At 34.8% G+C, this 54,397-nt stretch overlaps 1 protein-coding gene and 1 long non-coding RNA gene across 9 annotated transcripts; both read left to right on the top strand.

Moving 5' to 3' along the window:
* The first annotated feature begins 1,032 nt into the window (after positions 1 to 1,032).
* Positions 1,033 to 9,529, top strand: LOC130015213 (uncharacterized). The gene is made up of 5 exons (XR_008790275.1): positions 1,033 to 1,175; positions 1,575 to 2,652; positions 4,399 to 4,497; positions 4,625 to 4,711; positions 9,367 to 9,529. It is a non-coding gene; the product is annotated as an uncharacterized LOC130015213 (long non-coding RNA).
* A 7,844-nt stretch (positions 9,530 to 17,373) lies between these two features.
* Positions 17,374 to 27,642, top strand: LOC126673424 (apoptosis inhibitor 5-like protein API5). 8 transcript variants are annotated; one of them, XR_008790404.1, is made up of 9 exons: positions 17,386 to 17,556; positions 17,719 to 17,803; positions 18,821 to 18,886; positions 18,980 to 19,040; positions 22,985 to 23,098; positions 23,255 to 23,445; positions 23,855 to 23,934; positions 24,342 to 24,394; positions 24,534 to 24,601. XR_008790404.1 is itself a non-coding variant. In XM_050367567.2 (7 exons), exons 1-6 carry the CDS (start codon positions 24,023 to 24,025, stop codon positions 27,163 to 27,165), a joined length of 369 nt encoding a protein of 122 aa, XP_050223524.1. In that variant the 5' UTR covers positions 24,007 to 24,022; the 3' UTR covers position 27,166; positions 27,254 to 27,642. The 8 variants fall into 8 exon arrangements, 6 of the variants coding, with proteins under 6 accessions (XP_055961178.1, XP_055961179.1, XP_050223527.1 ...); XR_008790403.1 differs by having other exon boundaries at positions 17,387 to 17,556; positions 18,975 to 19,040; XM_050367567.2 differs by lacking the exons at positions 17,386 to 17,556; positions 17,719 to 17,803; positions 18,821 to 18,886; ... (2 more) ...; positions 23,255 to 23,445; positions 23,855 to 23,934 and adding exons at positions 24,007 to 24,073; positions 24,985 to 25,054; positions 25,186 to 25,263; positions 27,127 to 27,166; positions 27,254 to 27,642 and having other exon boundaries at positions 24,534 to 24,611.
* Positions 27,643 to 54,397: the final 26,755 nt, after the last annotated feature.

Here is a 54,397-nt window from a genome sequence, read left to right on the forward strand (position 1 = left end):
TATGATGGAATTTTTATTTTTAGGTTTTCAATTGAATTCATTCAAATATATAATCCAGTTGAACAATTCAGATTGAAACTGTCAGAGCTGTGGATTTTGATAAAGTGCACTTTGAATCTAATGCCCAATTGACGAAATCCAGATCAGTTGCGTCCAGAAGACATTGTGATGCTCTATCAACAATTTGCAATTTTCGATTTCATATTGCTATCATCGGGAATTCTTATCTTATTGATTTGCGCAAGAGGGATGCAGCTTTTATTATTTATTTGTCTTTTAATGTATTCGCAAAAAGCTATATGCTTGAATTGTAATACATTTTCTAGTGCTGCAATAAAATCCTACATTGCTTCTCAAAAAAAAAAAAAAAAAAGTAAAATAAAATGCAAGGTTCTAAATAAACTAACATACGTAAATTGTATTATTTAAAATATTTTTTTTCTAGTAGGAATTATTTATGCATCTGTTAATATAATTTTGCTTTGAGGAAACAAAATACTTAAAAAGATATATAGAAATTTAAAAATTTAAAGTATAGCATAGTATAAAGATTAAAGAACAAAAAGATACATGAAAATGTCTAATAATTAGCATGTGTGATTGTAATAACTTAAAACTTACTGTTTAGAACTTAAAAATGTGCAATTGTAGTGTTTAAATTCGTAAATTAACCAATTGATGGAAAGGAAATGAGACATGTGTGGCGGTTCAAAGGACAGCCATGTAATGTATTGTAGGATTTTCCTGTTGCATGTGCAGTAAGAAATTTTTGTTCTTGTATTATATTTAAATTTTTTGTCAAAATATACCCATAACTCATTTGTATCTGACATGGTGTAAAGTTTTATATTCCGTGTAGGATAAATTTTGTACATGTAGATGCCACATCATCAAAATGAGTTACAAGTATATTTAAAAGAAAAATCGAATGAATTTGCAAAATCTAAAATGGTAGCATATTTGCCAAAAATACTAAAATTGTGGGTAAAAAAGTTCATTTTGCCAAAATTAAATTTTAAGCAAAACATTGCTATCGTTGTGAAAAAATGGCGCATTTTTTAAAATGAGAAAACCACAGAGAAAAGCCTCATCTCCTCAAGGATGAAAAATGGAGCATTGTTTTTGAAAACGACACCACCATTATTACTAAATGCGTGTAATCATTGTGTTTGCAGGTATGTGATCATCTGTCGATTGAAATGCCTTATTTATTTGATTGAAGTGCCTTTTTTTTTTTGAAGTAAGAACAAAATTTATGCTCTATCAACCATAATTTTATAGTCTGGAAGCACTCTTAGCATTCTCCGTAGGAAACCTAATTCTGTAGGAACAATTATGGGTCAGTTTTAGTTTTTGACTCAAATGTTTCTTTACACCGCAAATTTCGGGTCAGTTTATAGTTTTTGCACAAATTTTGGTGTTCTGTTTATGTCAATAACTTTTATTAATAAAATCTTGATGATAGCCTGATATAGAATAAATTGTCTCCTTTATTGTTTTTTTTTTTTTGATCAAAAGGCAGAGCACAGCTCTGAGACTAACAAATTATGTTCCTATCATAACTAATACCACAGCTATCATGAAGAAGCCACTGGAGAACTTTTGCAGGAGCACTATCAAACTCATGTAAACCCAGTGGTAAGTGATCGGCCATAGAAGCTAAGGCATCGGCGGAGAAATTGGCTTCTCGATACTCATGGGAGACGGAAAAGTGAGGATTCTGTCTAAGGATTTGATGGATGGCACCAACTATCGCAGGATGTTCCTTGGTCGCATTCATCTCCTTAGTCACTGCTTGCACAACTGATAGGCTATCAACTTCAATATGCAGGTGATATATACCAATCTTCTTAGCCAACACTAAACCATGGTAAAGACCCCAAAGCTCAGCTTAAAAAATGGAGCAGTGGCCAATATTAAGAGCAAAGCCACCATCTTCATCTCTAATAATCCCACCAGCATAGCCATCACCAGTCCTGTTATTGAAGCCGCCATCACTGTTCAACTTGAAATACCCAGCAGGAGGATCATTCCAAGATATTGAACGAACACATCTTGACATCTCAGGTTGGTCACAATGGACGGAAACAGCATTACTACGACAAACTTCCGAACAAAAAGAAACAATTTCATTAATAATTTTAGTACCGCGATGAGGATCTTTGGCAAAAATATGGGAATTTCTCAAACTCCAAATCTTCCAAATGGATATACCAAAGAAGAGGGACCAACTCAAATTCTCATGAACAGCACTTAGGCTAGTCAAATTGTATAAAAGCCATTCATGTAAAGGCATCTGGAAGAAGGGCGTTTGGAGCCAGCTGAACAACTTATACCAAACTTGTTTTGCATAGAGACAATCCCGAAGAACATGAATGATATCTTCCACCATCCAACTACATCTAGGACATAAAGATTTAGGAGCTAAATGCCTGCGAGATCTTTCAAAATTAGTCAGAATGCGATTATGAAAAACTAACCACAAAAAAAGCCGGATACGCTGAGGGCCTTTCCAATGCCAAGCAATCTTCCACGAGTTGTTTTGCTCCTTCCACTGGCTCCTGATCAACATACTATAGGCTGATTTTGTCGTGAACAACCCGTTCGGAGAGTTTGCCCAAATTAACTTATCACCACCTAGAGAACTTGGAGGTAAAATTGCAGCAATCTTTTGTGTCCTTTGTTGTTTTGATTGGCCAGCATCTCCATTTTTTTAAGCAATGATTTGAGCACCTGAAATCCTTTATTTGTTGGGTGTGCTTGATGATGATGCTTGATTTCACCAGTTAGAGATCCTACTAGTATGCCACAAACACTTACTGTTAAAATATTGCATAATTAAGCTTCTTATTGCGTCTTATATCACTGTTTTAACCTCGATGCGTAAATAGTTTGGCAATTGTGACAATTGTCCTTGATGTTAGCCTTCACCATTTGGATTTCAAATAGGAGAGATTACACTACTATGCCACAAACACTTACTGTTAATTATTTACAATCTTTTAAGCTTCTTATTGCATTCTATATCACTGTTTTAATCTCGATGCATGGATAGTTTGTTAATTGTGATATGAATGCGATGAAGATGGTTCTAGAACATCTTTTATGTTTTTGCTTCTTCTTTGAAGTAATTATGGTTGAGATTGAGAGAAATGACTAAGTGCAGGAAAACCTTGTGTTCTAGTATATATCTAGTGAAGCAATTCTATATTTTCCATTTAAGCTTATGGAATAGTTTCCCGTGAGAAAAAAAATGTTTTGTTACTTAACATAGAGTGGATGTGTGGAAATCTCTTTTCTTTAGAAGTCCGGTACAACTATATCTCGAGAATAATATACATTGGATAAATGTGTCAAACTGAACTTGCTACTGTCAGTTCCTTGAGAAAATCTGATCTTGTAATGTATGGCTGAGAACTGGGCATTTCAGGCTTGTGATGTAAGAGTTGCCAGCAGCTGTTTGCCCTGTGTATTGAGTTGGGTGGCCTTTCTTTCTGTTGGGTGGCCTTTCTTTGGCGTAATTTGCAATTACAACATGGATTTTTATTCTTGTTTTGCTATAGATGTATTTCATTTTTCGGTTATCTGGTTCATTATGACTGAATCTGAGTCATTTTTCGGTTTTTGTTCAATGTTATGTAAATGCTTGACTTCTGCTTCTTATGATTAAGTTACTGATTATGAATGTTTAATCAGGATCCATTGATTTCAAACAATATTATCTTCCCACCAACTTGGATGTTCTGAGGAGATCATTACTATTGGCCCATTGCTGTTGTTCTCTCCCTTCATATAGCACATTAAGATCATTACCTTTAGGTTTTTCTTCCCCTTGAATCTTATTACTCAGTGATGGAACATTAAAAACAGATATTATTATTCGTAAAATGGTTTAGAAAAATTAGAGGTGTATTAAAGTGCATGGTTTCCGTCATGCAATCTGTGAATTAACCATCTTAACATCCAACATTTGTATTTGAAGTCTATTTGGGTTTCTGTTAGATCACAGAAGGAACTAGATAAAGCCAAGTTGAAATCTGTAGACTGTATGTCCCTGATGAATGTGTTTTATCTTTGATCTTGTCCACTATGATGCCTTGAACATAATATCCTGAACCCTAATGATCCTGTTCTTAGACTGGATTTTACAATTTCTGCATCTTTTTTCATCTAGTTTATTCTAGTAATTGGAAATGCTTGACCAATTGAAAGGTAAAAATATCTGCATCTATGGTTTCTAGCATCTCATATGGTGTGCTTTGCATGTGCATGCCATAGTTTCCTTGTCAACTTCAATTTCTATTGAATGGATTGACTAAATAAGTCAAATTTGTTTTTCTTTTGGCTAAATATTAGCTGTGCACATTTTATGTTTGTTTAATTTCTTTGTACTGGCAGGTCGACCATGTTTTTATCATAAATTTTTACCAAGGGTTTCTTCAATCTTGGAAATCGCCGCAGAGGTGTCACAAGAACTTCGTAAATTACCAAACCATGGTGTGCATATGCTTTTAATGATCATAAATTTTTAAACTATTTAAACTTCTGTTGGCTTTTGTGATTATGCTGAGGCCATTTAGCTGGGGCATTCCATTAGATTTATGTTAACTGGTTTATTCTGCAGAAAAATGATATTGAAGTAACAAAGCAGCTCAGAAGAATTGCTCTGAGGATTGGGATAGTCTTAAAATCATGTGAAAGAGATATTCCGGTGAGTGGTTGAAATACTACTGATTTAATTTTTGCTTGGTTATAAAGACAACTATGTTGAATGAATATTTAGAATACATTGCTTAAAAAATCAAGTACAAACTGATTATTATGCAAATCAAAATAAATAATAGGGTCACGGAAAGTTACATAACAAGTACTGCTTGTCAAAATAAAAGACATAACTATTAACTAGGTTGAATCCAACAACTTCGACTTTGTTCCCAAACATTGGGTGAAAAATAATCCATTGATAAATCACTGCCGAAAGTATGATATTTACCTGTATCAAGTGAATAGAATATCATTCTGTCAAGCTTGTCGAGTCTTGAAAAGTATATCTTGTTCTCCATTCCCGGAATTTTTGCCACCATAGAGAAGCATGATGAATTATTAATGAACAGCATGTGATGTCCCAAACTTTTAACTTCGATCCAAGTCTTCTTACACTGATCCAATCGAAAAACTAGCACGTTTCTTCCCGATTGACCCACAAAAACGGAGAGAATCTCTTTATCACATTCTAAAAGATAGTTACGCTCAGAATCTAAGCAAGGGCTATGAGGTTTGATAAGAACCTTCCACTGACAACTATCTTCTTTGATTCTAAATGTGCCTAATCTTCCCTTTTTATCTAAAAAATAGAACAAGTCATTTTGAACAACTGGAGTGTTGTTGCTTGGAATAAAATCTGTACCTATGGGACGGCGATTCCATCTATTATCCGCCATACAAAAATATAAGATAGAGTAGCCAGCTTCCATGAGATCTGTAATGCCAACAAATGAGCACTTGGAGGAAGTTGGTGGGTATGAAAATCCCATAGTGTGCAAGAAACCGAATACAGTTCTGTCAGGAAGTTGGAGAATAATCTTTTTGAAAGGATTGTAGCAGAAAACATGTACGCCTTTTGTCATAAGCAGCCATCCGTCCTTGGAGAAAACGATTGTGCTATCCGACAGTGAGTCTGGAATTGCATCTTCCATATAATATGTTTGTGTCCTCTTCATGTCGATGAGGTTGATAGTTCCACTTTTGAAAAACATGAAGCATGGATAAAATATTTGACTGCTTTGTAAACCTATATCATTTGCTGTCCAGTGGAGCGGAGGAGTTACCGACATAAAATTCTTGCAAACTCGACGGAAGCATACATAATCAAATAGGAAAAGGCGTTCCCAAACAAGTGTTAGCACTTCCAATGGCAAATCAGTAATCATACTTTCCCTGTCTTTTTCTTCTGCACTTTGCTCGATGACTGCATTTTCTTGTGCATAATCTGTATTAAGCTCCTCTTGTTCAACTTTAGTATGATGAAGTACTTTGCGTCCCTGATCCAATCTGAAATCTTCCGGCGTCATCCAATACTGTACAGATTTTTGCTTTATTACATCATTGCAATACACATAAGTTGATCTCCGTTGTTTTTCCAAATTATAGCAAAAGACCTCATCACCTATGATGTAGTAAATGCATCCTGCTTCAATTCCTTTATGATCGTCAGTTACTGAACACGACATGGAGTAGTCGTAGCTCAAAAATAAAGCTCTGTCCTTTAAACTTTCTATCTCTAGCCACTCCATTTTAGAGAAATCCAATTTAAAAACATCTACATCTTCAATCTCAGACCAACTTTGTCCACGAAAGTACAAATTTACATACAAAAGTTGACCACATGATTCCACCAAGTAATGTTCAGAATGCAGAATTTGGCGATGTTTTGGTAGGTTTAGTTCTAAATCTTGTAGAAAAAACTCATCTATATGGCTTATCTCTATCATGAACATCTTTTCGAAATAAGAAGTGGCAACATATAATATCCCGTCACACATAGAAAAATGTTCAAAACCATCTTCATCTTCATCCACCCCAAAATCATAAGTTGTCCAGCTAGGATCTTGAGGTCCACAGAACACTATGCGCGTATAAAAAGAATTAAAAAGAACTAACTTGCATTTAGGATGAGTTGGCGGTAGAGTGAGAATGGCCTTCCGTAAATTTAAATCGCGTTCAAGGAAGGGTAGCTTGATGGTTTCGAAAGAGACTGGATTCCACAAACTATATTGATATTCACTATTTTCCAAGATCGACCAGCCGAAGTAACTCCCCTTGATGGAGTTACAGTGCAATTCTGTAATATTTCGAGTGTGATTTGCGTTGGTTTCTAAATTGTAAAAGGTTTGATTTTTTGATATCATAACCAGCCAAGGAGTTACTACTGGTGAAGGAAACGGAATTCTCAAATTCTCAGCTATATCACAAACTTGCTTGTTCTTGATTTTACTGCATCGTACCATCTTAGGACCAATATTTTGTTTTTATAAAAGACGGATAAGACTTTGTAGATTTGTTATTATGAGCAGCAGCCAGTTTGTCCGTATTTATATGAGACTAGTTTCAGCTTCAGTTTCCCAATAGGATTTCAATTCACTCTTAGGCTTTTAGTTTTAACCTAATAATATTAAAATTAAGATTAAGTATATTATTTGATTTGATTTTCCTTGTCACAAGAGGATTCCAAATTATAGTTGGACTTCTATAACGAGACTGAATAGAAAATCCCTTGCGTTGTAACTACCAATGTTGTCAAATCCAGCCCGATGATAAAACAGTCGAGGGTTAAAGGTTCAGTTGGAGTTCAATCGGAATTAAACCCGTGTTATAAAAATAATAAATGTAAAACTATAACTATTAAATAGCAAGTTAGATGATGGTATTAAATGCTTCAATTAGAAAAATTAAACAACCCGAGTTCAATTTCCCGCAATGTCAATTAAATTTCTTTTTTTTTTATATGAACACTGGTTTCTTTGTGGTTGATCGAACCGGATTGGGTTTTCCGGTTAATTGGCCAATTAATCGATCCAATTCAACAGTTACCCGGCCAATTCAATAGAAAATTAGCAGCTCTCTAAATTGGATCAACATCAATATCGTCGTAATTTTCATTCTCTAAATTTAAATTAAGTTTTTAGCTATTACACTTATTTCTCTCTTTCAAGGCCAAATTTCAGTTTGCTTAGGCTTAATCTGTAGAAAAACTGTACACAGGCACCAAATAAAAGGCAAGTTCAATTTTTTAAGGATATATTGGTGCTCTAATATGCTTAATTATTTTGATTTAGTTGATGATTAATGGTGATATTAATAAGTATCATACAAGTTTGTATTTTCTGAATCGAAAGGACTTATGAAATTTGTTGCATAAGGGTAATTGTCATTTAATCAAATTTTAAAAAAAATCCATGATAGTTTCTTCAAATGTTTAATGCTTCAATCCTTATCATGAGACCTTAATCAACTGGTAATGTATTTTATATCTTTCGAAGAATTTAGTTATTGTTTTGAGTATGAAATCTTTTTTGGCACACAATTCACTTTCAAATAGAGACCCGTATAGATATATTTTTCCTCCTTCCTACTGCGAGTGTTTAAGTCAAAATTATTCTGATTAGCTGATCAATTCAAGGTAATTAGCATATTTTAAGGAAATGGGGAAGATGTCAAAAGATTCTTGACACATAATACAACAAGTTAGTATCGTCAGTTTTCATTGTTCAATTTTATGAAACTATAAATTGATTGTTTATTTAATTTAATTAATCCCTAGATTGTTAATTTAAATTAGGCTTAACCCCTGAAAACCCCCCACCTTTCAACCCCCCTTCGTTTGCACCCTCACCTTTCAAAATCTCCAATTTTATCCAAATTATCACCTTTCATTTTCAATTGCACCCTATAAGTATTAAATTGGACTTTTGTCACTAAAAAAAAGTTGAAATCGATAATTTATATTTTAATTCATGTTCTAAATAGTTCTTAATGTTTAAATTTCAACAACGAAACCATATTTAATGATATTTTTAATTGAATTGTATTTTATATAAAAAAAATAACTTTTAAAATTTTAAAAAATATGGTTTTATTGTTGAAATTTAAACATTGAGAACTATTTAGAATATGAATTAAAATATAAATTATTGATTTAAACTTTTTTATAGTGAAAAAGAGCTAATTTAATATTTTTAGGGTGCAATTGAAAATGAAAGGTGGGAATTTGGGTAAAATTGGAGATTTTAAAAGGTGAGGGTGCAAATGAAGGGGGGTTGAAAGGTGGGGTTTTTTCCAGGGGATTAGCCTTTAAATTATTAGCGTACTATAACCTCTACTTCACTAGAAATTGACAAATTGTTAAATTGCCATTACTTGTATGAAAGTTTCATTTTGCTATTGTTCTTAATTAATTCTTATTTTAAATTCCCTTAGTAGAATCCATTGCAGCAGTTGCTCCTTGATCCTACCCCAGCTTTGGTTTGATGTTTAGTTATGTTTGAAATCTTTGGTCATTGCTCATGCTTTTGCATTTTGATTTTATTTTTATAGTGTAGTTTCTTTTGAATCTCATTATTAGCTATTAAATTCTGTTGTCAATCTTAATCTGAGAAAAAAATTCTATTTGTAAGTAGATCCAAAAAGAGTTGCTTTTGTTTGATTTATTTTCATACTGCTGAGGAACTTATGTAAACTTTATGGTTTATCATACTAGAATGAGTTCGTATACAAAAAAGTACGTATATAACAATATCATACTAGTTGAGATAGTTTTTTATTTGACCATAGACTTTAAAATTCTAATTTTTTTTTTATGAATTATAGGTTGCACACTAGCAGGTGATTGCTACATGGACTTGGAATGCCAAGGATGAAACAAGTGGGATCTGTAGGGTGACCTTTGATGGTTGTAGTTATAAATGTATTTTAAGTTTTAAATTTTATTTAGTTATGTAGTAGGTAGTATAAAATTGATAATTGAACATTATTGTACCAACTTGTTCGAATTATATATTTTAAGAATTCTTCTCAGAGTTTAATATGAAATAAAAAAAGTAATTGAATGTGATTTTTATTTTTTTCTTGAAACTGTAATGAAAAAAAAAATCCATTTAATAGTATAAAATTGATAGTCATTTAGTTTAATAGCAAAAGACAAAGTGCAGTAAAATTTATAAAAATAGTGGCACATATTTGTTGCCACAATTGCTATTTGAGTTAGTGGCAAAATAAATATGCCATAGAAAAATCATATTTTATGACAAAACAATATTGTCATTATAGGTTTTGAAAATAGTGGCAAAAACTATGTTTGCCACTATTAGTGGTAAAATATTATTTTGCCATAAAAAATTTTAGTGACTGACTTTCAGTGGCAAATTAGTTGTAAAATTAATTTTTGCCACAGATGATTTTAATGGCAAAATTTTAGCATTCTGTGGCAAAAGAAATTTCCACAAAAACTCCAATTTGTTGTGGTTTTGCAAACGGCGGTTCAGGTTGATACTTTTAATTGTTGCATGTTTTTTTAGTATTAATTGAATCTATACGGATCCAAAATTTTAAGAACAATGCGTGATAGAATTTGTTGATTCTCGGATAAAGAAAAAAAATGACGACCGACGAATAAGAGTGGCATTGATTACAATATTCTTCTACTATAATAGTTTATTAGTGATATTGATTTCATTTCTAATTTTTCTGTTTATCTAAAATTTTGATCAATGTCTTTTATTATTTTTTTCATTTTTTTCTTAATTTTATTTATCATGAATGTTATATACAGTAAATTAGTAAACTTTTGGAGTGTTTACAATTTATTTTAATAATAGAAAATATGTGTATGATTAATTATGATCTTAGCATATTTGTTTAACAACATGTTAATCCTTAAATATTTTTAGTGTCATGAACCTTTTGTGATTAAATACTAAAATATCAAAAGAAAAAATAACCAAGATACATGGTGTCAATCAAAGAGTTAAATGAAGTACTTAAATGTCTAAAATTATAACATTCTTGTACTCTAAAAATTATGTACTCATTAAGTTTTAGTCTAATTGGGATAAGAGACGCTTTATAATATAGACATTAATTTTTAAATTGATACATATGCATAAATAAATAAACAAGCCGATCTCCATTTCTCCAATAAAATGCATAAGTTATATAAGATGAGTTTTGAATCAATCCCAAAACTTACCAATTTATATAAATTAAATTCAAGGGCAAAAAAAATTAAAAATATATCTAGATGTTTACTATTTTAAAAAAATTCTATTATATTAGATTTTTATTTTGTTTTGTTTTATTGGTTAACAAGTAATGAATTTATCAATGGGAGTTGGTCCAAATGATAAGCGGCTTGGTATCGCTTATGCAAGGTCTCGGGTTCGAGTTCTTGTTGATGCAGAAAATTCCCACTGGCAGACTCACCCACTATGCCAGGTGCGCGACACGGATCGGATCCGGATTAGTCAGGGCGAAGTCTTGGAAACCGGATGGGCTTACCAGAAAAAGAAACAAGTAATGAATTTATATATTTTTAACATTTTTGTTTTAATTTTTTAAATAATTTTTAATTTGATTCCGTGTAAATGCGCGGACTTACGACTAGTTATTATAAATAGGATAATATCATTTAATACAAATCAATAAGACAATAGCAAATATTTTCCACAATGACTTCTTCCCTAGGCAAAGCATGATGTAACCTTAATTACTATTCATCCCGAAATAACTTAACTGATTAAGGAATCCACACAAATAGGGAGGCATGTCAGTTTGACACTAAAATAATTTTGAATCGAAATAGAAATAAAGCCGTAATGAAAATAATTATTTGAGTTATTTTGTTATGACTTTATCTAGTATTAAAATTTCTTGTGACGAATCCGCGCATGTCGGTTTGTCGGTTTTTAGTCATTCGGAATCGGAAGTTAACTCATGTTGGTTTTTAGTTTATTTATAAAATTAATTAAGAATTTAAATTAGTTTTAATTTAATTAAGTTTTTTTGCTAAAACCGACAAACCGACATGCGCGGATTGTTGACATTTTTTCTTCGTTTTCACTTCTCCTTCACCTGTTGTGTTTGGAATCCGATTTTTATGCAATGGATCCAACCCCTATTTTACTCAATTTTGGTGAGGATGGCCTGTTGCGGAAGCTCAATCGATTACGCTAGCGAATCACGTATTGTGCTAAATAATTATACCGGAAAATTCCCAGGAAAGAATGGTGGGTCACAGGCGGACCACTTAAGTACCAAACTCCTTAGACAGAATTTCACACGATATAAATAACTTCACAATATATAACTCCAACTAGCCTGAGCGTTAGCTAATAAATAAACAATAAAGAGAACACCAACCTTTTAACGAGGTTCAGCCAGAAATGACCGGCTTATATCCTCGGGCACTGCCCAAAATACTCCACTAATTGTTTGTAACAAAATACAAACTCGAGAGAGAACCAACTAAGCCTTAGGAGTTAATAAGGCTTGTTGTGGGATGAGTTTCAATGGGTAGAGGAGACTCCCTTTTATAGGCTAAGGAAGTCCTCACCCTTCCACTCCTAAGCAATGTGGGATTTCTACACTATATGTATATAGCTCAACAATTACAAGTCCTTTTTCTAAACAATGTGGGACAAGTCTAAAATGAGCCATATCCAACAAATCTCCACCTTGGCGAATTTTCTCTCTACCATCTCGGACTATCTTCAATAGTACCTTCAACTGCGCTTCAAAAGCGCCAACTCTCAACTGTAACAGTCAAGTACCAATGTGGGATGATCCCACTTCAACGCTCTCCCTCACGCATAGCATGACCGAGCAGAGCAACCAATCCCCCCTCACGCATCGCGTGGGCCGGGCCACATTCAAATCTCAAATATTGAGAACACTAATCAAATTCAAACAATGTTTGAACTTGACTGCTTTCACAATCTTTGTCATCATATGAGCAGGAGTTTCCATGGTCAAAATCTTCCGAAGTAGGACTCCACCTTCTTCAATAACCTCTGGCACCAAATGATATCGAACATCAATGTGCTTCGTCCTTGCATGATGAACTTGGTCCTTCTCTTCAATTTCCAATTCACCAAACAACCCATGAAGCCAAATTGCTTCCTTAACAGCTTCTGCACTTGCCATGTACTCTACCTCCATGGTAGACAAAGCAACTATTGGCTGCAAGGTAGACTTCCAACTAAACGACGCCTTTGCTAGTGTAAACACATAGCCCATAGTCGATCGTCGTTTATCAACGTAGTCCGAATCATTATACCCAACTACATATTGACCATCTTTCTTGTCCTGCCCAAATATTAGACCAATATCCACAGTATTCAAAGTATACTGTAGAATCCAATTTTCATCTCCAGCCACCTTGAGTCCATCTGGCTGAGTCGAATTGATTTCCCCATCCAAGAATCCATGTAAAAACACTGTTTTTACGTCCAATTGAACTAGTTCCATATTCAAATTTGCTACTAAGGCCAACAAAATTCTAATGGAAGAATGTTTAACAACTCGAGAGATAGCCTCAATTCCTTCCGTCCAAACGTAGCTTTTAGCTACCAACTTTGCCTTATAGCCAATATCATTCTTGTTCGGAAATCCTTCTTCATATATCCAATTACAGGGACGTAGTCCCTCCAATAATCCTTGAGTTGCAAGAACCGTCAAGAATTTTCCACCATCATGCCCCAAACGCCAATGCCAAAGACTGATTTCTTCTAGCTCATTATCATCACTAGAAGCAACTATAGCTGACCCAATAATTGCATTACCCTGATAGTAATACAAGTTATTGTTCTTCCGAATTCCTTTCATGACAACCTGTGCACCCGAGAATACCTTCATAACTCCATTTACTGTAGTCACAACAAAGCCCTTTGATTCTAGGACTCCTACAGAAATGAGCTTCTTCGTCAAACTCGGTACATAGCGAACATCTTCCAGAATCCTTATTGACCCATCATGGTTCCTCAAGTGAATTGAACCAATTCCTTTGGTCAAACAAGGATTGCCACTTGCTGTGTAAAGAACTCCACCTTCTAGCTCTTTGAAGTCAACAAACAATTCCCGATTGGGACACATATGATGACAACAACCCGAATCTAGAAGCCATTCAATAGGAGTATTTACCGATGACACAACAACCAATGAAAGATCTGAATCTTCGTCGTCACACTCAGCTACATTCGAAGCAAACTCAGCTTTTTCTTTATCAGTCTTACCTTTATTCTTCAATTTGGGACAATCCTTTTTCCAATGCCCTTTCTCTCGACAAAAGGCACATTCATCTTTCTCTGGTCGGGACTTTGATCTCCCTTCCTTTCCAATTGTTTGGCTTTTCAAACGGCCTCTAACAATCAAAGCTTCTGCTGCACTACTAGTATTTTCTTTCTTATCTTTTCTTCTCAATTCATAACTATATAATGCAGCGCAAACTTCGCTAAGAGACACACCAACCTTCCCATGAAGTAGAGTAGTTTCAAGAAACTCAAACTCTTCAGGAAGTGATCCCAACAACATCAAAGCCAAATCTTCATCATCAAACGTCACATCCAAATTCAACAAATCGGCTACTAATTGGTTGAAATTTGTGATGTGCTCATTCATAGTAGTACCTGGGAGATACGTGAACCGAAACAGCCTTTTCTTCATGTGAAGCTTATTCTGACTGTTCTTTTTCAAGAATTTCTCCTCCAATGCTTTCCACAAACTACTTGCAGATGTTTCCTTTGAGAAAGGATATTTCTGCTCTCTGGAAAGACATGACCGAATGGTACCACATGCTAAACGATTGATGCTACTCCATTCTCTCTCATCAACATCTGCCGGTTTCTCTTTTTCAATAGCGACATCTAGACCTTGCTGAAATAAAGCGTCTAGAAGCTCACTTTGCCACATGCCGAAATGTCCTGTACCATCAAAAATCTCCACCGCAATTCTTGCATTTGACATTGCCATTCTTTCCGAAGAAGAAGCTATCAACATGGATAGACTTTTGCTTCCAGACATTTCTGCTCCAACTTTTATTTAATAGCTAACCGATATGCCAAGGATAGAACCTTAGCTCTGATACCTATTGTTGCGGAAGCTCAATCGATTACGCTAGCGAATCACGTATTGTGCTAAATAATTATACCGGAAAATTCCCAGGAAAGAATGGTGGGTCACAGGCGGACCACTTAAGTACCAAACTCCTTAGACAGAATTTCACACGATATAAATAACTTCACAATATATAACTCCAACTAGCCTGAGCGTTAGCTAATAAATAAACAATAAAGAGAACACCAACCTTTTAACGAGGTTCAGCCAGAAATGACCGGCTTATATCCTCGGGCACTGCCCAAAATACTCCACTAATTGTTTGTAACAAAATACAAACTCGAGAGAGAACCAACTAAGCCTTAGGAGTTAATAAGGCTTGTTGTGGGATGAGTTTCAATGGGTAGAGGAGACTCCCTTTTATAGGCTAAGGAAGTCCTCACCCTTCCACTCCTAAGCAATGTGGGATTTCTACACTATATGTATATAGCTCAACAATTACAAGTCCCTTTTCTAAACAATGTGGGACAAGTCTAAAATGAGCCATATCCAACATGGCCCCTATAAATTCCTTTTGGAGTGATTTGCTGTCCTTTTTTGAAGTATAGATTCCGGAATTGCGTTAGGAAAAGCTTAGAATATTTATTTTTTTATCATTAAATATTCCATATGGTAGAACGGTCGTGTTGTATAACTATTCTTAAACAAATATATCAATTAGCTCATGTCAAAATAAATTGACTGTTCTAATCCTTTAAACCACATTTTATCCGTTGTTGAGTTTTTCATCTTCCAGGAATCTAACTCCCACCATTTTATATTTTTTTAGACTTAAATGCATAAATATTACTAACTTTCGCGTGTTTTTGATTTTTAAGATGAAATTTTAATTTTGGCATGTAAATATATGAATTTTTAAAATTTTGCAATTAAGACACTGACACCATTTCGAATATAAAACAGCGCCGTTTTGGATATTAAACGGCACTGTTTTGGATGAGAAAACGCAAACTTTACAAAATTGTAAAGTTCATGTTAAATATGTTAAAATTAAAAGTTCATGTAAAATAATAAAAAAACGCGAAAATTGGTGATTTTTTTGTTCATTTAAGCCTTTCTTTTTTATCATTACTTATCATGTTTAATTGTTCTATTAGTGGTTCAATCTTAGAATTTGCTATACTGATTAATAAAAATAGAGAGTCAAATTTACAATGCAGGATGTATAGCAAACTGTAATTAATTTGGCAGCACAATATTATCATTAGAAATATTCAGACTTTTAATTTTTACAATCTTATCACTCTTCTAATAGATTTTTATAAGATTTTGTTAAAAGGATATGCAATTACATAACCTGGTTTTAAGACGCGTTCAAATTGTATTTAAGATGTATATTAGTTATTTAGTAGATGTATCTGAAATATATGATTTATATATTTATATGTATTATGCGATATTTATTAATCTGTTTTTACTTTTTGATTTTTCTTTTCTGTTCTTTTTTTGTTTCTCTTCTATTTTGTAGTTTGATTATTTCATCAATATTTTTTACAAGAAATTTAGAGTACTTCCTTTATTTCAATTAATGTAGCCGAGCTAGTTCTAATACGTATCTGTGTTGTTTTTGAGTTGCATCTCAAATATTTTTAAAATGTTCATGACTTGTTTCTGAGATGTATCTGAATTATTTCTGAGATTTAATTTGTTATGTAAAATAGAAAAAGATAAATATTTTTATTTTTGATATAAACTCGTATGTGTAAGACTAATGATAAATTTAATGAATACATTATATAGTTATTTGTTTAGTTTATTATGTATATACATATTGGATATATCAATGATACATTGTATATACACAACTGATAGATTGTAGATAAATTGCCGATACATCATATGTACAAAACTGATACATCGTAAATATATATTTTTATCTTTTTTGATTACTTTAACGAAATAAATTTTATAGATACACCATAGATTATAGCTTTAAAATCATATGCTCTTATTAACAAATATTGCTTGATTTGTCTTAAACTTTTAGCTATCTCTAACTAAAACTTAAGTTGGTTCAGTTTTTTTTTTATATATATATATATATATATATTATGCATACATATTAGATACATAAACAATATATTATATATACAACATTGATATATCGCTCATATATCATGGATACACTATTTACTATGACTTCTAGAATCAGTCTCCAATTCATAATAATTATTTTCAATGAATAAATTTTGGAGAGACCGATACACTATAGATACATCGTCGATAATTATTTTTAATAAATAAAAGTAATTCAAATACCCCTATCTAAAGAACCATTATGACGAAACCGATTCTCAACTAATCCAAGTTTTTGGATTTTTAGAGACCTAAAATAGATTCATCCAATAATAAAAATTCAGTACAATTGCCTAATTAGTGAAATTGGTTGATTAATTAACCAAATAAAATCATAAAAACTGAAATTGAGTTACAAATATGTTTTGATGCATTATTGATATATAAAAGATATATAAATGATATTTTTTAAAATAATTCTGACGCGTGAATGACACGTTTTTTTGACACCCGTGTCAGATACGTTACTGACGCGTTTTTACAATTATGGAACATGTTTTTTTGATTATTTTTTAATTTAAACGTGCCGTGTGTCTACTATTTAATAGTTGGTTAAAAAAATGTAATCTCCTTATTTTATCATGAATGTAAATAGTTTGTGTTTTGGCTATTTTATTTGATTTATTTGGAATATTATCGTTTTTTTCTCAAAATTTAAAGGGGGTTGGTTGGCTGTTTGTTCAAATAAACTTTTAGCAAAAATTATGTTGGGAAAAAAATGGCGCGTTTTTGTAAAATGAGGAAACCAGGCACAGAAAAGCCTCATCCCATCTCCTCGACGACGAAGAATGGAAGCACTCTTGGCTACTCGTCGGGGTAAGATCCTGAAAGCTGAAACGCCTTATTTGTTTTTGAAGTAGGAAAAACTTATGTTGTATCGACTGAATCCTTGCTTTTTCTTCTTAATTTTGTAGTTTGGAAGCACTCTAACTAGTGAATTAAATCTATTTTTATTTTTGTTTCCATTTGGTGATTAAGTTGATTTACAGTAGCTTTAGAAGCAGGCTGCTCTGATGGTGGACGGGTCATAGCTTGCACTCAACCAAGACGTTTGGCAGTTCAGGTTTGGTTTTAAGCTTGGTAATGATAGAAGAAGTTTGGCATTCTAGGGTTTTATGTTATTCAAGTACGACCCTTGCATTAAAATTACATGGATGTTTTAATTCGGAGAGGATGCTGGTTACGCAATCAGATTTAGGATCTTACAAATTTAATTAGTGACATTGTTGCCTTCATGTATTAACATATATTTGCAGTTCTTTTTGTTGACAGCCTACTATTTTTTTGGCATTACAATGTGCAATGTTTACCGTTTATTGACAGTAATGGCAATACATTTAGTTTGCCAATTCCTAAGTTCATAACCTAAGCCTGAATTTTGGATGTGTTTAATAGCATTCTGCATTTTTGATCTTGACTGAGATACACATTTGGTTCTGTGCTCCCCCTTGCTACTGAATTTAGAGTTCTTTATTTCCTAGTTATATCATCCATGAGCACAGACGCTGCTGAACAAGTTCTTCCCTCAGATGCACTTGCATCTTTAGTTAGCATGGGACAAGGCTTATTTTTCTGGTACATTTTGGGATCTTATGAGTTTGATAAACAATACTTTTGTCTTGGTCTATTTGTGAGTTCCTGAATGGCATGCTCACTAGAACGTGTAAAGATCCTGATGTACACCCATATAAGTGTCTGTTTTTGATATCATAGACACAACTTGTCTGTTCAGAAAATATATATAATGTCTGTGAATGGCAGTGTGACATGCTCAGATTAGGCTGTAAATTTTCAGGAGAAGACTTAAGATGCTAGAGAACACTTTGATTTACTCTAAATTCCTACTACGAAAGTATGGAAGTAGCTAGTAAGCATGTGCAAAACATATATTCTGCTTTTATGTTTTGCTTTGTGTTGAATTTTGCAAAGGATCTCAAATATCGTCGTATGATTTTACAGAAATCATGTTGTGGAGCAGTCATTTCTGGTCTAGAACACTTGTTTCTCTTAAATAGTCTTGTCGCAATTAGCAAAGCCATTCTTAGCTAATCATTTTTACTATGATCTGATTGATATGCAGGTTTCTGACTCTGACTATATTAACAGGCTGGTATTATGCCTTTACATTGCACTTCCCTTTTTTGTGGTAAGGAAAGTGATTTATGTTAGAATGCTTGTACGTGATAGAACCCTTGTTTTATATATAACTTCGTCCCTTCATTCTTAAAATGCAGCGCAGGGTATCAAGCAGCAAGCTTCTGACCTGTTTGGATAAGTTGATAATACCTGCTTTTGATCAGGTAATTAATGACATTCTGCTTCTAGATTGTCTTAATGTTCTTTGCAGTAAAATCATTCAACTTACTTGCTTCTGTTTTAGGCACTTTATTTGTACTTTTTTTTTGGTAAATGTTTTTTGCTACTTATCTCTATATAAGTGTGCAGTAAATGACTATTTTATTATATATGTCCCTACCAGCTTCCTGAGGATCGGAAGCTTAATTTGCTTAAAGCACTTGAAGAAATTTCACCATGCACTCTGCCACAGGATTCACGCCAGATTCTTCTTGTTATGACCCGTTGATATGGATCGAGTCACAGGGCGATGACCTTCTATTGAAGGTTGTCCTGTTCTTGATTTGTTACGTTTTCGAGCTATGGTGATTGTTGGAGCTCAAACGGAGAGCTGCCTATCCGGGAACTCGTTAGAGAGAGTTGCCTATCTGACTTGTTTGTAATTTTCGATGTCTTTATTAATATGCTGAAACAGCTATATATATAATACAATAGTCTTGGGTAGCAAGACTCCTAATAGAACTAGGAAATAGAATACTAAATAAGAAGATTCCTAATTAGAATATAACTAGGAAAGATAACAATACTAAATAAGAAACAAACTAAATAAGAAACATAATACTACTTAATAGCTATTAAATAATAAACTGCCATTTAAACCTAATTGCTTGATTCTTCTTTCCTTGAATAAGACTTACCATAGAATAAGTCCATAACATCACTCCCCTCCTCCAAAAACGAGCTTGCCCTCAAGCTCGAATGATGGCCATTTCAGGATCTCTATTATGGTTGCCATCATGAACAGTGTTTGCATCTTCCTCTGTAATAGCAACCTCAATCCAAAACAACCTTTTACATTGATGGCCTGGTGAGAATAATTCATCACAATTGTAATAAAGACCCTTGGCTCTCCTCTCTGCCATCTCTGCTCTACTTAGTTTGATAAAATGAGGAAGAGTTGAGGCAGTTCCACTTGATGTTGCTTTTGTAGCATCTGTTATTTTTAGAGGTGCCCCAAATTTTTGATTTTCAGAATATTTTTCCAGCTGTAAACGTCTCTCAAAAGCTCGAGCAAGACTCATAGCTTCCTCCAAATTTTCCGGTTTAGCCAACTCCACATCAATTTGCAACCTTTCTGATAATCCCGCCATCATTATTGCCACTTGGTGTTCTGGAATTATAGAATTAGTTCGGGATAATAACCCCTGAAATTTTTCAAGATATTCTTCCACAGTCCCGGTTTGTCTAAGTGAGATTAGCTCTCCTACCGGATTACTATGAACAGGTGGACCGAACCGCATATTGCAATATTTTTTGAATACTTCCCATCTCAAGTGTGGGTTTGCTTTTTCTAGATGAACAAACCAGAGTTGAGCAGTCCCGATTAAATGAAACGAAGCCAATCCAAGCCATTCTTCTTGTGGGGTTTTCTGGTGAGCAAAGAACTGTTCGCAACGTTTAAGCCAACCTAGAGGGTCCTCCTTACCGTTGTAGGTGGGAAATTCTAATTTTGTATAACGCGGAACAGCCCCACTTTTTCCTTCTTTACTAGATGAATTTGCAGTTTGCTTGGAACCATGAATCTGACTGCTACTATCCTCCACATCCTTCTCTTTTCTGATTGTTTCTTCCTTTTGCTGAGACATGGCATCAACACGTGCAGATAGGGCTGCGTGATCTGCTGACAGTTTGCGCATCATCTCCAAAAGTTGTTCCATCTGAGCATGTGTATCCCCCATGACTGTTGGCTCTGATACCAAATTGTTATGACCCGTTGATATGGATCGAGTCACAGGGCGATGACCTTCTATTGAAGGTTGTCCTGTTCTTGATTTGTTACGTTTTCGAGCTATGGTGATTGTTGGAGCTCAAACGGAGAGCTGCCTATCCGGGAACTCGTTAGAGAGAGTTGCCTATCTGACTTGTTTGTAATTTTCGATGTCTTTATTAATATGCTGAAACAGCTATATATATAATACAATAGTCTTGGGTAGCAAGACTCCTAATAGAACTAGGAAATAGAATACTAAATAAGAAGATTCCTAATTAGAATATAACTAGGAAAGATAACAATACTAAATAAGAAACAAACTAAATAAGAAACATAATACTACTTAATAGCTATTAAATAATAAACTGCCATTTAAACCTAATTGCTTGATTCTTCTTTCCTTGAATAAGACTTACCATAGAATAAGTCCATAACACTTCTTTCCATTGTTCAATTGTTAAAGGTATGCATTGTCCTATTAGTGATATGATTTTACACAATGACAGCACTTTATGACCGGACTGAACCGACAAACCGGCAAACCGGATTTGACCGGCAGGTTCAATTACACATACATATTTAAATGTATTTTTAAAAATCATCCGAAACTAACTTTTACTTTTCTTGCATTTTTTAATAATTTATTTCTTTCTTTGATGTTTCTATACTAAGATTCATAAAATCAATGAAAAGGGGTAATATTTATTTTATTTTATTTAGCATTTGGTAGTAAATCATATCATGATTTAATTACTAATTGAGTTAAACGTGGCAAATGTTTAGTATTTAAGTCAAATTGGTGGTTTGTTTCCATGTTGACTAGAGTCACATTTTATTCATATATGAGATTGAGCAATGAGGTTTTCGAAATGTGATTATGTTTTAATTTTATTTGCTTAATTAAAACTTAAAAGGATGTGAAATTTATTTGATTTTATTTAGCCTTTAGAAATAAATCATGATAAATTATTTTAATTTCTAATTGAGTTGAAAGGGCAAATTTTCTATATTTAAGTCTAATAGGTTGTTTGTTTATATGTTGATTAGAGTTGTATTTAGTAAATATATGAGACCAAGTAATGTGGTTTTGGAAACATGACCATATTTTAGTTTCATTTGCTTAATTAAAACTTAAAATGGTGTAATATTTATTTGATTCTATTTAGCATTTGTTAATAAAGTATAATAAATGATTTTAATGACTAATTGAGCTTCAAGCGGCAAGTTTTCAATATTTAAGTCATATAGATTGTTTTCCATGTTGATTAGAGTCAAATTTAATTCATATACGAGATTAAACAATCTGATTTTGAAAATAATATAAATTTTTTGTAAGGAATGATAACATTAGGAGTTTGAAATAGTAAGTTAGAAAATTGAGTATCATTGCTGAAATAAATTAATCTGACTGATTAGATAATAGAACAATACCGCTTCAATCTGCTTCAGTCTGATTTATTAAACAAATAGAAGCTAGGCTTTTTTTTTTGATATACAATTGCACTTGACTGGTTGTCGAACTGGCTGAATCGGTTCGGCCACCGGCTCGGTTTTTAAAACACCTCTACTCACTCTGGTACTACTTTTCTTAGTGTCTGAGTTGCTGAATTGAAGTAGGATTACCTTCCCTTTTTTAATTAAACCCATTCCACATGCACACCTCTTCTTTGTCAATAGTCCAAGCTGCAGATAATAGTTACACGATGCATGGCTAAAAAAGTGAAGAAGAGGAGTGGGCGGTAGTTTAATGTATGGGATTAGATTTTAAATTTGTCTATCTACAGAATGATTGGTGACTAAGCATGCTCACAACTATCTAATTCATCTTGTGTTCTGGTGTAATGGTGGTGGTCTTGAAGCTCTAAGCTTGAATGGTCTTCTCTATATTAAGAAAATTTGAGTCCATTAAGCTAAAGGATTTCTCTATTGTCTTACGTCTATATTAACTTGAACACTAGAAATGATGTCTTGATTAATAATCTCATTTTTATTGGTAAAAGAACCATGTAACTGAACTTTTGTTGAAGCAATCCTTTTAGATGCTTTTCAAATCTTATTGATTCCATTTGCTTTGTAAACCAGTCTAGATGGTCTACGTGATAATAGACTAGGCATCGAGTTGCTTTTTATATTTACCCCTGAACTGCAAACTGATTTTAATTGCTCTGATCTTTCCAGCCATTACATTCGAGGTCACCTTCATTTATTCGAGATAGGAAGATGATCATTTAAATCCCACTCTTGAAAAAAAGTGGCAAAATCTTCTGCGGCTTCCGGCACCACAGAAACTGGGTACAGAAGATACTATTCTTTTCAACTTTTATTAACTTCTTTTGGTCTCATTTTGTTAGCATTAAGATGGTTGAGTGACAATCCTTACAGAATTTGGAGCAATGTCTAATACTGGGGCTTAAAGGAGTAGTTGTTTTTCTTTTATCCTTTATGCAGAGGGAAACGACCCGCTAATGCTGCTAATGGGACTGGGAGCATTGCAAAAAAGGGTCATGGGACTGGTGGCTTACCAAATCATCTAGTTAACAGGGTGCTGGAGGTATATCTCACGGAGGAAGGGGAGGCACAAGAGGCAGAGGTAGATGGTGGGGTGGACACGTGCGTGGAAGAGGAAGAGGCTATAATAGGTAAACTTGATTTGTATAAAGATACACTCCGGAATTTGTAAGAGCATAGATTGAGTGCGGAAGTCAAATGCATTGAGAATTTCTTTTCTATATTCAGATTTTCAGATTTTATTGTGGACTAACACCAGAAGTCTTATTCGTATGGAGATTGTTCTTGTAGACTGGTTACGTATTTGGGTTGTTTTCCCAATCTGAGCCTATTCTATGAGCTGATTAAGTTGTATTAGTGGCCTAAAGAACAATCTTTTTATGTTAGTAAGTGTATTGTGTGCTTCCTATAGGGAGGTGATGAATTCTAATTGATTTTATTAACTTTTGATAAAAATCGTATTGCGTGCTTCCTATGTGAGATTTTTCCTTTATTATTTTGCATTATGAATTTTCAAACCATGCTATTTTGGCTGTTCAGGGTGTAACTGAGATAAAAGTTCTCAGAGATGGTGTAATACTTTGAGAAATGGTGGGCATTCCTCTTTTGACCAAATATAGGTACTAGTTATGATCCTAAAGAAAGTGTCAATGTGATTGTGTGTTTTCTTTTGTCCATGTGCTATTTTTGGCAAGAGACATATTTCTAATGGCCAGCTTATGTGCATTGCTGTTATGTGAATGCATGACCTTCATCTTAGTGAGTGATCCTTGTTTTGCATACAAAGCTGTCTTTCTCAATTAATTGGATTTTGCAGAAACAGTGATTTGAATAAACAACTATCAACATATCCATTTATGCTTGAATTTACTTCTTGTTTTTCTTGTCATTATTGCCTTTTCTTTTAAAAAATTTTCCTCAGTTGATATGCCTGTAACACAATCAAATTGAAAATCTCAGTGTCATAATGGTAGATGAGTCACATAAGGTCCATCTCAACTGACATATTGCGACTTGTAAATTTCAGATTCAGCATTATCGACCTGAGTTGCGATTGGCCGTCTCTTATGCTACATTGAGGTAAAATTCCTTCGAAGCTAGGTAATGTTTTTTCTGTCAAATGGGAAAAGAGCTAGAAAGGGATGGAAGGAGGGAGAGTGTCTGGACTGGGGGAGGTTTAGCATCGATTCTGATGTTCTGCATATGCTGTAACTTGCAGATCGGGAAAAGATGACTGTTACCTGAAGCAGAAGAGGAACTTGGTTCAAGCAAGGAACCTGCAATTCTATCAGTTGAGGTATGGTTTTATGCCATAGCGTTATGATTGCATTTAATTCTTGCTGGAGGCTATCTTGTGTCTTTTTATAGTGGAAGTTGTTAATAGGGCATTGACAAGTATATGAAGATAGGTACGCATATTCTTAAGCTTAGAAAACACATTAAACAACATGAGGCATGCCTCTGCGTTTTTGTATTTTAATAGGAGTCCTGGCTGGATGGCTACAGATCTGCTCTATGTTACCGAAACACCACTATTTAATCTTGCTCTTTTCTAGCACTGATTGGTCCAACTAATTTCAGGAACTTGTATTTTCTTTCAGTATATTGATTTGATGTTGTAACATGTGTTTTAGATTTTATTACATTCATATAAACCTCTGTTTTTTCAGGATTGATTGTCCTTCCTTTGTTTTTGGGGCTGCCACGTGCAGAACATTTGCAAATGCATGTCGTTTAGAGGTGAGTTTAGTGCTGCGTAATATTGCTACTAGAATACAAGTACTTTATGCTATTCACTCATTTTGAAACAAAATTATAATTTAAACATGCTCAATTTGGCATAAATACAAGTTATGCTTATCTTCTTGAAGGATTTCAGTCATAATGGGATGCATAAGACCATTAGGACTTCTCAAGAAGTCTATATTCATCCATCATGCGCTATTCAGGTTAGAGTTATAATTTGAATACCTTTAACTTCTGCATTAAATCTGTTCAGGGAATTTAAATTTAAAGATAATCATAACCTGAAAGCAAACTGGATAAAAAGATAACTATTTCGAATGAATATTCAGAATACATTGCTTAAAAAAGATTAACTACAAACTTATTATTATGTAAATTAAAATCACATCAATCAATGATCTCGAATAAAGAACAAATCATATTACTACGGCTAGCTACTAGGAAGGATCCAACAACTTCGACTCTGTTCCCATATATTGGGAGAAAAATGATCCAGTGATGTATCACTATCAAAGGTATGATATTTACTTGTATCAAGTGAGTAGAATATCATTCTGTTAAGCTTGTCATGTCTTGGATAATATATCTTGTTTTCCATTCCTGCAATTTTGCCTTCATAGAGAAGCAGGATGAAATTACTAATAAACAACATATGATGTCCCAAACTTTTAACTTTGATCCATGCCTTACATTGATCCAATCGGGAAACTAGCACTTTTCGTCCCGACTGACCAGCAAAAACAGAGAGAATCTCTTTCTCACATTCTAAAAGATAGTTAGACTCAGAATCTAACCAGGGGCTCTTCAGTTTGGTGAGAACCTCCCATGAAGATCCATCTTCGTCAATTCTACATGTAGCTATTCTTCTTCTTTTATCTAAAAAATAAGAAGTACCATCTTGATAAACTGGAGTGTTGTTACTTGGAACAAAATCTTCACCTATGTGATGTTGATTCCATTCCTTATCTTGCATACAGAAGTGAAAGATAGAGTAGCGACCTTGCATGCAATCTGCAATGCCAACAAATGAACATTCGGAGGAAGTTGGTGAATGTGAAAATCCTGTGCTTTGTAAGAAACCGTATTCATTCTTTTCAGGAAGATGGTGAATAACCTTTGTGAAAGGATTGAACCAAAAAATACGGTATAGGTCTTTGCACATGAGTAACCATCCATCCTTACAGAAAAGGATTGAACTGTCCGACAACAAGTCAGGAATTGGATCTTTCATAAAATATGTTTCGGACCTCTTCATGTCGATGAGGTTGATAGTTCCATGTGTGAAGAACATGAAGCATGGATAGAAAATTTGACTGCTTTGTAAACCAATGCCTTTGATGGTCCAATATAGTGTAGAAGTAAAGGACAAAAGCTTCTTGCAAACACGGCGAAAGCATATATATTCAAACAGAAAAAGGCGCTCCCAAACAAGTGTCAACACTTCCAAAGGCAAATCGATAAATATGTTCTCTGTCTCTTCTACTTCTGCTATGAGCTCGACGACCACATTTTCTTTTGCATAATCGTTATTAAGATCATCCTGCTCCTCTTGCTCAACTCCATTAGCCAACCTGAAATCTTGTGGCATCATCCAAAACGGCATGTAGTTTTGCTTTGTTGCATCATAGCAATGCGCAGAAATCGACATACATTGTTTTTCCTGGTTATAGCAAAACACATTACTCTCATCATCTTCATCATGAAAGAAGTAAATCCAACCTGCTTCATTGCATATCGACAGTTGGTCTGTTATTGGTTTTTGTTTGTTTGTTTATTTCTTGAGTCCGGTTGCCCCACAATTGTTGTGCAGAAGTTGTAGTCAAGGCTGCCAAAAACAGTAGGACTGGAGATAATGCTTTGGCTTTTGAATTTTTATAATTAATTACCTGCTTGAGAAAATGAATATGAATTTTTACTCTTTAATTGCAATTTATTCCCTTCTTAGTTTTATAATATTATTAGATTGTTTGTGTTTTTAGCATTTTAATTTTGTTTACTTGTTTGAGTGTGCATGATGTTTCCTTTTAAACGGATTTTATTGGTTAAATAAATCGAATCTATGATAGGTAATGCACGTACTCTCGGAAAGTCATGTACCTAATTAAGGTATGTAATTTTCATCCCATGCTTCTTATTGTTATAGCATTTGTTTGTTGATGTTTATGTAAGTGAAAAGTGTTACTGTCCATCAAGGAAATCCATATGGCAAGAGGTGTTATCATGATGATCTCTGCCCATTCCAGCCAGCAGATTTACCCATTGGTGTGATTGTAACCTGGGATTAAGAGGCTCAAATGTGTTGAGTTGATTATGGCAATGGCCTGGTTCAAAAAAAATAAAAAATACTCTGTACTTTTTTGATGTTTTGTTTCTTTAGTTTTTAATCCTAAAGATATTCTGTAATCTCTATATGTTGTTTCTTTTTAAGATTTTCGATACTCTATTGTGAATAAAAATTTCCTGCAGGAAATTCCTCTAGACCGTGTGGTGGCAGATAGTATTTATTTTGAAACTGGTTAATTAACAAGGGCAGTTCTTGGTTAATTAATTCGTTCAGTCCAATAAAACTTATTTATTTTCAATTTTTATCTATTGGAAACTGCGTGGCCTTCTCATCATGTGCCTCTATTTCATTCTGGAGCTAATTGCTTTATAGTCTCATCTGGTCTTGATAATAACTTCAAAATTTGTTATCTCCCCCATTAACAGAGTTTGCGTTATTTATTCATCCAATAAAATGTATATAATAAATGTGTGATTTTTTAACGTCGGATTGATTTATATCAATAAATAAACCAGATGGTTGGATTTTTTTATGTAAAGTTTCGAGTTTGAGCTTCTAAATATTGAGCAACTTTAAAAACAAATTATTGTCTTAATAGGTCCTATTTGGCTCGGTCCAAATTAATCGAGATTCCTTGAAAAACATCAAGCATGGTCCACTATACCAAATAAATAAACTATAAATTTAGATGATAAATATGTGATAAATATTAAGTGCAGAAATAAAGGTGAAAAAATAATAATGAAAGAAAATTGAAAAAGTTGTATAAAAGATAAATTTTTGATAGCAAAAGTTAGTTTTGTAAATTTTTAAGGTGGTAAATGTAAAGATTAGAGTTCAAAAGGATAAAAGTAATACTGTATTTTACATAAAAGTCCAAAAATTATGGCTAATTAGATTAAAATTATAATCACACCAGTTTGTAAACACACGTAATCAGACGAATACCATTCATTTTATAGAATACCCGGCTCTATAACAAAACTGTACATTTTATTGAATTACAGCAAGCTCTATGAATCCAAAGAAAACGAGCAAATAATGAAAATTGTACTTTCTGAATTGAAACTGAAAACCATGCTCTGCGAATTCAAAGAAAACCGAACAGAGAATGACAAGAAAAATGCACATTTCGTATCGTAACTGAACACACCAGCTGAGCGACGGTTACTGTAAAGAAATAAAAAGAAATTAGTAGAAGATTAAAGAAACTATATAACAGAGAAAACAAAATATGGGCAAGAAATCAACCGTAAAGAAAAACAAAAGAAATTAGAAGATTAAAGAAAACTACATAAACAACCAAAAAATAAAGAAAACAAAACAAATAACTGTAAAGAAAAAGAAATGAAATCAGAAAATTAAAGAAACCAAGAAATCAGTACCTTGGTGGTTTTCTTGTGAGGCTTATAGACTCGACTCGAGAGCCTTTATTGAACCCCTAAACAATTAAAATTCAGAGAAACTGAGCTTTGATAATTTTGTTTTAAAGAAACTATCAATTGAAAGAAAAGGAAAAAAGAAACACTTACATTGGGTTTGAACACCTTAGTAGGTTTAGTTTCTTGATGATCAGTGACGCCATGCATAATCAAAAGTAGGTTTAGTTTCTTGATGATCAGTGACGCCATGCATAATCAAAAGTTCATGAGTGAGGAAAAGATAATTACAGATTTTGCACAGCCAGCTTCCCTTACCTTTCGGCTTAGCATTTGCCACAGTTTTGGACTTGGATTTATTAGCCATATTGATCAGAGAAATGGTTAGAAGAATTTTGGAGAACAGAATAGCAGTTGAGCGGAAATTGGAGAAGACGAGAAATGTGAACTTGAGAATAATTGTTTCAGAGTAATGCCAGGTTTGTATACGTGTTTGTGTTTTTATTATTAGGAAGTGCATGGGCCAATGGTAATTAGTAGCTCATCATTTCACTAAGATAGTTACCGGTAGGACAGAACAGTAATTTGTTATTTGTAACTCTAATTTCATTGATTTTTTATATATTTAATCTACATTTCGTACATGTATGTCATTTTTCAACGTAATATATAATACGAATAATATATTATTTTAAAAAATTAATTTAGAGCTCTTGTACTTGTCATCTTGAAACGAAAAAATACGAATTGAGATAAAATTGACCTATTTTCAATATCAGAACATGATTAAAAATAGGTTAAAAGGTGATGTTTCTTTTTTTGAAACATTAGGCCTATATATATATATATATAATCTCTTTTCTTATTTATCTATCTAATAAAAATAAATCGTCCAAGGCTTCATTTCATATAAGGCCGGCCTCAATCTCAAGTTATATAATTTTTACCGTAAAAGTATAAATTAATTATAAAAAAAATGTATCATTTTTTATTTACAACTTTAATATATAGCTTCTATTAAAACACATAGATATCTTTCTCAATGTTGTCAAAACCGACTCGGTCATTAAACCGGTGAGGACAAAAAATGAAGGGTTAGAGGTTCAATCGGGGTCCAACCGGAGGTAAAAAACAATAATACATTCAATAATTATTGATGTAATGTTATAATAATAAATATAGAAAAATAAAATTATATATTACAAATTATAACATACTATTAGAATAATAAATTGAAAAAATTAAGTACAAAACTTCAAGTAATCTATAAATAAAATTAAACTCGTATTATTAAGGTCAAACCGATATTAAGTTTATATTATAAAAATAAATTAAATTAAAATATAACAATCAAAATCTTTTCAAAAATTATGTGTGTATAATTTAATTAAAAATATAAGCGAATTTTATTTGTCTAATTTAATTTTAAACTATAATCATGTTTGTTAAAATTAAATAGCTATTACAAACACTTACGTGAACCACCCACACGTACACCCGCCACTATTATTCTTTAATAAAAGGTCTTTATTATCAGATCGAACCGGAACCAGATTAACCGGTTTAACCGTTTAATTTCAACGGATATCCAGCCGGTCCCTTAAAAAAACTGCGGGTCTCTTATACTCTGGGTGTTAGTCCATTCCGAACCGGTGTTGTGAGCGGTTCCCAATTTTTCCGGTCGAACCGGCCGGTCCGATTCAATTCTGACAACCATGATCTTTCTCTTCCTTTTTTTCATTAGACCCTAATTGTTTTTGGTCCTTTTCTTTTTCTATTATTACCCTTCATCACCATCATCAATTTTCACCTTCCAAACAATATCAACCACGAAATCAGATATTCCTTCTTCTTCATTTTTTTCCAATCGGAAAATTATGGAGTTCATTTTTTGTTGTATGTATATAGATCTTGAGTTAGGCTTTGCTAATCTAGAAAACTAAATCACGTTTAAAAATCCGGCGAAGATACAACGTGATGTGGCATAATATTTTTTTAAGAGTTGATTATATATATTAAATGACCATTTTTATATTTTTTTTTAATTTTAACACACTCATTCAACTTTTTTTATATTCATTATAAACTCTTTTATTCAATCTTCATATGTGAATTCTAACGCGTTGTCACATCACTTTCTGTTTTCCTCGTCATCTCAAGTTTTCCGAATTTTAAAATGGTGATATATTTGATTTTTTTTAAAAGATGGTGGTTTTACGTAATAGTTTTTTTAAAATGTGACTAAACTAAAAAATGATATAAAAACGATAATTTAATATGTACTTAATTTAAAATTCAAATTAGGTGCCCATAAAGCAAAAGAAGAAACTTCCAAAGAGGTAGAACAAATAATAGTATTTATGAAAAAAATTGGCTTATCCCCTTAAAAACTTCTCACCTTTTAACCCCAATTCGTTTGTACCCTCACATTGTAAAACCCCAAATATACCCAAATTACGACCTTTCACTTTCAATTGCACCCTCAAGCATTAAATTGGTCTTTTTTCACTTGAAAAAATAGGTTTATTTTTATTTTAAATAAAATATTACTAAGTCCTATTTTAAAATATATGCTAAAATTTAAAATATTGATTTAAATATTTTTTAAGTGAAAAGAGGTCAATTTAATGCTTGAGGGTGAAATTGAAAGTGATAGGTCGTAATTTGGGTATATTTGGTGATTTTATAACGTGAGGGTGCAAACGAATTGGGGGTAAAAGGTGGGGGGATTTTAAGGAGATAAGTCAAAAAAATTAGAGAGTGGAAGAATCACAGGAAGAAGAAATTAGCAAGTTTCTTAGACTATTAAAAGCATAAATAAGGATGATTTTATTTTGCAAACTGAGCTAAAGTTGTGGAACTGAAATCTTGTTGTTTGTCAATGTAATGATTGCTAAATAGACGAATTATTTAAATATATTGCGTTTTATATATGACTGCGGCAACAACTAAAAAGGAACGAAATAGCATTTAGAAATTGGGAAAGAGGACTTAGGGTCTGTTTGATTCAAATGAATTTCACAATATTTATAAAATTCAATTGAATTTTTACAAGATCTGTGTTTTTTTTAGAATCAAATAGATATCAATAATAATCCAAAACAGTTACAGACGTGAGGAATTCAGGAAAGTGACAGAATCACTCCTGATATGTGTTTGGTTCAAATGACTTTTTATAATTTAAATTTATATTTATACTCGAAATATAATATTCAATTTATTTCATTTAATTTAATGTTATTTTTATATTTAAAATTTGAAAAATTAAATATAAAAATTTATTTTTCAAATAATTATCATGTAGAATTTATTTATAAATTGATCCAAATAGGCTTTTAATTATTTTCAAAACTAATGATTAGAGACTGTTTTTATACTCATACTTAGACACATGGCAAGTAATTGAGTTTTATACATAACGGCTGTATTTGCCAGCTCATCATATCGCATAACAGAACTATTAACTGATTCTAACTAACCAACAAACTCTATCTTAATAACTAAAAACTAACTTTAACAAACTTCACTTTCTTATTCGACACACACTAAGTGCCTCTGTTAAACTGGAGCAAAAAAATAGAAAAGTCAACACCTTCAATCTGATGATTATATAAAATAACCAAATGAGCCTTAAGGCTCTCAACCCGCCCATCAGCAGAGGTGGAACTGGCTTTTGTAAAATGAGGGACGTAATTATAATTTTTTTTTTTAAAGGAGCGAAAAGTATAAAATAACTATATTTTAAAAAAAAGTTGAAATGTGTTTTTATAAGAAAAAAAAAATTTATGGAGCCAGATGCCTATATATGCCTGGTTCTGCCCCTGCCCCTGCCCCTCAGGCATGACATTTGATTCTGCATACCCATTTAGAACCAAGAGCCTTTTCTATGAGGAGGCAAGGCAGTCATTTCCTAGGTGTCATTAGCTTCTAAAGCGGCAATGTTTGATTGTTTTGGCCTCACGCCATCCTTCATCCTGCAAAGCATTTCTAAAAGAATAGGGCTCAAACACATCTCTACAGTTTCTCTTTTTATTATATTTTCCAATTTTATGTCATAAATTTGATATTTTCCTCCAAAATTATTACTATTAAAAAATAACACACAAACATAACACTTTTCAAATATAATAATTTATAAAGTGATGCAATTTGCCAAATTCAATATTAAGAGTGTTATTAAAATTTAAAATGAATACGGCTCAGCATAAAGAAGAAAAGAAAAGATATTAATCTCACTCATATTGCAAAGAATACAGACACTCCTATATATATTTACAAATGGTTTTAACGGTAACCATAATTATAGAAGTAGTAACCATAATTGTATCAAAGACTTTTAAGTGTGTCTATATGTAGAATATACAAAACAAGAAACAAAATATATATTAGCTGTTGTTGCCTTAAGTATTTAAAACTAATTCTCTGATTTGTAGTTGATCTGATTTGTGTCTTCTTCACCCTTTCTCAAAATGGAGGAAATGACCGAATGAACTCCAAGTTTGGACCGAAAATTTTGAAACGGAATTTTAGATAATAGTTTTGTGAAAATGTCGGCAACTTGTTGATGAGAGCGAACAAACCGAGTAACAAGATTGCCGAGAGCTACCTTTTCTCTGATGAGATGATAGTCAATAGCTATGTGCTTCGAGCGAGGATGAAACACAGGATTGACGGTCATATATAAAGCACTGATGTTGTCTGAAAATAATTGAGGAGCTTGATGAAGGCATATCCCTATATCTTTGAGTAGATATGTGATCCATGTAATTTCAGCAGTGGCGACAACCATAGCCCTGTATTCGGCTTCAGAAGATGAACGGGAAACCGTTGGCTGCCGTTTAGACGACCAAGAGATGCAATTGCTACCAAGATAAATACAATATCCAGAGGTACTCCTTCTTGTTGTTGGACAGCCAACCCAATCAGAATCACAAAATCTATAGAGATTGAAGGTACTCTGACTCGTGAAGTGAACTCCAAAGTCGAGAGTCCCTTTTACGTACCGCAATATTCGTTTAACCATTTTATAGTCACCAATGGTTGGTTGCTGCACTTTTTGACAGATTTTATGAACTGCTTGTATAATGTTAGGCCGTATATGTGTAAGATATAAGAGAGCACCCGCCAAGCTACGAAAACTTTGAGCATCGAAGTTGATGTTGTCGTGATCTGAAGGCTGAACTTTAAGTGCCATTGGAGTGTTAAAATGTGAACTTTGTTCTAAACCAGCTTTGACAAGTAACTCCTTTGCATATTTTTCTTGAGAGAGTGTAAGACCCATGTCCGTGTATTGAACTTCAAGACCAAGAAAGTAATAAAGCTTTCCAAGATCTTTAATAGCAAATTCTTGACCCAAGGTTGTGACGAGAATCTGAATGAGATGTTCGTCGTTACCTGTTAACACAATATCATCCACATAAATGAGCATTAGAATAACTGTAGACTGATCATGAAAAATAAAAAATAAAGAATCAGCATTGCTGCATATAAATCCAAAATTAATTAATAATTTGGATAACCGATCAAACCAAGTTCTTGGAGCTTGTTTTAGTCCATAAATGGACTTGTGAAGTTTGCACACAAAATGAGATAAGTGGGCGTCCTTGAATCCAGGTGGTTGCTCCATAAATACGGTTTCATTAAGGTTCCCATGCAAGAATGCATTTTTGACATCGAGTTGACGTAAGCTCCACTTTGAAGTGACAACAATAGCAAGAACAAGTCGGATTGTAGTCATTTTTATAACCGGGCTGAAAGTTTCATAGTAGTCGATCCCATGAACTTGAGTATATCCTTGGGCAACTAACCGAGCTTTGAATCGATCTAAGGTACCCTCCTTATTTAATTTGGTTTTGAAAATCCATTTTGATCCGATAACATTAGCGTGGACAGGTCTCGGTACAAGCGTCCATGTTTTGTTGTCATGTAAAACTTTCAATTCTTCTTCCATAGCTTTGTTCCAATGGGGAATAGATAAGGCTTGTCTCCAAGTTTTGGGTAAACTTCCGTTTAATGCATCTTTGAGTACTTCTAATCAACCTCTTGAAAAACTTCATTGTGATTTATGGGGTCCTTTTCCCATCTCGTCTTGTCAAAATTTCAAATATTATGCTACTATCATTGATGATTTTTCTAGACACTCTTGGATAATTCCTTTAAAAAGAAAATCAGATTTTGGTGAGCAATTTATTAAATTACAAAAACTAATTGAAAACCGTTTTGACAAAAAGATTAAAATATTTCAAAGTGATGGAGGTGGCGAATTTATTTCTAATAACTTTGAAAATCATCTTAAAAAATGTGGCATTCATCATCAATATTCTTGTCCCAACACTCCGGAGCAAAACGGGGTCGCGGAACGAAAGCATCGCCATATTGTCAAAACCGGTTTAACTTTACTTTTTCAATCAAAACTTCCCATGAAATTTTGGGTTGATGCTTTTCTAACAGCAGTGTTCTTAATCAATAAACTTCCTTCCACAAAATTACAAATGCAAACTCCATTTTTTAAACTTTTTAATACTCACCCTAACTATGGAAATTTGAGATGTTTTGGATGCAGGTGCTACCCATATTTGCGGAATTACGGCAGAGACAAATTCTCCAAGAAAACATATCCATGTGTGTTTATTGGCTATAGTCCAATACATAAAGGATAACGATGTCTTAACCCTCTCACGAATAGAATTTACATATCACGACATGTTATTTTTGAAGAAAGCAGCTTTCCTTTTGATCAAGCTGCAATTGAGCACTCTCGTACTTCCACCGAACTCGGGTTTTACAGTGATGATGGAGTCTGGACTCAGAAAGGGACTTCTTCTGCATATCTTGATGACAACACTGAAAGAAATCAAAGGAAATGCTTCTATTCAGATCTGGTCACTTTGATGACACTTCTCATGGTGAAATTGATGGAAAATGGATGATAAAAATTACGTACCTGCTTCTAGCATCCATGATCAGCATAATGATGATCTTCCATCTCATTATGAACATATATCAGCTCCAACTCATGATGAAAATGAAACAGCAAATACACTTGCTGCAACACATGGTGAGCAGAGAACAGCAACGGCTTCCATATCCAATGATCTTCAACTCATCAGTTCATCCAATGATGCTGATAATTCTCAAATAAATTCCTCTCATACATCTATTTCTTATGATGACAGTAGCAATATATTTGAAAATCAAGTTATTGATCTTTCTAATCACTTTACAGGCGGTGGACATGAACAAAGGCACCACATGGTCACAAGGCGTCAACTTGCACAAAATCCTACTCTAGATCCTCAGCTTGCAAGTGCAACGCTTAAGATTAAAGATCGTAGAACACCAACAGCGTTGACATGCTCTGATACCATAAAGAAGAAAAGAAAAGATATTAATCTCATTTATATTGCAAAGAATACAGACACTCCTATATATATTTACAAAATGGTTTTAACGGTAACCATAATTATTCGAGTAGTAACCATATTTGTATCAAAGACTTTAAGTGTTTCTATATGTAGAATATACAAAACAAGAAACAAAATATATATTAGCTGTTGTTGCCTTAAGTATTTAAAACTAATTCTCTGATTTGTAGTTGATCTGATTTGTGTCTTCTTCACAGCAGACGGGAATTACTTTAGTAAAGTCTCGTGGTTGGATGTTTGTTGTCCTTATTCGGAAGGGTGGTCTGAGTATTACTCCTCTTCGACTCAAGAACACTTCCTTGATTATCAAATGGATTTGGAAACTTTTGAATGCGGAAAATGGTGATCTTTGGATTTCAATGCTTTCTAATAGCATAAACATTACCGTCTGGTTTGATATTTTTTCGGTTAATCCTCTCCGCTTGTCTCACCTTTGGAAAGGTATATATGCTTCTTGTATCGATAATGTGGAATCCTATAATTTGTTCTTTTCTAATGTCAAGGCAATTGTGGGTAACATCAGTAAGATTCACTGTTGGAAAGATAGTTGGCTGAGCTTAATTCCTTTGCAGCAGGAATTCCCTTCCCTTTACAGATTATCTAGGGGAAGAAATGGCACCTCATTAGCTGACTTTGTGGACTGGTCTTGACAAGGAACAATAGTTTGGAGCTGGAATCGTAAACCTCGCATCTTAGAATCGGCAATTTTGGTTTCCTTAATTAACTGACATAATATCAAGCTTCTACACCTCTCAGTTCAGGCGGGACTCCTGTTTTTGGCAGCAATAAGACAATTTTCTTCGGCAATGTACAGGTCACTCAGCTCTTCAAAAAACGTGTGCTGCGGGGATAATGGGTTAAACGCCACCGACTTACTCTCTTCTCCAATTCTCTAGAATTCAAATGGCTAGATAATTAAAGTATAGTCAAGAAAAGACTAGAAAATAAAACACCTAGAAAATATAACCACCGACCTAACACCCTATATATATGGGTTGCCTAGATCCGGTTTATGAAAAATTCATGTACCCATCCAATAAGGTGTTAGAGAAATGAGAAGAAAGAGAAAATAATAAAAAAAAAAAGAAAATTATATTTGATTTTCTAACACCTCATTGGATAGGTGCATGGAAAATTTATGGACCGGGTCTAGGTAAGAATTTCCCTTCATTTTGTACATATGAGCGAAAGCCATCAAATTAGTGAGTGTGTGCAGTGTAGTAACGTGAGTGGAGAGTGTAATTGTGTGAGAGTAATAAGTGCAAGAGTTTGTTGTACAAATTACATATTAGTATAATAAAAGTATTTTCTTACACTTCAGTCCTCTTAAAAACTAACATAATGAATAATGACATGGGTCGTTCATTCTTTGCACATTTCTTGAAGCTTATCAATTTCTCTTAAGTCATGCCTTTCTCTTTTGATTTTTTTCGTGACTGGATCTTTCTATCAAAAAGAAAACATAAAAATCTTTGGAATTTGATTGGTTTTTATATTATTTGGAATTTATTGAAACAATCGTGTACGGACGCGTATAAAAGTTTGAATTTTTTTTCCATTCCTGATTTATATTAGTCTTTTATTTGGAATGTTTGTAAGGCGGTGATGTTTTATAAGTCGTTTCATCCAGCTTTTTCTTATTCTTGTACGGACGTGTATAAAACTTTGATTTTTTTTTCCATTCCTGATTTATATTAGTTTTTTAACCATCCACATTTTGTGCTTGAACCAATACGGCATAATCACTCAAAAATCCTCCACCTTTAATTTTTTTTTAATTGCACCTTGACGTTGAAAAACTCTCCCAAAATCCTCCCACCTTTAAATTTCATTCCAATTGCACCCTGACGTAGGAAAATCCTCTCAAAATCCGCCCACCATTAGATTTTGTTTCAATTGTACCCTAAATTGGAAATTTTTATGGTTTTGATTTTAAAAAGTTATTGGATATAATTTTAGGAAGAATGTTTTTTTTACATTATAAAATTAAATTAGTGTTTAATTAGAATATAGATTAAAAAAAACATTTTAAATTTTTTTCATGTGAAAAGAGGCCAATTTAATACTTTAGGGTACAACTGAAAAAGAATCTAAAGGTGGGGAGGTTTTGAGAGGATTTTCCTACGTCAGGGTGCAATTGAAAAAAAATTAAAAGTGGGGGGCTCTTGAGTGATTAAGCCCAAACTAATACACATAACATTGGCATGCTCAAGTAGTAATTAATGTAAGTACATCGAGATCCAAAAAAATTTATAAAACTGAAAGCTAAGTCTGACCTGAGTCCGATACAAAATTCTGCGCACAACTAGTTCTATGGAAGATTGAAGAGGAAGATGGATTTTTGGTGCTTTTGGTATGATGAATCTAAATGTTGTGAGCTGAGTTCTATGAAAGATTGAATAGGAAGCTATATATTTAAGCGGGGATTTCATTGATGTAAATTCATTGTGGTGTTGTAGCGGTTGAAAGACCAATTAAAGGGTTTGACGTTATAAACTCGCTTAACGATAGAAAAATGTTCAAGGGAGTTGATGATTTTAGAGAGTTAAAAAATTTGAGGAGTTCACATGTCAGAATTAAGGATTGCCATTTGTCAACACTATGTTAAAGACTGAAGTGGCAATTTGTCCCTTCAACTTGTAAGTAGTGACAATTAACACATAAATTAACTTTATGGGTAAATTAGTCACGAACTTGTTGATTATAGGCAACTAACCCCATTTTGCTTGCCCCCTCAACTTGTATGCTAATTGTTTCCTGAATTCGCAATTTGTCCCCTCAACTTGTAAACTAATTTGCTCAAATGAGGTTAATTGCCCATAATTACCAAGTTCGTGACTAATTTGCGCACCAAATTAATTTATATGTTAATTGTTCATTGTTTACAAGTGGAGGGGGCAAATTGCCACTTAAGTCTTATGTTAAAAGTTGATTGGGAGCTCAGAATTATATAATAGTAAGATAAGATTGTTGTATTGTTCATGTAATTGTTTTTTTTTCTTTTGATACTACTGATTTCGTATATAACGAATTGGTTTATATTTTTATAGTATTTTTGTGGGTTTTTTTCTTCTGATTTCGTAAACAATAAATTGATTTATATTTTTTTTAAAAAAACCATAGAATAACCATAAAAACACAATTGAAATATACCATAAAACACCATAAAAATACTGCAAAAACAATATAAAACATAATAGAAAAAACACCAGCAAAAATACAAAAATAAATCTATAAAAAAACATAGTAAAAGATTAAGAAAAATAAGAAGAATAATTTTTGAAATAAAAAAACTAAAAAGGATCATTTTGATAAATAAAATGATATACGATAAAAAGAGTCTAAAATTTAGATAGAGTACAATAAAATAAGTTTGAAAGTAAAATACTGTAGCAAGTTTTTTCAAAGCTAAAGTCTTAAATTATAGTCAAATGTAAGGTTGTGTTCCTCATTTAAATTTATTTAATATATATATATATATATATATATATATATATATATATATATATATATATATATATATATATTCAAGAGCACAACTAATCTAAACCTATAATGGACAAAAATTAGTATTAGTATTATAAAGGATATTATAAATATATGTAAACTCATAAAATTAAGTAAACATAAAATAAATTTTTATTTAGTAGACTTCAAATCTTCCAATACGGCTACTCCTATCATAAAATAGGAAAATGAAATTTGACTCATACAGTCATTACAAAACATGGTAACACAGTGCTTCTTTGATTTACGAATATGTTTCCTAAATTAAAAACATAAAATATCTATTTTAGATAATTACTAGTTTAATTAATTGATATCTTTATTAAAATTAAATTTTTAAATTTAAGTCTATAAATTTGTATTTCTTATTTTATCAAATTAAGCTTAAGTTTCTTATTACAATTAAACTGTTAAAAGTTAGAATAGAAGATAATATAAATTAATAAAAGCGTTATAGTAGAAGGAATTGGAGTTCTCATATGACTGGGACAACCGAATCCTAATGTAATATGGATCATTCTAGTGTGTATATATATTAACCGAAGAGCAAAAATTCTAACAATCTCTGAGATACATAATATTTTTCACCTTTTATTATAATTCATTGACTCTGCGACCTCTCGCCTCGTTTATGATTCATTAGCAATGGGACGGAGAAGCAGGAAAATCAAGAATAAACAAGTTGTAGACATAACCAACAGGGAAGCCAACAATAGAGTTCCGCTTTCTTCGTCATCATCAGCTCCTCTGCTTGTTCTTACACACGTAGAAAACTCAAGAAACCAGACCTTTTACAACTTAGCTGAACCTAATAAATACCATCACAAAAACATTCCAGAATTGTTCAACAAGTTGATCCTGGGTTGTTTTCACGGCTGGTCAATCTTGAAGAATGATGGTAATTATCAGTACAGTTTGTGGAATCCGGTATCACTTGAAACCATCAAGTTACCGTTACTCAAATCCGAGGCATCTTTTCATATGGCCGTCCTACTGATCCCAAAAGCAAGTTGATTCTTTTTGATTATGATCGCCGACGCATGGTTTCTTGTGGTCCACAAGATCATAGATGGAGAACCCATGAGTTCATGAGCCAACCTGAAGCTGCTGATTATTTCCGCTATATTTCTATTTGCAACGATGTAATATATGCTGCAACCCGTCATTTTGAAAAGATGTTCACGATAGAGGCAAGCGAACGGAAAGGGTTTTGTCTAAAAGATCTAGAACTAGACTTGCCAGCTTATCGCCAAATAGTGCATTGTGGAAGATACATGGTGGAATCATGTCATCAACTTTTAGTGGTAACTATCTACTATCGTGGGCAAAATTCGGGAGAAATTGAGGCTGTGGATGTTTCTAAATTGGATTTTTCTGGAATGAAGTGGGTAAAGATGGAAAGCTTAGAGGATAGAGCTTTATTTTTGAGCCGCAGATACTCAACGTCATGCTCAGTGACTGATGGTCAGGAAGGAATTGAAGCAGGTTGCATTTACTTCTTTCATGATGACGATGATGAGAGTAATGTGTTTTGCTATAACCTGGAAAAACAATGTATGTCAATTTCTGCGCATTGCTATGATGCAACAAAGCAAAACTACGTGCCGTTTTGGATGATGCCACAAGATTTCAGGTTGGCTAATGGAGTTGAGCAAGAGGAGCAGGATGATCTTCAAAACAATTATGCAAAAGAAAATGTGGTCGTCGAGCACATAGCAAAAGTAGAAGAGACAGAGAACATATTTATCGATTTGCCTTTGGAAGTGTTGACACTTGTTTGGGAACGCCTTTTTCTATTCGACTATATATGCTTTCGTCGTGTTTGCACGAAGCTTTTGTCCTTTACTCCTACACAACATAGGACCATCAATGGCATTGGATTACGAAGCAGTCAAATTTTCTATCCGTGCTTCATGTTCTTCGCACATGGAACTATCAACCTCATCGACATGAAGAGGACCGAAACGTATTTTATGAAAGATCCAATTCCTGACTTGTTGTCGGACAGTTCAATCCTTTTCTCCAAGGATGGATGGTTACTCATGTGCAAAGACCTATACCGTGTTTTTTGCTTCAATCCTTTCACAAAGGTTATTCACCATCTTCCTGAAAAGAATGAGTACGGTTTCTTACAAAGCATGGGATTTTCATGTTCGCCTACTTCCTCTAAATGTTCATTTGTTGGCATTGCAGATTGCATGCGAGGTGGCTACTCTATCTTTTACTTATGTAAGATAAGGAATGGAATCAACATCACATAGGTGAAGATTTTGTTCCAAGTAACAACATTCTGGTTTATCAAGATGGTACCTTTTATTTTTTAGATAAAAGAGGAAGAATAGCAACATTTAGAATTGAAGAAGATGGATTTTCATGGGAGGTTCTTACCGATCTGAAGAGTCCCTGGTTAGATTCCGAGTCTAACTATCTTTTAGAATGTGAGAAAGAGATTCTCTCTGTTTTTGTTGGTGAGTCAGGACGAAAAGTGCTAGTTTTCCGATTGGATCAATGTAAGAAGGCATGGATCAGAGTTAAAAGTTTGGGACATCGTATGTTGTTTGTTAGTAATTCATCCTGCTTCTCAATGAAGGCAAAAATTGCAGGAATGGAAAACAAGATATATTATCCAAGACATGACAAGCTTAACAGAATGATATTCTACTCACTTGATACAAGTAAATACAATACATTCGATGGTGATATATCACTGGATTATTTTTCTCCCGATATATGGGAACAGAGTCGAAGTTCTTGGATCCTACCTAGTAGCTAGCCGTAGTAATATGATTAACAATAAGTTTGTAGTTAATTTTTTCCGGCAATGTATTCTGAATATCATTCAAACATAGTTATCTTTTTATCCAATTTGCTTTCAGGTTATGATTATCTTTAAATTTAAATTCCCTGAACATATCTAATGCGGAAGTTGAAGGTATTCAAACTAGAACGCTAACCTATATAGACTTCTTGAGAACCCCTAATGGTCTTATACGTCCCATTACGACTGAAATTCTTCAAGAAGATAAGCATAACGTTTATTAATACCAAATTGAGCATGTTTAAATTTTAATTATGTTTCAAAATGAGAGAATATCATAAAGTAATTGTATAAAAAAAAAGATAGCCTCCAACAAGAATTAAAATGTAATCGCAACCCAATGCCATAAAATCAAACCTCAACTGATAGAATTGTCGGTTCCTTGCTTGAATCAAGCTCCTCTTCTGCTTCAGGTAACAGTCTATCTTTTCCTGATTTACAAGTTACAGCATATGCAGAACATCAGAATCGATGCTAAACCTCCCCCAGTCCAGACACTCTCCCTAAGAAATAATACCTCAATAGTAGCATAAGAGACGATCAATCGCAACTCAAGTCGAAGATGCTGAATCTGAAACTTTACAAGTCGTAAAATGTCAGTTGAGATGGACCTTATGTGACTCATCTACCATAAGTTACCCATTAGAAATATGTCTCTTGCCAAAAATAGGACATGGCCAAAAGAAAAAACACAATCACAGTGACACTTTCTTTAGGATCATAACTAGTACCTATATTTGGTCAAAACAGGAATGCCCACCATTCCTCAAAGTATTACACCATCTGTGAGAACTTTTATCTCAGTTACATCCTGAACTACCAAAATAGCACGGTTTGAAAATTCGTAATGCAAAATAATAAAATATAAAAAAATAACTGTTAAACGAAAGTGCTAGTTTCTGTGGTACCCTTGGTTAGCTCCTCTATATTACTCAGCCTGCATATTTCCGAACAAAATAACTCTCAAAAGCATACTCAGAGAGCCAACAAGATCAAGGTAATAAAACTGAGCAAGTATTGGACCTGTTTGATTGTTATTTAATGTTACAAATATAGGTCTTACATCCTTATTAATTCTTGATGAGCAGGATGATTTTCATTATTGGAAAAAGAAAACGGGGAGCCCAGATAAGACTAGAATACGGCTACCACTTCTACAAGACCTCATATAACAGTTCATCAATTTTGCCTTCAATCTAGATACCTTAGAGAGCAACACAGCTTGGGAACCTTGCAACACAAAGTCTATTATCACATAGACCTGCTAGACTGGTTTACAAAGCAAATGAGATCAATAAGATTTGAAAAGCATCTAAAAGGATTGCTTCAACAAAAGTTCAGTTACATGGTTTTCTTACCAATAAAAATGACATTATTTCTAGTGTTCAAGATAATGTAGACGATAGAGAAATCTTTTAGTTTAATGGACTCAAAATAGCAACGACCATATAAACTTAGAGCTTCAAGACCCACACCAGAACACATGATGAATTAGATAGTTGTGAGAATGCTTAGACACCAATCATTCTGTAGATAGACAAATTTAAAATCTAGTCCCATAGGTCAAACTACCACCCACTCCTCCTCTTCACTTTATTTAGCTATGCATTGTGTAACTATTATCTGCAACTTGGACTATTGACAAAGAAGAGGTGTGCATGTGGAATGGGTTTAATAAAAATTTAGGAAGGTAATCCTACTTCAATTCAGCAACTCACACACAAAGAAAAGCAGCACCGGAGTGAGTAGAGGTGTTTTAGAAACTGAGCCGGTGGCCGAACCGGTTCAGCCAGTTCGACAACCGGTCAAGTACAATTGTATATAAAAAAATAAGCCTAGATTTGTTTAATAAATCAGACTGAACCAGATTGAAGAGGTATTGTGTTCTATTATTTTATAGTCATATTACATTCTGCAACGATACTCATTTTTTAATAGCTTATTATTTCAAACTCCTAATGTTATCATTCCGTACATAAATTTTATAATTATTTTCAAAAATCATATTGTTTAATCTCGTATAGAAATGAAATAAGACTCTAATCAACATGAAAACAAACAATCTATTTGACTTTCAAAACTTGCCACTTGAAATTCAATTAGTCAATAAAATCATTTATATGATTTATTAACAGATGCTAAATAAAATCAAATAAATATTACGCCATTTTAAGTTTTAATTAAGCAAATGAAATTAAAATCTATAGTATTTTATAATTCTGAGCTCCACGAGAACTTTGAACACGGTTCTGATAAATGGCACTCTTAAATTACCGACATGTGGACTCTCTCAAAGAGAGTTACCAAACGGGAAACCGTTACATTCTTCAGCAGCTTCATCTTCCACCCCTCTAAAAACCATTACAGTGCAATCAATCAATACACATCCTTCCGCCTTCTTCAGCAGCTTCATCTTCCACCCCTCTAAAAACCTTTACATTGCAATCAATCAATACGCGTCCTTCAGTATAATACCCCGTGTTTTCAAACTTGATTTGTCAGTTTGGTTATCCGTTACAAATTGGTTATTTTCTTGAATTCTTTATGTTTTTGTGTTTCAGCATGTTCTTGTTATGTTTCCGACTTGATTCTGGATTGTTATACGTTAGAAGTAACAGTTGTGATACCTTGGTAGTGTCATTTTGAATGTCTCATATGTATCCCATGAGTCCTTATGTGTTCGATGTTGATTCGATTTTTTTTGGGTATTTATCGAAACAGCATTCACATGTCTTACAAAATTGCCCTGTTTAAGTAAAACGTTGATATCTCCTAATTGTAATGTCGGATCGGGCTCTTCTTTGAATATGTTGTTCTTGAGAGAATTTACTAAAATCATATCAATTGGGTCGTTGTTTGGAAGCTTCTAACTCTAAAAATAACTATTAAACCGTTGGACTTTAAACAAAGCCCAAGTAAAGCTCGTAAGAGTCTATAAATAGACCCTTATTTCATGAGAGCAGCCCCTTTTTCCTTCCCACAAACCCTAAAACGAATAATTTTATAGAAAACACATATTTTATTCATTCTACCAAGTCCGGATGCGATTCATTACGCTAAGTGTGTGATTTTACATCCTTGTTACACGATCTACGCGATTTCATCAATTTTGTTCTTCGTTGGAGACTTGCAGAACCTTTTGATTTTGGTCCAGCCCTTCATACCTTGTATTTATATCTCAATTGACATGTTGTTATGCATTATTAGGTAATGGTTTCTCATCCTTATGATTCATTATTTCGTTTTTAGATTATTTAGCCTAGGATTGCATATCTAGGGGTTTATATGGATTGAATCATTCTTATTGTTATGTCATGCTTATGCTAATGAGTACTAGATAACCATTGTTCCGGAAAGTTAGTTGAAACTCAAAGTACCAGGACTATTGGAGCCATTAATGTTTGGTACAACTCGGACGAAGACGATGACGAGGAAGATATCGTGTTCACGAAAGGCGCAGAAACCAACCCAGAATGTGTAAACAAACTTTCCCCGAGACAGCCAAAGGAGACAAAAACGCCTGATGAAAAGTCGGCACGAGCTGATGAGCTACAAGAAAGCCAACCAGGAAACACTGCCTCGAATCAATCCATCTGGGACTTGCTGATACGCTCCAAAGAACACAGAAAGGCTATGGTATTAGCACTGACGGCAATGATGATCGAACCGGATGTAACCCCAGTAGTAATGCTCAGCCAGCTAACTGAGAAGAAAGCATGCGCTAAAGTCTTTACCAAAGATGAACTACCACTGGAGAGTTGATAACATAACAAAGCGCTGTACATCACAGCAGAAATCTTGGGAAAACGCACCAACACTGTGATGGTTGACGATGGGTCTGCTATCAATGTTTGTCCTGCCCTGATCCTCCCAAGGCTTGGGCTAACACCAGCAACACTGAATCCATCAGAATTAGTCATCAGGGCCTATGACGAGACCAAGAGGGGAGTAGAAGGAACCTTTAAGGCCCTTGTCAAAACGGGACCCAACAAGGCATGGGTAGAATTCGTCGTGTTGGATATACGAGTTACATTCTCACTACTACTGGGAAGGCCATGGTTCCATGAACTGGGAGGAGTACCCTCTACGCTGCACCAGAAGATATTCTTTTCGTACGAAGGACGGATAGCCACCATTGAAAGTGAATCGGGGAAAGTGATCAACATGATCAAGTTCTCCGAGAACGAGCTAATATCGAATCTGGGATTCAGAATCTACGCAATACGATTAGAGGAAAGCACGTTCATGGACGCTAAGGGGATCCTCGTGATGAAAAAGGCCAACTCCATGGCCATAATAGGAATCGGGAAATCACTACAGGGTTTATCAGAGCTCTTGGATTTTAAAGGACATACAACTAAAGCAGGTTTAGGCTTCGATCCAGAAACTGAGACAGAATGGACCCCGGGGAATACGCTATCAGACTACTTCGTCAGAGAAGAACATGAAGCATACCAGTATCTGGGTCAAGCAGATCCATTTATGATCGTGGACAGCATGGTAGCTCCACCTATGTTTGGAGCATTTGGAGATCTGTTCTCCTAAACTATCCAATTATGTAGTAGCTTAGTTTAGCTTTAGTTTCTATTTTTGTATCCGGCAATTTGCTTTGTTTTAATTCGATTTCTTTATATTCTAGAGTCAATGATGACACCAGATTTGCTCATTCATATGATGTCTCATCTGATGGCCATGCTATTTTCAATTGTTTCAATATGCATATATACGATGAAATCGAGCTATTTCACCAGTCCACCGGTACAAGAAAATGAACACTTCTGGAAATAATCCTGTTTCAATAGGACAATACCCCTGGGAAAATATGAGTTAATCGAACTGTGTCAAAAAGGACAGAGGCCTGCTAGTGGGTCCCAGTCCATTGGCTAAAAAAGACTTGGCTACAAAAAGTTCTACGTAGGGGAGGCACAAGCTAAAACGGATCATCTAGCCCGGATAGGACAAAACATCAAAAGAAAAAAGAGAGAAAAATCCACCGCCTAGCTGCCACCGCCCAGCATCCTATCTTGGAGCGGGACGGTCTAAGTAATGAACCGCAACACTCACTAGAAGTCCTCCCTAGATCATCGATTACGATCGAGTAGAACATTCATATAAAAATAGTCAATCCCGAAAATCCGCAAGTACCGATTGATAACAGGGGTAAACCGCTTGAAACATGAAATATCTCAATTGTACCGACTATTGAATGAACCGGTTTAATAGATCTTTTATAATGTATGCATATCGGAATCATTGTCTAGCGCATGTTCCTAGAACGGAAAGACAGAGGATCATGAATCCCCCACAGCATAAATCTTTGAGACAATTGACCGAAAAAAAATCTAAACTTTTTAAAAAAAATCAAAATTTCCTCATACATTTGCAGTCGCGCTAAGAAAAATGTTGAAATGCGCATTAACTGTCGTAGAAACAAACAGATTCTTCCAGAATAGATAGCAACTATCCAGAGCGAGCCCAGCCGAACACCAGATCATTCATCAAAACATCTAGTTTCCTTGGAACATAAAACTGAACGCTCCGATGAGGGGGCAACACAAAGTATGACGCAGGGAGCAGAACCCACTATACAAGATAGCATATGACGTAGGGAGCAGAACCCACTCTACAAGACAGCATAAAATAGGGCTAATTTTTGCAAAATTGGACTCCAGCAACACAAGAAAGCAGAAAATATGGCCAATTTTCGCAAAAATTGGGCTCCAGAAACATAGGAAACAACAGCCGCCAGACCGCTACCTTCAGGAATCAGCTCCGGAAACACGAGAAACAACAGCCTCAACGCCGGTACCTTCAAAAGTAAACAAACACCAGTCTCATCTCCAAAAAAATACCCAGAATAGGCACCAAGCCTACGACACCCACAGACGGAGTCCGACCAACACGGACCATCACAACCCTCACAACAGGCGACAAGCCTCTACCTCAAGATGAATTACCGAATAGACAACGTGCCTCCGCTATCTAGAGACGGAAATCTAATAGCAGGGGGCATCAAAGTCCTCCAATAGAGAAGCATAATACTTCCCCAACCACATAAAAGGAACATAATAATTACTCGTCTGGAGATTTCAGAGATTTAAGGCCCCCATCATCCAGAAACCATAGGCGCTAGCCTCGCCACAACCAGAAGCCAAAGGCGCTAACCCCATTTGCCCAGAAGACCAGGGACTTAAGGTCCCCATCAAAAAGAAACCACAGGCGCCAACCTCACATTGCACAGAAACCACGAGCGCTAACCTCACAAACAGTAGAAACGTCGAGGGTATCAAGTCCTCAACGACTAGAGAACTAGCTAAAAAAACGGGGACATCAGGTTTCCATCAGTATTGAACCGGGGGCATCAGGTATCCGCTAGCCAGAGAAACGGGGACATCAGTTGCCCACTAGCCAAAGAATCGGGTGCACCAAGTCTCCACCAATAGCGAAGCCGGGGGCATCAGATCTCCACCAGTCAGAGAATTGGGGGCATGAAGGCTCCATCAGCATTGAACCAGGGGCATCAGATCTCCACCAGCAAGAGAAACGGGGGCATCAGATCTCCATCAGTATTAAACCGGGGTCATCAGGTCTCCACCAGCCAGAGATAAGGGACGCCAGGTCCCCGCCAGTCAGAAACCAGAAGCATTAACAGAGAGACCAGAAAAGGCTAACACATATATTATACACAAAACAAAGCTATATGAATAAGGCGTCCGGAACGCTTAATGTACAAAATATTGTGACAGCCTACACAGTCATCAATAAAAGAATACGTTCAAAACGTGAAAAACATGCAGTACGAGCCTAACTATCAGAGTCCAAATCCTGCTCTAAAGTCTCTGAGCCTCCGTAACGGCTCCCAGAGGGCGTGTCACCAGAATAGCACTCGCCACCAGAAGATGAAGCGAAGTCTCCATGACCTCCCCGGATGTCAGATCCTCGTCTACCACAGGCTCCACGTCCACGATCACCAGCACGAAGTCCACCTTCACCGCCAGGAAACCCAGGAGGGATGTCACTGTCAACCGGACCCAGCACTGTCAGACGCACCTGCTCCTCCAGATCGTCAATGCGCAACTGTAGAAGAAACCGGAGAGCAGTCAGAGCTATAGAATTGCATACATGCATACATATAGGATAGAAAATATTGCATATTTGTTTTTACCCTCATTTGTGCAGATATAGTGCACACGCGATCACGCCAGTAGTAAGCAGCATCAGCCAACTGAACCACGTCAGACACCGCTCAGCCTGACAGGGAAAATGGGTCCTCATATCGAAAAAATAGAAAAGTAAAATATTCACATGGGTACAGTCAGCAGGCGCAAAAGAATGTGTCATATAGCACAAAGGAACAGAGTCCTGCACAGGCCCGCGCACGCCACCGTAACGCGCAGATCTCTCTGGCATCTGACTCAAAGAACCAGAGACCGTGTCACCAGCACCGGCTCACCTACCAAACGGGACCCGACTAGGAGACCCCGGACCGTCTACCCTAGCACAGAAAGAACGAGACCCATGTCTAGCACCTCCCTGAGAGAACACCAGAAAAGAACTCAAGAAGACAGAAAAAACCCAGAAACAGGAAAAAACTAGAAGAATGATACTTATCCGTGGCCCTGCAGCCGCCTGCCGATCCTGAACGACGGGTACTTCGTCCAGCGGAAGTCTCCCCAAAAGACGATGTCTTGCGAAGTTATCTAGATAGCTCAGCTGAGGAACAGATTCCAGACCAGTAGCAGGGTAACATCTCAGATCTAGGCGAAGAGCAAGCGATACCACGTCTCCGCCACACATCATCGACAAAGGAGGCCCAACCAGAACCATACGGACGCGTGGACCACCCCTCCAATTGAGAACACGGTCCCTTAAAAACCAGGACCTATAACTCGGGCCATGCATCAGATAACGCATGCCCAATCTCTCTACGACACCATGTACCCACCTAGGCCAGCGAACTCCAGGAGGAGTATTCCAAGAAGCATCCACCTGCAACCAGTAGAACGGTAGTCAACATTGCAAACAGTACCCAGAGTAGTTCAAAAATAGAGATTGGTACTCACATCCGTCCACGTCAGCTCGTTCAGCCAGCCTCTGCACTCAGCTCCCTGACTCTGCGTCAGAGTACGAGAAAAGTCCCAGAATCGCAGTGTTATAGAATAATCTAGAAAAATATAGAATGTATAATAATTAATAAGGGTGTTGTTGAATAATCTAGAATAATATAGAATATGGAGTAATCAATAGAAGATAGAATGTAATTAATGAGGGTAGATCTAGAGAATAGAAGACTCAAGAATAGAAAATAGAATAGAAACTTCTCCTATTGTGTATATATATATACCTCCATCATCAATAGAAAAACAACAATTTTCAGATTTATATTTTCTACTTTAACATGGTATCAGAGCAATCTGAAAAATTTGAGTTTCCTCTCTTCTATTGGAATTTTGAGATTGCCCAGTGAGCAATCTGTTCAAGTTTCGTTCTGCCCTAGTGAGCAGATTTTGAAGGTTTCTTGAGTCATCATTTTCCGAAGCTATCTTCTTCAATTTTTTTATACTTTTGGCATCATGAGTGATTCCAAATCCGTTTCTGTCACCACTGATATCATCCCGACAACAACGAAAATTACGGATCAAAAATTAAATTGGTCCAATTTTCGTGGATGGAGCAAGACAATACGTGTTTATCTACGAAGTATCAACAAGGCTTATCACTTGACAGATAATCCTCCGGATGATAATACCAAAGAAGCTTGGTTAACAGATGATGCCCGAATATTCTTGCAGTTGAGGAACTCAATTGACAGTGAAATACTCCCTCTCATTGATCACTATGAGTATGTTAAGGAATTAATGGATTATCTAGACTGTATGTATTCGGGTAAAGGCAATATATCTCGTATATATGACGTGTGCCAGAGTTTTCATCGAACTGAACAGCAAGATCTTTCTCTCACTGCTTACTTTATGAACTTCAAGCGTACCTACGAGGAGCTTAATGTTTTATTGCCTTTTAGTCCCGACGTGACAGTCCAACAGGCTCAACGCGAACAAATAGCTGTAATGAGTTTTCTTTCCGGTCTTCGTCCCGAATTTGAGTCAGTAAAATCTCAAATTCTTTCCAGTCCCCAAATTCTGACGCTGCAGGAAACTTATAGTAGGGTGGTCCGCATTGAATCAATCCCATCAATAGCTCCATCTCAGCCAACTAATGCCCCTTATTAGTCGAAATTATGATTACGGGCGTTTCAGCAAAAACATTAATAAAGGGGGAGGTTCAAGTAATCGGCAAGAATAGGAGGGAGTTGTGTGCTACTATTGTCATGAGCCCGGACATACGAAACGAGCTTGCAAGAAATTGCAAAATAGGCTTCAACGTAATTCGTCGGCGCATATTGCAACTACAACTTCGTCTACTCAACCGGATGATAAGACAATCATGGTTTCTGCAGATGAATATGCTAAGTTCTCTCAGCATCAAGAGACATTAAGTTCCCCCTCGCAGCCTATTACTGCTATTGCTGACTCAGGTAATCCAAGTCAATGTCTTCTTTCCTCTTCATCAAAATGGGTCATTGATTCTGGTGCTACAGATCATATGGCAGGTAACCCCAATTTATTTTCCTCTTTTCAACCACATTCCTCTTCTAACACCGTTAGTTTAGAAGATGGATCACCCTCACGTGTTATTGGCTCAGGCACTATTAATGCCACCCCATCCCTTTCCTTATCATCTGTCTTACATCTTCCACAGTTTTCCTTCAACCTAATCTCTGTTAGCAAACTTACCCGAGCATTAAACTGTTGTATCTCATTTTTTCCTGACTATTGTCTTTTTCAGGATCTTATGACGAATAAGACTATTGGTAAAGGACACGAGTCAGGAGGACTATATATATTGGATACTCAGGTGCCTAAGCCCATTGCATGTTCTACCGCCCTCAGTCCATTCGATGTTCACTGTCGATTGGGTCATCCATCACTTCCGCTACTTAAACAGTTATATCGTCAGTTCTCAAGTATATCTACTTTAGATTGTGAGTCTTGTCAGTTTGCCAAACATCATCGTGTGTTTTCAGGTCTAAGAGTCAATAAATGGGTTAGTAGTCCTTTTGAGTTAGTTCATTCTGACATTTGGGGTCCTTGTTCAGTGGTGTCTAAAACTGGATTCCGTTATTTTGTCACTTTTGTTGACTATCATTCTTGTGTTACTTGGCTTTATTTAATGAAAAATCGTTCCGAGTTATTTTCACATTTTACTAATTTTTATGCGGAAATTAAGACACAATTTAATCGTTCTGTGCTTAACTTAAGAAGCGACAATGCAAAAGAATATTTATCCAACTCTTTTCAAACTTACATGACTCAAAACGGTATACTTCATCAAACTTCTTGTGTTGATACACCTTCTCAGAATGGTGTAGCTGAAAGAAAGAATAGACATCTCCTTGAAACCGCTCGAGCTCTTCTCTTTCAGATGCAAGTTCCTAAATCATTTTGGGCGGATGCGGTTTCAACCGCTTGTTTCTTAATCAATCGTATGCCGTCTTCTGTCCTTCATGGTAAGCCTCCTTATAGTATTCTATTTCCCAACGAACCTTTATTTCCTATCGAACCACGAATCTTTGGGTGTACATGTTTTGTCAGAGATGTTCGTCCTCATGTTACAAAACTGGATCCCAAGTCTCTAAAATGCGTCTTTCTTGGTTATTCTCGTCTTCAGAAAGGATATTGTTGCTATTGTCCTGATCTTAATCAATACTTGGTATCTACTGATGTTACATTTTTCGAAAGTACTCGTTTTTTTCCTGTATCTCCTTCAGAACAGACTGAGGATGATGATTGGTTGATTTATACGACTGCCAGTATAGTATCCGCGGACTCCAACCCACCACCAATTCAGCGACCACCTATTCACCATGTCTATTCCAAAGACGAGTGTCCAATGATTCATGTCCTGCACCTATAGCTTCTTCATCATTAGATTCTTCTCCCGACTTAGACCTTCCTATTTCTATTCGGAAAGGTAAACGTCAGTGTACTTACCCCATTTCTTCCTTTGTATCTTATGATCATTTGTCACCTTCTTCCTATTCTTTTATTGCCTCTATCGATTCCATCACTATTCCCAAAACTGTGCATGAGACTTTATCTCACTCTGGTTGGCGTCAAGCCATGATAGAAGAAATGACTGCATTAGATGCAAATGGTACTTGACAATTGGTTGATTTACCTACATGTAAAACGGCGATCGGATGTAAATGGGTATTTACTATCAAGGTTAATCCGGATGGGTCGGTGGCTCGTCTTAAAGCCCGTTTCGTAGCTAAAGGCTATGCTCAAACTTATGGAGTGGATTATTCTGATACTTTCTCTCCTGTTGCTAAAATGGCATCTCTTCGAATTTTCATCTCCTTGGCTGCTACACATGGCTGGCCATTACATCAACTTGACATTAAAAATGCCTTTCTTCATGGTGAACTTCAGGAAGAAGTTTACATGGAGCAACCGCCAAGATTTGTTGCTCAGGGGGAGTCTGGGAAGGTATGTCATCTTCTTAAATCATTATATGGGTTGAAACAAAGCCCGCGAGCTTGGTTTGGAAAATTCAGTGATTCTACAGGCATTTCATCATTAAAGTCCTTTCTTCATTCCCAGTTTCATACGAAGGATATGGGAAATTTGAAATATTTTTTGGGTATTGAGGTAATGAGAAGCAAGAAAGGTATTTTTCTGTCCCAACGAAAATATGTCCTTGATTTACTGTAGGAAACGGGAAAACTAGGGGCAAAACCGTGCAATGCACCAATGCATCATAATATGAAATTCACAAAAGACGGTGAATTGTTTGAGCATCCTGAAAGATATAGACGGCTAGTTGGAAAGTTGAATTATCTTACAATAACTCGACCCGATATTG

The sequence above is a fragment of the Mercurialis annua genome, linkage group LG3, assembly GCF_937616625.2.
Source record: "Mercurialis annua linkage group LG3, ddMerAnnu1.2, whole genome shotgun sequence".
In the NCBI taxonomy this organism is placed as follows: Eukaryota; Viridiplantae; Streptophyta; class Magnoliopsida; order Malpighiales; family Euphorbiaceae; genus Mercurialis; species Mercurialis annua.

Coding starts and splice junctions, on each gene's coding strand:
- LOC126673424 (XM_050367567.2), top strand. CDS start 24,023: ATGGCCAGCTTATGTGCATTGCTGTTATGTGAATGCATGACCTTCATC. Junction 24,074..24,341: donor AATGCATGACCTTCATCTTA/GTGAGTGATCCT, acceptor TGTAAATTTCAG/ATTCAGCATTATCGACCTGA. Junction 24,395..24,533: donor GTCTCTTATGCTACATTGAG/GTAAAATTCCTT, acceptor TGTAACTTGCAG/ATCGGGAAAAGATGACTGTT.